The sequence below is a fragment of the Mixophyes fleayi genome, chromosome 6 (genome assembly GCF_038048845.1).
Source record: "Mixophyes fleayi isolate aMixFle1 chromosome 6, aMixFle1.hap1, whole genome shotgun sequence".
Taxonomy (NCBI): Eukaryota; Metazoa; Chordata; class Amphibia; order Anura; family Limnodynastidae; genus Mixophyes; species Mixophyes fleayi.
Genome location: NC_134407.1, coordinates 199,308,033 through 199,374,150, shown reverse-complemented (window position 1 = coordinate 199,374,150; position 66,118 = coordinate 199,308,033). Strand labels below are relative to the sequence as shown.

At 40.1% G+C, this 66,118-nt stretch overlaps 1 protein-coding gene across 1 annotated transcript; it reads right to left on the bottom strand.

Moving 5' to 3' along the window:
• Positions 1–18,905: 18,905 nt before the first annotated feature.
• LOC142095424 (myosin-1-like) lies at positions 18,906–51,019 on the bottom strand. Its single transcript, XM_075178369.1, has 39 exons — positions 50,816–51,019; positions 48,376–48,519; positions 45,552–45,708; positions 45,263–45,290; positions 43,802–43,922; positions 43,142–43,234; positions 42,182–42,245; positions 41,811–41,909; positions 40,934–41,037; positions 40,069–40,207; positions 39,604–39,722; positions 39,364–39,513; positions 39,101–39,271; positions 38,221–38,530; positions 36,002–36,069; positions 35,825–35,912; positions 34,247–34,364; positions 33,851–33,974; positions 33,398–33,534; positions 32,767–33,022; positions 31,016–31,258; positions 30,364–30,540; positions 30,006–30,151; positions 29,554–29,644; positions 28,296–28,685; positions 27,798–27,924; positions 26,893–27,011; positions 26,051–26,247; positions 25,554–25,737; positions 24,911–25,076; positions 24,701–24,825; positions 23,914–24,222; positions 23,451–23,654; positions 23,174–23,299; positions 22,059–22,229; positions 21,469–21,573; positions 20,081–20,176; positions 19,842–19,976; positions 18,906–18,990 (listed from the first exon to the last, which is right to left on the bottom strand). Exons 1-39 carry the CDS (start codon positions 51,017–51,019, stop codon positions 18,970–18,972), a joined length of 5,826 nt encoding a protein of 1,941 aa, XP_075034470.1. The 3' UTR covers positions 18,906–18,969.
• Between the last annotated feature and the right edge of the window lie 15,099 nt (positions 51,020–66,118).

Below are 66,118 nucleotides of genomic sequence, written 5' to 3'. Positions count from 1 at the left end.
TACATATAAAAGTGTCAATCATACCATTCTCTGCAATTCCTAACAGAGGTGGGGCTACATAAACAGCTGGACTGTGATTGGCTACTAGAGTTACTCCATTCTTTTTAGGGCATTAAGATATTTTTACCCACAAAAACAACCTAAAGGGGATACAGAGTCTTGATAGGTCCGATCCAACATCCAAATAAGCCATTAATTCACTCTCTAGAAATATACAATTTTTACATACTCTTCTTTAGTGTACTAATTACTGCCCTTCCAACTCTAGATTGGTCTGTGGTAGGTTGCTGATATTCACCACAAGAAGCTGCCATCAACTGGTGTCCTTGTGTTCTGTTACTTATCAGTATATTTATTGTGTTAATTAATTGGTAGTGCAAGCAATTGGTTGTATGAGTGATTATTCTGTATAACAGAAAGTGTGTTTAAATGAAGCTTTTTCCACGAGAATTGCTAATTATTGGTTCTAACTTCAGCTACATGAACCACACTGTGGGCTCAGTAATACTTATCTGCAACAATTGGCTACGGCTTTGTAAAATGGTAGGAAATAGGCCATGCATTCTTAAGACTGGAAAAAGTCAAATAGAGAAGAAGTACGCAACACGATTTAACAAATAGCAAACTATTCGGCACATCCAGTGAGCAAATTACATATTTCTATCTATCCTACGCACATTGTAAATATCATTCAGTTATAGATGACTGCAGTTTTCCTGCCACTCAAAAGCAAGGAGGGTACAAATGTAAATATTACATTATAATAAGGGCCATTTGAGAAAGTAAAAAAAAAATGTGGGCACAGAGAACGTCTCTTCTTCTTCTGCACAAAATGTGCATAACTGTCAATTTAATGTTTCAGAGGTTCACAGTGTTTGGGGCTGAGCCTGAAAAATTAAACACGAAACTTGTTTTGAGGTATTGTGGGTCTGACTGGAATGCAGCACAGTGGCTTAGTGGTTAGCACTTCTGTCTCACAGCAGTGAGGTGATGTGTTTGATTCCTGACCATGGCCTTATTTGTGTGGAGTTTGTATGTTCTCCCTGTGTTTGCGTGGGTTTCCTCCGGGTGCTCCGGTTTCCTCCCACACTCCAAAAACATACTGGTAGGTTAATTGGCTGCTATCAATTTGACCCTAGTCTGTGGGTGTATGTTAGGGAATTTAGACTGTATGCTCCATTGGGGCAGGGGCTGAGGTAATAGCAGTGCTATATAAATAGATGATGATGATGAAGGTAGGAAAAGTGAAAATGTCCAACCTATTAACGATATGAATCAAATAAATGAAGGGGACAAAACTGCTCGATTATCTTTAATTATGTCTGGAGAATGTTAAATGTGTCGCTTTTCTATGCTTAATTTGTTTTATTACGTTGGTAGACATTCCCCCCTTAGAAACGCACTTCCAAATAAAATGCTAAAGGCGACCCACTGGAGGAATAGAATGACTCTTGATATCCAGAACTTCCTGAGTACCTCCAAAATTAAAAATCCAAACAAAATAACGATGGCCATCTACTAAAGACGCAAAGTTAAATGGGCCTCCACCCCCTAGATCTCATTTAAATAATATCCCAAAATCAATTTTAATTTTGTATGGCACAATCTGGCACCCACTGCCATCAGTTTTGTGCAAAAATAGGTGAATGGCATCATAAAATGGCATATGTGTCCTAGTTTTTCTCTTTTTCAAAATGACCTTTAGTATGTACTAAATATTATTGCAAAGAAAACCTCCTTCATCTGGTGTGTGGCTGGTATAACTAGGATGTAATTGTGAAGCACTTTTACTGTAGTAGAGAGAACAATCACATGACACAAGAATGCTGCTGAATATACTGTACTGTTGTCCATATAATTTATATGTTTTATCTCTCTTCTTGGTTCCCATCCATCCAATGAACTTTTATATACATTGGTCACACTTACATAAGACACATGGGGCTTGATTCATTAAGGAACACAATCTGCACACAAATTGCGTACGTACACCCGATATACAAGTGGATCTGAACAAACGTCTCCTGTTGAAAACGGGCACTTGCCGTATGCAGACAGACACAACACATTGCTGGAAACGCACAATGCATATGTGCAATATCAAGTACCAGCAAAATGCACAGGAAAATAAATTATTGTCAACTGTTAACAATATATTAATTTTTAAAAATATATTGGGGAAAAAAAGTCATAAACATTGCGATGTTCTAAATGCGTACTGTACATAAAATTCATTTTTGCAGTTGCTCTTAATTGCAAACACATGTTCTGGCATGCATAGGCGACCGTCATCACTATCAATTGGCAGTTACTTCTGCTCTGTAGCTGCTACAAGTGAAACAGCTAAAAGACATGTAACTGAGAGATGCCCAGAGCTTTAATTGGCCACCATGTGCATGTGTACTCCCTTGGCATGCCCTCACTGCATTATCTCTTGCCCTAGATACAGGGCTAGTCTAAGTCCTGAGTACTAGTGGTGACATTCTCGTATGCATGCTATAACATGTGTTTGCAAACAGGAGCACCTGTACAAATGTATTTTATGTTCAGTAGACATTAAGAACATCCTAATAAATATATTTCAATGGAAAAAAAATGCCTATATTATTAACAGGTGTTAATGTATCCTGCAGTGTCTTGTGTAGAAGAGCACAGCACATCTACACCCAAATTCATCTAGCAACATACCTTGAGATCCGTTCCTTGTTGAATTCAGGAGGGTGCAGAACTGAATAATGTGCGTTTTAAAACACGTTGCGCTTAGTATGCTTGTCTTGGTGAATCAGGCCCAACATGTTTGTCACAAAGTGGCAAGATCCTTTTGATAGTTACTATTGTTGTTGTTAAACAGTCTAATAAATGTTATATATCTACATTCTGTATATTGTTAGTAATTATTTTCACCTTAAACACAAGTCCACATATAGCCCAAAGCCATTGTACTTCCTGGCCAGCTGTGGATTGCCATTGAGGAGCCGATTCTATGGCAATTGCTCAGTGAGCCCAGCTGCTCAGTAACTTGAGAAGTAACCTATAGTGGGTTTATTGTGCATGCTCGTTGTGAAGGAATACCTTGAGATGGCTGTGTCGATTTTATCCAGCATATGTAAAGTAAAGATAGATTAGTTAGTTTGTTAGTATAACAGAGACTAGTGTTATTGTAACGTTGGTTAAGTAAGTTGGTAGTTAGCATAGGTGTTTAGCATTAGTGTTTATTTAGCTTAGCAGAGTTAAGTTAGATTATAGTTTTTATAAAGGTTAGGGGCACAAGATAGACTGACAATTAGCTGGCTAATGTTCCACTAGGCCAGTGTTCTGATCCATTGGGGAGATTTAGTAAGTTTTTTTTTGTTATTTCATTTAATTAAGATCTGGGGTCTCATGCTGTATAACTCTGATCTGTTGACCTCGTAATGAGAGCATGTTGTACAATTGTATTACCCTGTACATCACAGGTATATTACTGTATGTACTCATTCGGAAAACTACAGTTCCGCAGAGTGCCTCTGGGAAGTTAAATGCAAATTCCATTGCCCATTTTGAAAAGGGCAAATTGCAGTCTATGAACTGGAAGTTTCCAGAAGATTCTTGGAAAAAAGGTGAGCAGCCAAAAATGGACTGACTAGTGTGAGAAGTGATGTGTGACTGCTGGCTGAGATAATGAAGGATCTTACCACAAAGAACCACTGATTGCTTTGGCTGAATTGATGTTCTGAGGGATATTTGCAGCCAGCCCAGAAATAAGCACCTTTGAAGTACAGGAAAAGACCTAACTGGCCACTGCCCATGAGATGTCAGTAGGGCTCACATAAAGACAGATAAGTTAATTTTGCTTTGCTATGTTCAAGTTATTTAAGTGAGACATCAAACAGTGTTATTAAAACTTCTGACTGGGACTGTAATATTGCTATTGCGAGGTGTTATAGCACTGTCTAAAGGAAGATTTTGTTCCAGCCAAATCTGTTGTATTTAAAGTTATCTGCAAGCAGACTGGGACATATAGAGCAATCATTTACCACACAAGTTTGTCTATATTGCATCAGAAATGTGATTCTGTTGTGAAACTGCCCAACATGGTTGCTGATGAGAGAATTGCAAGTTGTTTAACCCTACAGTTGCTTGGACAGAGCTGCTTATTCCATTAGACGGATTGCTAAGTGGACACTAAGTCCTTTATACTGGGAATCGTTTATTGTGCAGAATTGCCATTGTTTACTGAGCTCAGGAGTCACGAATGCATCAAGGTGACTACTGATTTCAACTAGTACAAGTAAATAAGCTTCATGTCTCAGCTGAAACTTCGCCTAAACCCGTGGGTTACAATTTAGCCCCTAGGGTTTTGTACATCGTAAAATGATATATATGAAGAATCTAACCTGAACCAGCTGGATTAATCCTTGTTGCATCTCTACTGATTTTTGTGTGATAAGTATAATCTGTATAATTTCACTAAGAGATTGTGATTGATTGGTCTATATTATCTACTAGCACAGCATTTAGTTTAATGTTCTAATTAATTTGCAGCAACCAGTTGTCTCCTAAACTATCGATCAGTGATATCCATTTTTCACGGGCACTAGGAGTTTCTACCCAGGATTCACCAGGTGTGATTATGCTTACCAGAGGGGCGGAGTTTATCACAGCGATCCTCTGGGCAGTATGGTGAATGGTTGGAACAGTACAACAACTTAGGATAAGGAATGTCAATGGAGAGTCAGCGACTTGCAGCTATGCAGCAGGAGAGTCAGCGACTTGCAACTATGCAGTAGGAGAGTCAGCGACTTGCAGCTATAATGCGGAGGTAGGTATAACAACTGATGTGCAGTGAAGACTCGTGCAAGTGCAGGAGGGTAGCGGGGAGAGTCAGTGGTCTGCGGATAGCAAGTTGTACCACTACTGTGACGGGAAGAATTGTCCAGGTGCAGGTAGGAGCGGGAGCGTCAGTGGTCTGCGGATAGCAAGTTGTACCACTACTGTGACGGGAAGAATTGTCCAGGTGCAGGTAGGAGCGGGAGCGTCAGTGGTCTGCGGATAGCAAGTTGTACCACTGCTGTGATGGGAAGAGTTGTCCAGGTGCAGGTAGGTAGCGGGAGCCTCAGTGGTCTGCGGATAGCAAGTTGTACCACTGCGGTGATGGGAAGACTTGTCCAGGTGCAGGTAGGTAGCAGGAGCGTCAGTGGTCTGCGGATAGCAAGTTGTACCACTGCGGTGATGGGAAGACTTGTCCAGGTGCAGGTAGGTAGCGGGAGCGTCAGTGGTCTGCGGATAGCAAATTGTACCACTGTGGTAATGGGAAGACTTGTCCAGGTGCAGGTAGGTGGCGGAATAGCGGGTAGTCTGTAGCGGCAAGTTTACCACTGATGAGCAAGGGAGACTTGTCCAAATGCAGGCAAGCAGCTGAATAGCGAATAGTCTGTGGCGGGTACGTTACCAGTGATGAGCAGAGCAGGCTTGTCCAGGTGCAGGTATGCAGCTGAATAGCGAATAGTCTGTGGCGGGTACGTTACCACTGATGAGCAGAGCAGGCTTGTCCAGGTGCAGGTATGCAGCGGAATGGCAAGCAGTCTATAGCGGGTACGTTTACCACAGAAGAGCAGATAAGGCTTGTCCAGGTGTAGGCATGCAGCGGAGTAGAGGTAGTCTGTAGCGGGCAAGTTTACCACGGATGAGCAGAGAGGACTTGTCCACAGCAAAACCGATCACACGAGCAGAACACAGGAAACTCCTAGGAGTCTCAAGGGAATGAGAACCAAGAACAGGCAACGATACTAAGGACACAGGTGCCTTAAATAGTGAGTGTTGATTGATTCACCAATAGGATTAAAAGCAAGGTTTTAAGTTCAAGAGTCCTGCACATGCGCAATCCAGTCAAGATGGCAGACGGACGCGGTTTAGGACAGGTGCCGGCAGGAATGAGAGAGAGCCACGTACCAGACCAGAGGCACTAACCGTCCGGTGAGTGACACCATTCCACTGAAGCACAGTGCCTAAATTTAAAGTGGGATATATTTATTCAGTGACCTATGTGTGGTGTTGATTTATGTTTGCATATTGGTGAACCAAGACTCCTAAAATGTTATTTATTTTGTGACCGTTGTATAACATTGACTGTTGATGGTATTGTGGTATTGCTTCCCTACACACTACCTCTACTTATCTGCTGCTGTGGTAAAACCTTATGCCACAAGCAAAGAGAATAAACCCACAAGTTTATGCAGTTTTAGCCCTGTGTTCCTTGATTTATTCCAACACTACTGGGGGGACCTTCGCCTCTCTACCATACCACTAGGCCTGTAGAATCCTTACTTTCACTACTTCTGGGGTGCCAACCATCCACCCTGTTACACAATAATACTCATGTCAGTCATGATAAGAGGATTTTTGTACTTACATTAAATCCTTCTCACTGATTCCATCTGGAGGACACTGCTACGTGGGGGGGTTGTATGATGGCGAATGGAGTTGGCACTTAAATAGTTAAACTGTTAATGTAACTGTTGTCAGAAACTTCTCCCCTCTGCAACTCCCGTAGCTCCTCAGTGTAATTGAAAAGCCCCAAGACAGGGAAACAGAATAGCATGCAACCAACAAAAGCAGCAGAAGAGCGAAGGGCGGGAACGCAGTGTCTCCCAGATGGAATCAGAGAAAAGGATTTAACGTAAGTACAAAATTCCTCTTTTCGCATTCATCCAATCTGGGGGACACTGCTACCATGGAGACATTCTAAAGTAGTCCCTTAAGGGAGGAAAAGCTCTGTCAATCCGGCCTGCAAAACTTTGCAACCAAAACTTGCATCAGGAGACACAAAACCATGAAAACAGTAAAACCAGGTAAAGTGTGGACAGAGAACCTGGTTGGCGCCAGGCAGAGCTGATCTGCACCATTGCGCGCAGCCCTAGAGGTCCTCCATAGAACGGATGGAATGCACGGTGACACGATCAAGTACAGGCCGATCAGAACTAAGATAAGCCTACCTGACGAGGAACATTATCAAACTAGTAGCAGTTTGCTTTGTAGCCAGCCAGCCCCTCTTGTGAGCATCATACAAGAAGAAAAGGGAATGCGACCTCCATATAGCGGACGTCCTGTCCACATACATTCTTAGAGCATGGACCACAACCAATGAAGTTAAGCCTCTTGTCTGAATAGGCAGTCACCTCCTGAAAGACTGGGAACACAATCTCTTGATTAAGAAGAAAACCAGACCACTTTTGATTGGAAGGAAGGAATCTTGCACAATAAAGCCCTGTCAGCATGGAATACCAGATAAGCTGAACGACAAGACAGAGCCCAAAGTTCTGTAACTCTCATCACAGAAGCTGTGGCTAGGAGAAAAATCCCCTTCCAAATTAGGAACTTGAGTTCCGTCATCTCCAACGGTACAAAGGGGAATGATTTAAGATCCCCAAGTACCCAGCTATCTGTAAAGGATCAGATGTGCACAATTGTCTACTAGCTATATGGTATACTTACCCTCTATTTGTTTGTTTTAGAATTGTATTGCTTTCTTTGTAGTAAGTGTGATTAGTGGGGGTTTATTTAAGAAAATGATCACATGACCCTATTTAACTAGCAGTCATAGGCTGTGTAAGCCTATTTGGCTGTGTTAGCTAGTGAGGATTTCTTGAAAGTTAGGATTTTTTAGAAGTGTAATAAAAATTTAGATAGCATATTAAGAGTTACAAAAGAGGAGAACAAAAGGAAAATATTCTATCTGGAAACACTGCTACATGATGACAATATGTAACAATCATCTGTGAGCTCTGAAATCCTCCACCACCTGCATTCTGCACACACCCTGCTGATCTGTTTCTCAACCTTAATTCTTGCATCTGCTGTTTTATTATGACTTGTTGGTTTCACTTATGCTGTTGCTTGTATTCCCATCTTCAAAACACACTTGTTGCTCCACTTACCCAGATTCTTTAAGTGGTGTCCCTGCTCCCCCTTGCACACTGTCCATACACAGCTACCTCAGTGCACCTTCCACTGTGGCTAATGTTTTATCTCTCTCCACTCCTGCCCTATGTCACTGTCTTGTCTAACTGTTTTACTCACTTATCCCTTATCTCTACTGTCCTAACTGCTTCCCATTCCCTTACTGATCCTTTTACATATTTTCTTCCTCTTCACTCTCTTACTACTTCTACAGTCTCTCACTTTACTCGCCTGTCCTGTTCTCTTTCCTCACCTCATTTATAACCTGTCACAGTCCTTACCTTCTGCCATACTCTCATTTCTCTTTTCCACGCAGTATTTCTCTCCTATTTCATGACTCTGCAAGGTCTCAATTACTACATCTCCTGTACCTTATTATTCAGCACTTCCACCCATTCCTCCTCATGACTCCCCACATCACTACTACATACTACAGACCCAAGCCTATTCCCTCTATCCCCTGTCACTCCCCCCTCCACCACATATCACCCTGTCCCCGCCCCGAACATCCAATCCCACCAACCTTATTCCCATCACTCTTCTTACTCACCTTTCCCTGTCCTGTGCACTCGGGAATGCAAGATCTGTGTGCAGCAAACTCCCATTCATGACCTCTTCCTCTCCCATTCCTTTGTTCTCCTGGCCCTTACAGAAACGTGCTCTCCCCCTCTGATGCAGCTTCCCCCACTGCACTCTCTTACGGGTGGCTCTCATTCTCCCACAGTACCCATCCTGCAGACCACCAAGAAGGTGGTGTAGGTGTCCTACTGTCTCCTGGCTACACCTTCAGCATTATTCCTCCTGAACCCTCCCTCTCCTTCTCCTCCTTTGAAATTCACTCCACCTGCCTCTTCTCCCCTCTCCACCTTCGTGTTGCGGTCATCTATCATCCCCCTGTCCAATCCTCTCACTTTCTTGATAACTTTTCCGCCTGGCTTTCCCATTTCCTCTCTTCTGATCTTCCCACTATTATTATTGAGGATTTTAACATCCCTACTGACTCTCCTATTACTACTGCTACCTCTAAATTCTTCACTCTCACTTCCTCCCATGGCTTCTCCCAATGGACAACTTCTGCCACCCACCGTGATGGTCACTCCCTGGACCTAGTGTTCTCCTATGTGACATCTCCAACTTCTCCAATTCTGTCGTCCCACTCTCTGACCACAATCTTCTTTTCTTTAACCTCTCTTTACCCCTTGCCTCAGCCAAAGTTGCTCGCACGCTGCGTCCCATCAACAGCATTGACCCCATCATCTTTGCGTCCTCTCTTGAACCCTTGCTTGCTCCCAATTCTTCCCCACCATATCTCAACGCTGCTGTCTCTCTTTATAACACCACACTCTCTGTTGCCCTTGATACTGCAGCCGCTGCCCCCACCCTTTGTCCCCGCCAATCTAAACCCCAACCCTGGCACTCCCCTCTTACTCGTCTCCTCCAAAAGTGCTCCCACTCCTCTGAACGCCAATGGAAATCCCACTCCATTGTTGCCTTCACCCACTATAAATTCATCCTTTCCTCCTACTATTGTGTCCTTCCTCTTGCCAAACAAACTTATTTCACATCCCTCATCTCCTCCCTGTCCAATTAACCCAGATGCCTCTTTGCTACCATTAAATCTCTACTGTATCCTTCCCCACCTCCTCCCAGCTCGTCCATCACCGCTCTTGACTTTGCCACCTACTTCAGAGACAAAATTGACTCTATACACAATGATATCTGTTTTTGTCATACTTGCCTCCCCCCACTTGTCCTCTCTATCACTCACTCTGCCACCCTTGGCTCCTACCCAGCTGTTACTGTGCCTGAGATCCTCTTTCATCTCTCCTCCTTTTCTTCTACAACCTGTCCTCTCGATCCTGTCCCCTCCAAGTTCCTCCGCTTCCTCTCTTCCAATGCCTGTGGTCACCTTGCTCACCTCTTTAACCTCTGTCTCTCCACTGGAATCCTCCCCTTGGCCTTTAAGCATGCTCTCATCTCTCCTATTCTCAAGAAACCTTCCCTTGACCCATCCTCTCTCTCCAACTATCGCCCCATATCTCTGCTTCCCTTTGCTTCTTATATTCTCAAACGACTTGTCTTCAATCGTCTGACCCACTTTCTCTCTTCCCCCTAAGTTAATGGTCACTTCTCCCTTCTTATACTCCTCGACTTCTCTGCTGCTTTTGACATCGTAAATCATTCTCTTCTTCTCACCACCCTTCACTCCCTAGGTTTCGCCAAACAGCGCTCTCATGGTTTGCCTCCTACCTCTCTGGCCGCTCTTATAGTGTGTCTACTTCTGGCTGTTCCTCCTCCCCTCTTCCCCTTTCTATTGAAGTCCCAAAATGCTCTATCCTTGGCCCGCTGCTCTTCTCTCTCTACACAACCTTTCTTGGTAAACTCATTCAATCATTTGGCCTCCAATACCATCTATATGCTGATGACACGCAAATCTATCTTTCTTCCCCTGACCTTTGTCCCGCTGTCCTAACCCAGGTGTCTAGCTGTCTCTCTGCTGTAACTACCTTGATGTCACAGCACTTCCTGAAACACAACATCTCCAAATCTGAGCTCATCATCTTTCCTCCTGCCAATATTGCCATCCTTCCCAATATCTCCCTTTTGGTTGATAACATCACTCTTTCTCCTGTCACCCAAGCCCACCGCCTTGGAGTCACCCTTATCTCAGCCCTCGGGTTTACCCCTGATATCTAGTCCCTCACCAAATCCTGCCACTTCTGCCTCCGCAACATTTCAAAAATCCTGGAGGGATCCCTAAGCTAGTGACACAAATTTACATTCAGGGTGTTCCATTTAAAACCTTCCCCTGAACCTCCATCTTATATAGCTTGCAGCACCGTCCCTTCCTCTCTCATTAAGCAACCAAAACACTGGTCCATTCACTCATCATTTCTCGTCTCGACTATTGAAACCTACTCCTCACTGGTCTTCCTTCTGACGTTCAATCAACACAGAATGCTGCAGCTAGGCTCATCTTCCTCTCCCACCACACCTCTTCCACTTCTCCTCTGCTTAAATCCCTGCATTATCTCCCTATCCATTTCAGAATTCAGTTCAAGCTCCTTACCCTCACTTACAAAGCCCTTACCAACACTTCTCCCTCTTACATTTCTGACCTTGTCTCGAGGTACATACCTACCTGGCCACTCCACTCCGCCTCTGACCTCCACCTCAATTCACCTTTCATTACTTCTGTCAGGAACGCCCAGCCTGTCCCAGATACAGCAATCTGAACAGCTGGCCGTGACTGGTGTTACCTTAATTAACAATGAATACACCTTTTCTGCCACCACAAAGGATTTATTATGGTGTCCTTACGTTCACAAGAACCACTTATTAATGTTTCACACTTAAATCACATACACCTGTAGTATGAGCCTCCCTGGGCTTCGTAGGTGCACAAAGAATCCCGGAGAGTATGCTAGATAAAATTTATTTTAATCTGAAAAATGTTTCCAAGGCTTACTTACAAAAAGGTAATAAACAGACATACAATACATTGTACAAATGATTTTCAGAAAATAAAATAGGAAATAAAACCAGAGTCCTTACTTACAAGTTCAGGAATAGGCAAATGAGGAATACACCTTGAGATGACTGACACATTTCAGTCTTGACAGACTCCCTCAACGAAATGAACAATTTGATGTCTAAAAGCAGAAGATTTTAAACCCTTTTTTTCCACATAATCCTCACCCCCCCCCCCCCCCCCTTTGGAATTTAGCTGTCAATAAAGACAGATTGATTTCCCAAATGTCACAGGGCTTCAAAGTGAGATAGGGATTTCTGGAGATTGGAATGTTCATAAGACCTTGAGTTCTCACCTCTGCTCCTTTTTGCTGGGCTAGATGGTTTACTACTTTGAATTCAAACTCCCCCAAGACCCTTATCTATCCAGGGCATGGCTAGTTTAAAAAGATTAATGGTACTTGCATAAGTTCAAACTCATGTCATCTAGCAAAGCACACGTTGAGATTACATTACAAGGTTGCATACAATATATATTGTCATACATGAATTCAACAGAAAATAGCAGTCATTAGATATCATCAGGCATCAGTCATAGTCGCCACAACCTCCTCCCATGCTCGCCTCCTAAACTTCTGCCATGCTGCCATTAATCTTTGGATCTCCCTAATCCGTCTGACTCGACTCTCCCCCACCCTTCAGTCCTTTAAACGCTCACTCAAAACTCACCTTTCAAGCTCGCCTATCCTACCACCTCCTAACCATTCTATCCATCACCTCCTCTTCCTAGTTTGCCATCTAAATTTTTTCTCCCAGTTGGTCCTACTGTCTCTCACCATCCCTCCCTTTACAATGTAAGCCTTCGCGGGCAGGGTCCTCTCTACCTATTGTCTCACGTCTGTCTCCTATGCCTCATACGTCCTGTCACGTGTTTTGCTGCACTCTATGTGAGTCCCCATAGCATTGCACACACTCATCTGTGCTACTAACATGTATTACCTCATCTATTTTTTACTTGCTTCTGAATCTGTAGCACCTTATAAATAATAATAATAATAATAATAATAATAATAATAAGTACCAACTTCAAGTCCAAGGTGCCTTAGGTGGTACATAAGGAGGCTGGATGTGTAGAGCCCCTTTAAACAAAGTCTGCACCTCCGGTAAAAATGCTAGCCTTTTATCAAAATATATTGAAAGGGCTGATACCTGCAACTTCAGGGAACTAAGGCGAAAGTCCACCTCCAAACCATCCTGCATAAACCTGAAGAACCTGGAGAGTCGAAAGGCTGCTGTATGACAAGTCCTGCGTTTGCACCAACTTACATAGGTTCGCCACACTATGATAATTTAGAGCAGAGACTGGTTTATTTGCCTTCAACATGGCATCAACAACCTTGGGGGTCAGGGTGCTGAAATGGCCCTTGAAGCAGTAGATTATCTTGCTGTAGAAGTCGCCACCCTTTTCCGACTGTCATGCACAGTATGTCCGTATAACAGGCTCGACATGGCCAATCGGGTGCAATCAGGATCACTGGAATTCCGCACAGTGTTTGATGTTATGTTCATGACATCCACCATGCACACCAAGGAGTCTCTGGTCCTGGAGCACAACATGGGCACCTAGCCCATGTCATTTCAGCGAGACACCATGAGAGTCACATCTAAAGGTTCCCACTTCTTGACCAACCAGCGAAACACCTCTGTGCGTAGAGACCACTCCCCTAGCAACACAGTGTGTCTGCTTAGGTAGTCGGCCTCACAATTTTCTACACCCATGATAAATATCGCAGAATTTTCTGGAACATACATTTCCACCTAGAACAATATCTGGGGAGTCTCATTCATCCAGCTCCAACACTCCTGTGACTATTATCTAGGACCACGGGATAAAGGACCTGGCCACCTTTAAGTGACCGGCCACCAAGCAAAGGAAAGGCGCATCCTGGGAGACACTGGAGCATCTGAGAGGCCAGCTGAAGGTGGGATCCAGACTAGTTAAACAAGAGGTCCCAATGAACTATGCCAGAGTGGAACCGTTCAGAAACATTTCGAATGTGGAAACCATCTCACCTATTAGATTCATACATAGTAGAATGTAGACCTGAAGAAAATGCACCTTGTTGATTGGTAGAAACACTGTCTACAGTTTGGTGTCCAGTATAAGGCCAATGAAAAACATCCTCTGACAGGGAACCAATTAGGATTTTTATAAATTTTGGTTCCAGCACTTGTATGAACAGCAAAGATGGAGCCGGAGGGTCTGAAAATGAGTACGTCTTTACTAGCAAATCATGTGTGGGATGATGCAGACTCCCAGGGTACACAACCATGCTGACACGCCCGCCATGATATTTGTAAAGACTTTGTAAAGACTTAGGGCTAGATTTACTAAGCTGCGGGTTTGAAAAAGTGGGGATGTTGCCTATAGCAACCAATCAGATTCTAGCTTTCATTTATTTAGTACCTTATACAAATTGATAGCTAGAATCTGATTGGTTGCTAAAGGCAACATCCCCACTTTTTTAAACCCGCAGCTTAGTAAATCTAGCCCTTATGGTCTGTACAAGGCACTTATGAAGCCTTGGAAAGGCCTAATGGAATTGAAAGAGGGAGCCCCCCACTGCAATCTGTGATGGGATGAAAGGAGCCATCTGGCTTCTGAACCAGGAAGAGGTTTGAATAGAAACTTCTACCCCTTTGCCCCTCCTGGGACCTGCAGATAACGCCCGCATTAAGAAGCAAAGTCATCAACTATCTCATAGCCAATCCCTTTACTTTGTCTCGCAGAGTGGTGTAAAAGAAACAGTGAGGTGACCGACTTTGGAGGTCTATCGCGTAATCAAATGATTTCCGTAATCCTCCGATCCTGAGTGGAAGCCACCCATTGGTTCAGGAACAACAACCAAGAACCAAGCCCGAGCATCTCTAGTAACTACTGATGCTGAGATTGAAGTAGACACTGAGGCTGCATTCAAAGCTGCCTCATATACATATCTTGAGGCTTCTTTAATATGTAATACCAGAGAAAGCAAATCAGAATCCTGTAGACCATCAGCAAGCTGATCTGCCCAGGTCTTTATCTCTCTAGACGCTGAAGTGAAAGAAAGCATGGGCTTCAAAGAACTTTCTATTTTACGGCCAGTGATATTTTTACAAGTAGACGAGCCAGGTACACGAAGAGTGGTAAGGCATGCCTAGCACATTACAGGTGTATCCACATTATGGTACCTGATCCCATTGGGCCATGTCACCCAGCTGAAGTCAAAAGAGGCTAGGAAACCTACGCGGTACAATAAATTTTCTCCTCTGCTTGTTTCCATGCTGACTCAATGATATTCATCAGCTCTTCAGAAAGAGAGAAGCAGACTACACACCTCTTCTGCCTCTTACCCACTGGGTCTCTGAATCAAAGACCAGTAAGAGAGGATAAGCAGACCTATGCCTTTGATGGGAAGTCCGAGTTCTTGTGGACTCAAGAAATGTATTCAATTTTTCAAGGTTCTGTGCCATTGAATTAGAACAAGAAACTTCCGCCTGGATTTGACACTGGGAATCATGAAGAGCTGGGAGGATAGAAGAACCTTCCCCTGCAACCTTTAAAGATATTGTAAAGGCAGCTGTCTTAGAAAGCTGCACTGATACATTTTGAACCAGAGTGATAATCGCATCCACTGCGGGCATCTCATTAACTGAAATTGCGCTGCCACCAACTATCCCAATGCAGTTGCCTACGCTGGATCCCCCATCTGAGGGGTGCCCTCATGTGTACCCGCCCTAACCATCTGCATCACAGTCCACACAAACTGACCCCGGACCCTACCTTCCACTGAGTAGCTTGGTTTTATATTTTACAGAAGTAAAATATTCCACTTTGTTTGTTTTAACTTTGCCAGACATGTTTCACAATATTTATGATGCAACAGAAATAGGTAACCTGCAACTATATACCAATAGTCGCAGTTACACTACCATTTGTTACATTTATTTATTTAACTTATATGTAGTATATGTAAAAAAATATATATGTAAATGCGTATACATCGCTATATACTTGCCAACTCTCCTGGAATGTCTGGGAGACTTTCGGATTCTGGGTGGGTCTCTCAGACTCCTGGAAGAGTATGGCAGCCTCCCGCATCTGCCCACTTCTTAGTGAAGTGGGCAGAATTAGATCTAAAATGATGCGATTTTCTGAGCCCCGCCCCACCTTCCCACAGCAGCTCCTGGACGCCAACGCCAAAAATCCTCACAATAGAAAGAATCTCAACAGTAAGACTATCTATATGAAGGAATTAGTAAAAGTATGTAAATATTGTAGATATCTATTTGTACAGATATGTGTAAGACAAAACTGATGTAAGGTCTCATCCCTCCAGAACCATGTCTAGGACAGAGTTTGTTTCTGTTATTTTTTTTTTAGCAGTGTCTAAGGTAAAACTGCTCAGGAGGTTCTTCAACTGTCTCCAATTGTCACTTCTCCTGAATTAGCCCCAATGGAACATACCAATTTGTGAAGGGGGAGCAGTCCTATATGAAAATGACATGCTCCTCCTCAGTTTTAACCACTATATATGTGTGTAATAGTACTTGTATCTGTCAAGTAATAATTATCTGTTATTATTTGTGCTCTCAGTTTTCTGGCCAGTCAGATCCAAGTTCCCCCCTCCGCCTCAGCGGGGGTCTTGGTATCTCCCTGTAATGGCCGCTCACTGATCAGGGCTCTCTGCCTGAAGCACCGTGGACCTGTCAGGAGAAATCAGTGACAGCCTCATCAACGCGCGGCTGTCACTGCCTCTAAATGAAGAAATCTTCCAGCGTAACTGAAATGAACGGAGCGGTTCTCCATTTAGTCCTATGGGTGTAAGTGTTGCTTACAGCACTTACCTCGTCCTAAGTAAAAATAAACAATAATAAGAATAAAGAAAAGAAAAGAAAATCTATCTAACAGCAAGTACTGCAGAGCAGTACTGAAAACAGCCCAACTCCTTGGGCACTTAAATAACACTGAGCAGCTACAGGGTTTGCAGAGGGGAGGAGTCAGCAGCAAACTTAGTTGTTAACTATTTAGATGCCAACTCCATGTGCCCTCATACAACTTCCCCAGATTGAATGAAAGAGAAATCAAAGTACCCATATACTCACACTCATATTTTATATATGTTAAGTACCATACTTATTTAATGCTCGACATTAAGATCTCAGCATGATCTTGCGACCTGTAGTCTGTTCTGTGTATATCCGAGTCTCCCTGATCTGTGTATCTTAGACTGATCTGTGTGTATGTGTCAGCGAGCAAGCTTGCTCTACGCTCTCAGCAGACGTCTCCGGAGACCAGAAGTGCGCCAAGGGATATGGAGAGGCAGAAAAATCTGAAGATGCCCAGTGTGCAAAAATGTAGCATCAAAAGTCCAACAACTTTCATTAAATTGCATTTTGCAAGTTCTACTCCTAAAATACTGCTCAATGCATCCTGATGTATGGCTTAAATTAATCATGAGAATGAGGAGACATCAGGGCTGTCTTATATCACACGTGTCACTATTGTGTGTGGGAAGCTTTGTCTTATACTATGCAAACTGCACCTAGAAATATATTTCTCTCCTGAAGTGCAATTGGAATGTACAAAATCCCATTAAAAGTGTAGGATAAGACTTGGGGCTAGATTTACTAAGCTGCGGGTTTGAAAAAAAATATGGGGATGTTGCCTATAGCAACCAATCAGAATCTAGCTGTCATTTATTTAGTGCCTTCTACAAAATGACAGCTAGAATCTGATTGGTTGCTATAGGCAACATCCCCACTTTTTCAAACCCGCAGCTTAGTAAATCTAGCCCTTGATCTCTGCAGGTCAGAGTTGGTTCGAAAATAGAGTGTAAATAATTTTTTGCAGAGTGGAAGTGGCCATGTGTCCCATCTACAGCAAGTAATTCCCCTAAAAATGTGCCCTCCCAATTGATCTAATTTCAGTAATCGGGCTCCACAAATGAAATCTTGTTTTTGCACTGCTCTGCAAAACTAGCACATTATGTACTTTGTAAGGAACTCTCTCATGTGACCCAAATTCTCCTATCTGCTGCTGCAGACTTATGTTCCTCAGCAAGCTCCTCCATCTCGATTGGTCCTCAAATTGACGCACACAGTGTTATGTAAGAGAGTTTTGTTGACTGTATCTATAAAATCCTTTCTCGTAGAGTAGATCACATTACCGATGTTCCTTTCTGCTTGTTACGCGCTCAGCTTCCCTCTCTCCCCTAGGATCTAATATCCTGAGTCCAACAGGAACTATGTCCTCACTTGACTTGGCTCCGATATCCAATTTGTTTCAAGGTCAGATTACAGCTCCCCTCTAGCCAGCTCTGGAATGTTCAATAAAACTGCTCTCAGCAATGTGTGACTTTCTTATCTCATGAGTCTCCTGTATTCTCCTAAGTGCTGCCTTTGAGTGTGTATGTATGATAAACTGACACAAAAGCTGTAATCTCTGTGCGTGTACTGAGATAAATGCGCTGTTCTATAAAACTGTAACCATTCATCATTATGTTCTGATCTTTTCATTAGGTTGTACTAAAAACTAAATCTAAACCTGATATATTTCAGATATTATTAAGCATGGACAGAAAAAAGATGATTGCTGAAGCACTAAGATGTACCTCAAAGCAGGAAAATAAACCAGTTACATTTATTTTTTCAGGAAGGTGAAAAATAGTCACCATATGAAAACAAATATTAGTTACGGACAACTTCACCGATTGAATCTATTGGGGCCTGATTCATTAAGGATCTTAACTTGAGAAACTTCTTATTTCAGTCTCCTGGACAAAACCATGTTTCAATGCAAGGGGTGCAAATTAGTATTCTGCTTTGCACATAAGTTAAATACTGACTGTTTTTTCATGTAGCACACAAATACTTGATAGCTTATTTGTACACTGAAATTTAAAGTTGATATTTGTGTGCTACATGAAAAAACAGTCAGTATTTAACTTTTGTGCAAAACAGAAAACTAATTTGCACCCCTTGCATTGTAACATGGTTTTGTCCAGGAGACTGAAATAAGAAGTTTCTTAATGAATCAGGCCCTTGGTTTGTAAATTACTTCATGACGTTTAATAAACACAGGGCTTTAACTTTCCTGCGTTTTTCTGTGCTTTTTAGAATTACATTTATATCATAAGGCAGAGTTACCCCATGGATATGACAAAAAAATCTGCTTTCTGATACAACTGTATCCAACCAGAGCTGTGCGTATCCAAGGGAAAAGTAAAATTTCAGTTCTACTTGATGATGTAAATGAAATGCAATAATGCAACTTATTTAGTAACAGTTAAAGGATGAAAAAACTCTCATCCTAAAAACTCTTATTTTGAATTTACTCAAGAGGAGGAGTGAGAAAAGTTATCTACTACAAACACCATTAACTTGTCACATGATGGGACAGAATGAAAGAGGGAAAAAATTATTATGTTTTATCAAAACTATTTTATTGTCTACAATACAAAAAAGCATCTATACAAGACACAAGTTTCTACAAACAGCAGTTTTACTGTCCACACCGGTTCACACTTCTCCTTCCTTCACCTGCAGAAAAAAATGAGATATTGATTATTTACAACAGGGTGTATATAGACAATTGCTTTTGAGTACAATTTACTAAAAACATAAATAAATAGTCAATTGTTTCATCAATCAATGGTTGTGGCAGGAGGTTAGAGGGAAACAGGATTGCAAAAAAGTGGGGATGGAAGGAAAGCAAAAGGTTTATTGAACGTCTGTTCCAAACTCACAATAGACACAAGACAAGCAGTAGTAACCCTTTGGGGGGGGGGGGGCTTTTGTATTTGACTATATACAGTTTTTAAATCTGATCAGACATTTGTATATAGAGTTTAATCCAAATTTGAGTCTGGGCAGCACGGTGGCTCAGTGGTTAGCACTTCTGCCTCCCAGCGCTGGGGTCATGAGTTCAATTCCCGACCATGGCCTTATCTGTGTGGAGTTTGTATGTTCTCCCTGTGTTTACGTGGGTTACCTCCGGGTGCTCCGGTTTCCTCCCACACTCCAAAAACATACCGGTAGGTTAATTGGCTGCTATCAAAATTGACCCTAATCTCTGTCTGTGCCTGTGTGTGTGTGTTAGAGAATTTAGACTGTAAGCTCCAATGGGACAGGGACTGATGTGAGTTCTCTGTACAGCGCTGCGGAATCAGTGGCGCTATATAAATAAATGGTGATGATGATGATGATGGTTTGTATTCCTTAACCACTGGAAATTGTAGCGCAACTGTGGTCCAACCATCGATGGCGATCAATGTGCATCATCCATCCCTAATGTATCCATAAACGATTTATACTTTTGATAGTAAAGTAGAACTAAGGTTCACATAATTAAATAAAATAAAGATGCTAAAGCACAAATAATATATTACTACCTTCCCACCGAAGTCCCGACTCTTGGCTCGGAGCTTGTTCAGCTGAGATTCAGCTATATCAGCCCTTTCCTCAGCTTCATCCAACTCATGTTGAAGTTTCCTCAATTTCATGAGATGAACGTTAGTTTGTTCATCCTATTTAAACCCAAAGAGACCCATCGAGATTAATCAGATACCAGGCTGGACATCAATGAATCTTACATTTCTCCAGTGATATACTTGTGTGATAGAATACATACCGATTCCTCGGCTTGTCTCTTGTAAGACTTGACCTTAGCTTGTAGCTTATCAACCAGATCTTGCAGTCTAAGAACGTTTTTTCTGTCTTCCTCTGACTGTCAGAAAACAAAACAGATCCAGTGTTTTTTCAGATGTGTGGAATGACAGTGAGTGGAGTATTGAGAAAAACGCAAAAATGAGGGATTTATATAAAACTCTGTTAATATACATAACGTTAAAGAGACATGAAACGGAGGGCGAGGGGTTGTTTCAGTTGCTAAAATACCAAGAAGTATGCAAATAGGGCCTGATTAAGGGCTCATGCCGCCCTAGACTAATACACTCATAGCGCCTAATACGCGTTAGGTATAAAGGAAGCCCTACTTAACTTCAAATCCGGCTTCCTTCACCCTCCCTCCACCAATGTTTATGTTACAGTGTTTTTTAAAACCCAGGTCCCCTTTGCTGTACAAAAAGGTCACAGCAATCATTGTCACTCATGATATTCTCATTAAAATCAGAACTGTACAGCAGAACAGAAGCACGAACGAGGGCTACTGAGGATGAAGATGCTGTCACGCCTCTGCCTGTCGCTTCCCTTGCCTCTCCTGCTCGCTTATCCTCAAGTGCCGGCCCATGGATGACTCATTGTCTTCAGCATTTACCATGGGAAAACTTTGAGATTAAAACCTTAATACATTTTTCTTTCATGCTTTCTACATTGGAGAACAACTAATCTCATATAAGAAATCTCCCAGTTAGAAGTGCCCTCTCAAAATTTATTTCAGTTTATACCTCTCCCTGTCACAATTTTGCACCCCAAAATTTTTTTGCCCACCCCTCCGAAAGCCTAGCACAGCAGCCTAGTCAGCCTATTGGATAATCAGGTCCTGTATACAAATATAGATATAGAGGTCGAGGAAAAACATGAAAGGGGGAAATATTGAGACATAGGTTTAGCCATAGTTCTGGATAATATCCACTCCAAAAATGGAGTTGGCTTAATAGTTACGTACAGTGCCGTAATCTGTGGGGCGTATAGGCAAATTTTATAAGGGTCTTCATGAATTTCCTCCGGCTTACTCAAGCTCCCTCTACTGATCAGTCAGTGGCTGCTATTATAGTAACCAATTTAAAGCAGTCCTCACTGTTACCCAATCACAGGATTCCTTTTGGCTAATATGGCCTGATCGCTAGAGGAAGCTTCAGTAAATCAGAGAAGGTGAGAAACTGTCTGCAGCATCGCTGCCTCTCCATAGGGTTTTGAGACAGACCCTGTAGCAGCCGCACCACCCGACTAACACGGCAGCTCTGTGTTTGGGGTGTGTGGAAAATAATATAGATGAAAGAATTATAAGGTTCATGAATAACATTATATACTTATCACGCACAAACCACGTTTACATACCTGATACGTCAATTCTTTAAGTTTCCGCTCAACTTTCCTGTACGCTTTTGTGTTTTCACCACTTTGTTTCTGTTCGGTCTCCAGTTCATTTTCTAATTCACGTACCTGGAATTAGTTGGCGTAATTAGTTACACTTTTATTTCATAAAGCATTCCTGGATTTCACCACCAGTTTTATTGAAAAGAGGAGGTATAATTTAATCTGTACTACCACAAAAGAACATTTTCTACACTTTCATCAGATCAAGGGGTATATTTACTAAACTGCGGGTCTGAAAAAGTGGAGATGTTGCCTATAGCAACCAATCAGATTCTAGTTATCATTTATTGATAACATTCTACAAAATGAATCTGATTGGTTGCTCTAGGAAAAGTTGCTCCACTTTTCAAACCTGCAGTTTAGTAAATATACCCCCAAATCATACCAAAATATCTGCTATCTATTTAAGAAATCTGATCTTAAAGTAGTAATCTAATTATTACTTATTCAGGGGAAGATACTAATAATATGTTGTTATTGACTTTGCTGTATACAATATGAAGGGTTTCATTCATGACATTTTCCATTGGCCTGGAGCAAGTTGGACTCACTCGAGCTTCCAGTTTCTGAAGCTGTTTCTTGCCTCCTTTCAATGCTATCTGCTCGGCTTCGTCTAGTCGATGCTGAAGATCCTTCATTGTCTGCTCCATGTTCTTCTTCATTCTCTCAAGGTGACCACTTGTATCCTGTTCTTTTTTCAGTTCTTCAGCCATCATGGCAGCCTTAATAAAGTAGAACACAAAAATGAAACCATCTGTATACAGGTGTGTTATAAATAAACAGGTTGTTACTGTGGACACTAAAGCTCCACTCTGGAAAAGATATTGGTGAGGCCAATGTTGTACACTTATGGCCTTTGCCGTATCTAATCACATATAGCAATAAACCAGTTTACTTTCTTTCAGGTCTTCGTTGGCAAATGCTAGTTATTACTTAAAAACATAGATTTAAAGTGCAGAACTGAATATACCATGACTGCTCTTCCCTCTAAACTGTGTGATCTTGAAATGGTTGGACCTTGATCTGAAATATGTGTTCCACACAAAACAATATATTTTCATAGCAGAGTTAGGCTGGGTACACAATACAGGTTTTTCGCTGTCAGGCCGATTACACGATAAACCACCGTTAGGTCCGATATCGCTCCCACAATCATGTTTTATCGTTCCAAAGCACATCGTATTGTTTTATTTGATTTGTTAACCGAACTAAAAATCTCAATAAATGATGGAACGATTTTGGGCAAATTCTGCAGTGTGTGTACACTCAGGGCCAGCAGTGTAGGCAGATCTCCATAGAGTTTACAGAGTCACAATCTTTTCATCAGATGGTTATGACAGATGAAGATCACAGATCTGAAGGTAAATCGTGTAAGTGAGTACGCATGAATCGGCATGCTGATCAGGACTTTCAGTCATTGGTAAAATCGTTAAAGATACATTTTCTGTAGTGTATACCCAGTTTCATGCTTTTAACTTCACTTCCAGGTCAGTCATCTGTGAATATTGATCATGGTGGGATTGGTGGAGAAATCTGTAGGCCAATGACGTCCTAAATAAAAGTCAGATTACCCTCTAACTTATAGCTTTCCCTCACCTCCCTATGTAATTCCAGGACTTATTGAAATGTAGCATTCAATGTTAATAAACTTGGCAGAACATCTTACATCTGTGATTGCTTTCTTGGCTTTATCTTCTGCATTTCGTAACTCCTGGATGGCTTCCTCCACCTCGGACTGGAGCTGAGCGGCATCACTTTCGAACTTCTTCTTGGCATTGATCAGACCCGTGTTCTAAGCATTTCAACAAACACATTTATAGAGAAATTAGTATTAGGAACCACTCTACAGATAGATATGTAATCAAAGCTGCTTTTTACTACTTTTCTAAAGCACCAATAATAAGTTTAAACATTGGTGCTTAGACAAAATGATGAAATATTACCTGGCTGTGTAAAAGCTGCACCCTCTCTGTAACATCTAAGAGTTCTTGCTCAGCCAGTTTTCGGACTTTTTCTGTCTGTTCGAGGGCCGACTGTAGTTCTTCAATTTCTGTCTGCTGCAAGAGATTCCTGCGATCCACCAGACCTAAATGCTCTCTCAGGTCTTCATTGGCACGACTTAGTTCATCAAGCTGTATTTGTCCTTCCTGTGCATCAAAAACAGTTTTGTACCTTTGGTTTATTAAAAAACCCAAGATATTAAATGCAGAAAAACAAGAAAAGCGTATGTGTTGCTCATAGCATCCAATCATATTCTAGCTATAATTTTCTAGAACGTAGTAGAATATGACAGCTAGAATCTGATTGGTTGGATATGGGCAACACCTCCAGGTTTCCATTTTAGAAGCTTTGGTAAATGTCCTCAGTGTATACAGGAAACAAAAATATCTGCACAATGTCACAGACCTTCAGTTGGGCCTGGAGGTTCTTGAGCTGCTTCTGGCTCTCTGCTAGCTGCCGGTTGGCATGACTTAGCTGCAACTCCATCTCATTAATGTCCCCTTCCATCTTCTTCTTAGCTCGGAGGGCATCGTTCCTGCTCCTTATTTCTGACTCCAGAGTGCTATTCAAAGTGTCAATTGTCCTCTGACTGTTATGCCTCAGTTGAGCAATCTCGTCATCCTTCTCAGCTACTTTCCTATCCACCTCTGACTTCACCTGGTTTAGCTCCAGCTGGATACGAAGTATTTTTGCTCCCTCATGTTCAAGACTTCCCTAGATATGGAATCTTGGAGTTAGGGCTACGTAACCACAAAAACATGATTTACTGCAATATACATAGTCTAAAAAGTTCTTCATGTCTCACAAATACAGAAAGATTTCAATAGACTTTATGCCTAGAACAGGTAAGCTCCTTGCTCCTCATATGCTCAAAGTTTAACTTAGTTAACCATTTTCAAAGTTTTGTTTCACCATGAACAATAAGTCATACAAGCTTGAAATACCCATCTTATTAAGGTTATTGTACAAAAAAAAGGTTCACAAGATTAAGATCTAAAATATCAATTAAGGCCTCCATAATGGTAGCTATACTTCTGTCTAAGATATTTTAAATTCCTGAGCATGCCTTAGACATTAAGTATACTCCATTATAACATTCCCACCCCCCCCCCCCAAAAAAAAAATAGCTACATAAATCCAAGCAATCCCGCAAATCTTTGGTGCTTAGGTTAGCTCTTCCTAATGTAGATACCTCGGCTTCCTCCAAAGCAGATAGTAGTTCGGCTTTCTCCTGCTCCACCTGCTTCTTGATCTTTTCCAGTTCACTTACGCTCTTTGCCGTCATGCCAATTTGATCCGTGAGGTCTGATATTTCCTCTTTGGTAAAGAAAAAAAAAGATCCAGAATGTTACATGGCCATGTCTTAATTTGATAAGCTCTGAGCAGCAAAGCAAAAACTTACGGTTGAGGTTCTTGTTCTCTCGTTTAACCGTCTCCAGCTGATCCAGCGCCATCTCATACGCATTGCGTAGCTTGAAAAGTTCTGTGCTCAAACTTCTGGATTCTTTCAGCGATAGCTCCAGATCAGTCTGGCACTCTCCACACTTTTGTTTCCATTCACCTATAACCTGCAGTGGAAAAAACAATTTCTCACAAATTAGTGATACAATTGGTCATAGGGTCAATTACACATGAGGAATGCAAAAAAAAATATTTAATTGTTCTCCTTCAATAGGAAATGTTGAGTTTAGGATAAGGTGGAGATTAGGTGCTTTGTTTTAAGTAATAATTATTGGGAATAAAGTTGGGAGTTAGTCTGCTGGAGCAGACATTAGGGTTATAAGTGAACAGAAATTACAGTTAGGAGATGCCCTTCTGTTTAGGCTTCTTGGAAAGGGGATATCTTAGGGATAAGAGACGACTAGAGTACTTTTTAATTTCGCCAGTGGGGTTTCACTAATATTTGAGCATTGTTCACCAAGCAATTGCTCAAATAATTTGAACTGAGCAATTGCCCTTGAACCATTTTTCATGTCCTCAACCATTACTTTCCCCCAAAAATGTGGAGAATATTAATTTCACCAAAGGCAACAACCAAAAATCACCTTATCAAAGTTCCTTTGCTTTTTGTCTAGAGCGGCGGCTGCTGCATTCGATCTTTCCACGTCCATCATTAGATCATCCACTTCCATCTGCAATCTCTGCTTAGTCTTCTCCAAGGAAGAACATTTGGCATTCAGAGCTTCAACATGTTCCTCAGCTTCCTGAAGGCGCTGAGCTAGTTTCTTCCTATGGTTTAGTACAACACAGAGATTGTCACAACTTGAAAGCAATGCGACGACTCACACCACTTATTGATCAATTCAATATATAAGTCAAACATAGTGCAAGGCTGAAGGATATCATAAACCCTTGATTATTTAATGACCATTGCAAATTTTTTAAGTCGTAAATAATTATAAAATAATTTTCTGATTAAGTCAAAAGTCAGATTTTCCAAGAAGACTCAACATAAAGTCTAATATCTGAATACCGTAAAACTGTCTAGTAGGGGTTGACTTTAGGATGGGTTCAACTTTTGACGGCCAATCTCATTACTTACTTAGCTTCTTCCAGTTCCTCCGTCCGTTGAATGGCGTCTGTTTCATATTTAGATCTCCACACGGCCACTTCATTGTTGGCTTTGGATAACGTTCGCTGCAACTCTGCCTTGGCTTCTTGCTCTTCGTCATATTGTTCACGTAGAAGATCACAATCATGACGAGCCGATTGCAGAGCATGAGCGAGGGCATTTTTAGCCTGCAAGAAATCAGAACATTCTAGTTACATAGTTTGACTTACCTTGTTAAGTGGTGCTGTTAGTTTGTAGGATTTTACTTTAGAAACAATACAATCACTGCAGCTCTATTCACATAACAATGTGCTACTATTCATGTGGTTCGAAAAGAAAGCTAAAACTTAAATAAAATAGGAAGCCTCTTTTAAGACTCAATGCCTATGTATACCATTCTAATCTATATGAATTAGCTATCATTCAGCACATTAGTTAAGATAATTCTTAATTAACAGACAGTCACTGTCTATAGGTAATTACAAAGTGTTTACTAAGCACTGCCTGGGCTTTAGCCGGATGTTATAGGTAGACTGTGGATCTGATCCAATTATACTAGAGTGAATTGAGCTCCGTCTGTTGCTCTCCCAGTATCCTGCTTCTTCGTGGTATTCGTAAGTATCATTGATTTTTACTGATTTTGTATTATTTTAGCTTATGCACATATGTCAACAATTTGGTTGACTAATTTCCTTGTTTGCCCATTTTTTAATAAAAAAAGCTACTAATTTTGCATTGAAAGCCCTGCAGTAATTATATTGTTTCCAATGGAGTTCTTCTCTGGGTGTAAGAAGGACAACGCGAAGTGCAGAAAGAGTTTTGAGCTATTTTACCTTAGTTTCGTCTTCCAAAAGTCTTCTAAAGTCCTCAGTTTGTTGAGTAAAGGCCATTTTGCCTCTACTCAGTTGAGAAATTAAGGCTTCTTTCTCTTCCACCGAGTGAGATAATTCACCTAAGATGAAATCATGGAATCAGAAACCGGGAAAAGAGAATGGCAGAGACAGAATGAGAGGCCGCCATGTACAAATTAAGCTGAGCCACAGAGCTAACAATTCAAATTTTCTGGAACTTATTCACTCAGATCATAATATAGAAATAATAATACAGTAGCATATGTGTCACATATACAAAACTGTATTATACAGTAATGCTAAACAACTGCATTTACCATGGCAGTTGCTGTTGGTACAACTCACTATTTAAAGACCATGGGCCTGATTCATTAAGGATCTTAACTTGAGAAACTTCTTATTTCAGTCTCCTGGACAAAACCATGTTACAATGCAAGGGGTGCAAATTAGTATTCTGTTTTGCACATAAGTTAAATACTGACTGTGTTTTCATGTAGCACACAAATATCAACTTTAAATTTCAGTGTACAAATAAGCTATCAAGTATTTGTGTGCTACATGAAAAAACAGTCAGTATTTAACTTATGTGCAAAACAGAATACTAATTTGCACCCCTTGCATTGTAACATGGTTTTGTCCAGGAGACTGAAATAAGAAGTTTCTCAAGTTAAGATCCTTAATGAATCAGGCCCCATGTTCCATAATTATATTATTGGGACACTTTTCCACCCTATACCCCAAAGAAAATGGTAAAATTATTAGCAAATTATTGAAACTTTCTTGGGAGATATTTTAAATTTTTAATCAAATTGGTAACTGAAACAAGTGTTTACAGTTTCTTGTGACACACTAGCGAGTTCATTGAATAAGGTATACTGTATACTAACCATGCTCATTCTGCAGACGGGCTTTTTGTGCAGTAAGATCGTTTATTAGCCGACTATGGTTATCATGCTGTGACTTCATCTCGGAGAGCTGGTCCTCTAAGTGCCGGCACATTTTTTCTAGATTAGCCTAGATAAGGATATATATACATAATGTTTTATCTGGGGTATAGTGTGCGTGTTTAAGCATTAGCAGACATGAACTAGCATTTGACCATTCTGATAAACATACAATAATATTACCAGGTAACTTAAAGTCTATCTTTGAATATTCCGTCCACACAATAACTAACAAAGACTTTGTTTCGATCAGCAAAGTAAGTATAGTTTGCATCACGGTCAATGGAAATAACTAGACTGGGTTTGGTGAACTGGGCTGTTGAGGCGAAAAACTTTTATAACTGAGTCTAATATGAGTTATATTATGCAGTAGTAAATGTGTACAGTAATAAGCACCATACATATAATTCAGAAACATTACTGTCAAGTTAATGTTCTCACCTTGGATTTGGCAACAGACTCCATGTTTCCAGCCAGATCATCGACCTCCATCTTTAATTCAGTTTTCTCTTTCTCAAGTTTTTGCTTGACACGCTGGAGGTTTTCGAACTGCTCCCCCAGCTCAGCCATACTATCAGCTTGTTTTTTCCGCAGGGTAGCGACAACTGACTCGTGCTGCAGTGTGGCTTCTTCCAGATCCCGACGCATTTTGTGGAATTCCGCCTCCCTTTTCTTGTTCATTTCCACTTGAACGGCACTCGCTCCCCCAGCTTCTTCTAATTTCTCGCTGATGTCTTCCAACTCTCTCGACAATTCTGCCCGCTGCTTCTCTACTTTAGCACGAGAAGCCCGTTCTGACTCTATTTCTTCATGCAATTCTTCACTGCTAGCCTTCGAGATTATAAAATGTACAGGTTAAATTAAATGTAACTGCCCCTTTTCAAGCTACAATAGGCAAGCATGGATCCGGAATTCCCATAGAGTGCAGGAATATCTGGAAATACTGATGATAATGTAATTGCATAGGATTAATTAAGTGTCTGAGATAGAATAAATGGTTGGTTTTACCAGTTTATTGCTGTGTCTATCCATAAATGCAGATACCAGCTTAGATATCCTGTCCCTTTATAGGCTACAGGCCTAGTTTGGATGCCAGACCCTTCAGACATTTACAGGTTAGTAGAATTTAATGGTTCAGAACTGTTTATTAGACTTGGTTCCCAAAGGACAGCAATTAGTAATTTTTATGGACTAAGAAACCACATATGGCTCACCAATTAACCTGCTAATCTTAAAAAAACCAAACAAAAAAAAAAAACCAATGGACTCCCTCTATTAGAATCTTCATAGTCAAATAACTGGATATTACCTGGAAATATTATTAATTTTAGTGTGAAAAATATAAAGTAACTAACACACTGGGACACAAACATATTAGAACACTGCTATGTTCAATACCAAAACGACAATTTTTTCAAGCTATTAAACATTCCTGAAGTGACTTATAATGGAATGGGAAATTCAGCCTCCCTGCCAAATGGGAAGTTAGGACTTCAGAATGCTTCAGTGTTGAAAGTTTTTCCCCGTAAAACTTGAGTGACTATGGAAGCATTTAAAATTTTGGGCAAAAACTATATATATATTTTTTTCCATTCTAAATATACAGTGTGCAATGGCGCTTACAGTGTAGAAAGATTAATTATCCAAATAATTAGTAAGAACCCCCAAAATAATGCATGACAGTAGTCTATGGTTATACCTGAAGCTCCTTAATTTTTTTTTGAAGTTGAACATTGATCATCTGCTCGTCTTCAATTCTCCTTTGCAGTTCAGACACTTCAAAGTCCTTCCTGGTGATCCCCAGAAATAAAACCATCAAATTAATATAATATCCTTTGTTAACACTCAATAAATTGTACAATGAAGTATGACATTTAGAACATAATTCTACTATTCTCAAAATGTGGTATGTGTTTATGTTGAAAGTTTTAGTAGTCTATGTACTAAGGTAAATATAGAGGAAAGAGCATCACATTTACACTCTTTCCTTCATATTTGCCTCCTATCAGCCACTGTGCATAGCCATTCCCCAAGGGGGATGCGGGGGGGGGGGGGGGCCCGGAGGAGGAAAATGTACTTTTCTAAACTGAGGTACCATTTTATGATGTGCAATACCAACACTATAGAACATAAGTTAAGGCAGGTCCATACTTTTTACACTTATCCTCCGAATTCACTTTGTCGTTCTCAATATCCATTATGGTGTCTTGGCTCAGCTTTAAATCGCCCTCTAGTTTCCTTTTGGTTCTTTCCAGGTCAAGACGCAATTTCTTCTCCTGCTCAAGAGCCGCTTCAAGCTGAGAAAACACACAGATTAAAAGGGCCCCTTTTATTAGATGTTCACATGACTTTTTATTTTAAAAACATTGCAATGATTTATTTTTTTTATATATTTTTACACTTTGCCAATGGTTTGCGCTCATCTGTTTATATCGTACGATAACTGTAGCGTAAAATGTGTAATATGTTCCATAAATTATGTTTCGCTCATGAACTGGAGGTAACATACATCATCTACTTGCTGCTCCAGTTTCATCTTCATTTTTGTGAGACTGTTAACTTTGTCTTCTTCTGCCTGGAGGTCATCGAGGGTTTGCTGGTGAGTTTCTTGGATGGCTTTCCTCTCCTTGCTGAGCTTGATGATGGTTTCATCCAGTACAGCCATCTCTTCAGTCAAGTTCTTCACCTAATGAGAGGACGTGTGAATTATTTTCAATTAACACAGAATATGGAAACCAAAACCAGTGCAAACTATGCACTTCCACTCCACCTGCTTTTTCATCTTATCACGTTGGTAATTTATTTTGCGTATAGAAACATCTGAGTTTGCATTTTCACTAGACTAGGCAACAAGCTCCTCAACTCATGTATGTTGATGTACTTAGCAAGCCTCGAACTTAAAGTGTTTACAATGACCATCAACAACTTGTCTTTAAGTTAAATGGAATATACAGAAAAATCCTCGTCACAAGCTGACTATCTCTGAGGTTATACTTGCACTACTGAGTCTGAGTAAGGTAGGCCTGTTACTCATACTATTAAATATCTTGATTGCATCACATGAAGATCCATAAAATGTTTAAGGTGTTATAAAGTAAATATTAAAGATTTCATAACAATAATGCTGTTGATTTTATGATGAGTATAAGAATAACACAAACCTTGTTTTCTGTAGCATGCTTCTCCTTCTCTACTTTGGCCAAAGTCAACTCAAGGTCATCAATGTCTTTCTTCAGCTCACTTGTTTCATCTTCCAGTTTCCTCTTCTTGGCTGTGAGATCTGCTCCCATCTCTTCTTCGTCTTCCAGTCTGTCCATTAGCTCCTTTACTTTCGACTCCATCTGGATCTTACTCTTAATGAGCTCATCACATCTTTCCTCCGCATCAGCCAAATTTTGATTTTCCTATTTCACAGAAGAATAAAACATATTGTTTTTACAGTTGTGCAAGTGGTAAAATAATTCAACATTTTATTAAAGTGCATTTGGCGCATTTTCGTCTTGAGAATTCAACTCTTGGTCGTTTGAGATTATCACAGTCTTGTAGTGGACAGAACTTTAATAACCTGTAACCGATCAGATCATGAGATACTCACACTAGCTATTTGAAGAGACAAGTGTACTGATTTTGTGGAAGGCAGTGTTTTGAGATTTTGTGAAGTGATGGCAGGCAGGGGTTGATTGGTAAATGAGGCCCAGGAGGGGTGGGGGTGGGGGGGGGGGAGACTTGGCTCAGCAGCCCATTGGGAGCAATTTGAAGGAAAAAACTGTAGGAAGCCAGATCCCAGCTGGCCCCTGACAGCAGGGCTGCAGATGACGGGGGCAGTGGCATGATGAAAGGAGATAAAAGGTGAACAATAAGCCACAGACTGAGTTCCGTGTTGAAAGTAGCAGGATCCCCAACAGCACAGAGTAGTAATGCAAGACTCCTGTCAAATTGATGCAGGTAGACAGTGCTGTCAATCTCTACTCCTTAAGAAATTCATTTTATAACTCAAACTTGTTTTGTAAGAATTTGGATGAAATCATGACAGCGTGTTTTATATAGACAACAATAAAGAACATGAACATTTGCAATGCAAAGGGGAGACCTAAAAAAATACTGTTGGGATAGCAGACATTCTGGCCTTGTCTGAGGAAATATATATGAAACAAGTTAACCCGTGCATGATACTCATGCATTCTAGTCAAATCAAGCTACTTAAGGTGTTAAAAAGGTTCTTGTCATGCATTTGGGCCATAGCCCAGGCCTCCTCAGGGGAAGAGCGTTACTTCCCGACGCAAGCGCCCTTTTTTAACGTGGTTTTGTCTACATGTCACCACCTCATCATTCTTCTCCATCACCTCATCCTTCATTTTCATCGCCACATCTATCCAGATGTCTATCCAGACACAGGGATCTCTCTCAGCGGTCCTGAGTATCACACTCCTCTCGCTCTGTCACCCCCGGCAACCACCAACCACTCCCCACTGTCACCCCCGGCAACCACCAACCACTCCCCACTGTCACTTCTCCTTCAAGAAATATATATATTTTTTTAAAATCTTTATAAACACTTTTAACAATTAACAAATTAAATTAACAAATTAAAAACATCTTAGTATACCAAATTTCAGCCCTTTGAGGTTTTTTTTCCACACACACTAAGAATTTAGTAGGTCAGTGTATAACTCCGCCCAGCAGGTGGCGCTGCAGCTTGGTTTTATTTTTTCCACACACACACAGACAGACTAACACACGCCACTAGCCATTTATATTATAGATAACTGAAGTCTTTGTACTTAGCTAAATTATTTATCAAGAGGTGAAACTGATTAAAGACCTGAATGTGCGGAATTCAGTACAACTTTCAGGTTGAAGACGATGTTTTACCTAACCAAAACTTAGTAATGGGGCATATGTAGAGACCTACCGAATGAACTTGGAGCAGGAGGTCATTTTTTTCCTGCGTAAGGGACACCAGTTTTTCTTCAACTTCTTTCCTTCGCGTTTCTGATTTCACCAGTTCCTCCTTGGTCTTTTCAAGTTCTTCTTTCAGGTTCTGCAGTTCTTTCTCTGTTTCTGCGCTCTTCAGCAGCGGCTTGATCTTGAAATATAATTTCATCCATGGCCAGTGCTTCACATTCATGAACGATTTAACGTTGTACTGAATAGTTGTTATGGCGTCTCTGTCAAAAATTGCAATTGCCAAAGAGGTGAGAAACATGAACTATTTCAGGGGCCTCACAAATAGCTCTTACATGCTATAGAAAGCTATAGATTAATAATGAAGCTGCTCTCAATTTATGACTAGTTGGCCATGGCCTACATCATGAGATACGAACATGTGTGCAACATCTTCACACAGGTGCCGTATATCATACCGATGCCTGAATCGGCTGACTTTACCATCAAATCAGGGATTGCATTTAATATACCATTCTTGCGTTATCAGAATTATCAGAATGAAATTATACTTAATTGACTTATTAGGGCTGCAGTAGAGACTCTTTTGAACACCACGAAATCCCGGATCACTTGGGCACCAATCCCAAAAGTTTTACCTCCTTTCCATCATCTTCTTGAACTCTTCTCTCATGAGATATCCTCTACACATAGCCTGGGTGCGCGTGATCAGCTGGGCCAGGCGTTCATCTCTCATTTCTTCCAGAAGACCAAGAAGTCCTGCTTTGAAGAAGACCTAGAACACAATTATTTTCTAGATGTTTATATAGAGGACACTACTGACATAAATCTAGGTGGGATAGTTCATTTCTTCTCCCTTCTAAGAGAAACATATTGTTTATCTGTCTCAAGTTTCAAACTTGGCATTCAAATGTATATATTTATGGCATGGAATAGTAAGATAAAGATGGGGAGATGAGAATTATGTCGTTTAGATACATAGATCATTGAACACATGGTCATAATAGATTTAGACTGGGGGTGTGATGAAGGTAAAGGATGCCTAAAGATTGTGTTCCGCACAGAAATATGCACAGTATAATAATACAAACCTTTGTGTGGCCAAACTTGTACTGGGTGTGATCAATATCTAAAGAGCCCAGAAGCTTCTCGCAGGCCTTCTTGCTGTCAATGAAATGCCCATCAGGTATGGCACTGGCATTCAGGACTTTATACCTTGTATGGGAATGAGAATTTTCATGAACATCTTAATTTAAAAAAGTGTTTATAGTGTCAATAGCTCTAATGCCTAATTTATTGATAAATGTATTGATTTATTGATGGCATACAATGCCCAATGGAACTTGCAATCCTTGCTAGACAATGACCAAAACTCTTGTTTCCTATCAGGAATAATTTACATTTTATCCATAACAGGTGAATTTCCATATACAAAATGAACGGGCTTTTACATGAAAGGTGGATAAGGTAGTTTATTTTTGATTTACCGTTGCTTAAAGTCTCCATAGTGGACCCTGCTTGGAAATCCCTTTCGGCAAATTCGGATCCCTTCCAGCACGCCGTTACACCGCAACTGGTGTATGACAAGTTGATTATCCATCGCCCCTAAGAATATAAATATTATAGTGATCATTAAGTAGAAATTGGGTTTCGGCTTTTATTTTTACAATTTATAGAAATAATTGTGCAACTTTTGCGAACAGTAAACAGGATAGTCATAATGATGCAACGAGATCAGGAATTAACTAAAAGAAGTAAAAAAGAATCTAAATATTATTGTGGTATAAACTAACTATACTATACTATAGTTTATACATGTATTTTGCAAAAATGTATGCTTAGCCAATGCTTAGACATGACGATACATCCACTTTTGTCCAGCACATTAATTTATGTCCTATTTGAGCCTATTGTTTCTCATTGTCCCCTTCCTCTAGGACAGGGGTAGGCAACCTGCGACTCTCCAGGTGTTGTGAAACTACAAGTCCCAGCATGCTTTGCAAGTAGATAACCAGCAGATAGGTGGCAAGTTTCACAACACCTGGAGAGTCGCAGGTTGCCTACCACAGCTCTAGGATGTAAGCTCTCCTGGGCAGGTCCTCTCTATCCTATGTCTGTTCACCTCGTTCGACGCCGATGTCAAGTCTTATGCTGAATCTTCTGCTGCTTGTTCACTCACACGCCTGATATTCGGGACATTATCCATACTAGCTGTAATTGTTAGCTCATGACTATCCATGAATATGTTATTATGCGGAATTGTATTCATGGATCTGTTATTTTGTTTATTATATTCATGTATGTCATATCTGTAAGATGATTGTTCGGTGCTACGGAATCTGATGATTATGATTGAAATTTCCTGTCCCTAACGCCTGACTTGAATTGTTTCACCTTAATTTGTACTCTTGTCTTGTGTGCAACATGTGCAAAATTTTACAGTGACAGTCCTTGAAGCGATGCAATTGTGTCTTCTTGCTCTACAGCTAAACTATGACACACTTTGCCATCAAAGCCCCAATCAAAACTGGAGACCAACGAGTGCTAATGATTGACCTACAGTAATTGTGTCATTGTCCGGAGTCCATAAAGCAGTTCAACCTGTCTTTATTTTTTTTTTTTATATAGTAAATTGCATTATTTGTGTAATACTCATTGAAATCTTTATAACCTACATCCACTGCTGGGAAATGCTGAACGTGCAGTATTGCAAATCTTTACTTTACAACCTACATCCATTATTGGGATCACTGAACCTGCTGTATACAGCAGTTAATTAGTTTGGGCAGGGCTAAGTGCAATTGGGGAAGAGTTTGAACTAGGACAGGAAGCCTTGCTTGTATCACCGTAACACCTACCAATTTTACCCTTTAAATGGATAATCCAAAACTGAAAGACAGCATTAAGGGACTTGAGAATCTGCTGTTCTGTTTCCGTCTTGCAAAATTTACTTTTACTAATGTTTTCATGTTGTAACGTTATTATTTACAGATTGATTAGAGGGGATAATGATTTCCACCAATCTTCAGGTCCTAACTTAAGCAGTTTTTACATATTAATTTTACCTGGAGTCTTTGTCTCATTTGGAATGAGACAACGTACGAAGTGTGGATGAGTAGTCTTCAAATTTGTCATCAGTTTGGTCAAGTTTTCCTGCAACGGGACAATTGACAAGTCAAGGGAATTGTTATATGAGTGGAAATGATTTTTTTTTAAAATGAAGAATGACAAACATACTGTACCCTGAACAATGCGGACACCGTCTGGAAAGAAGACCCTTTCTTCTTGCCTCCAGATTTACCCGCAGCAGCTGAATATCAGAAAAACACCAGTGTTGTAGTAATCTACTTCTCAGAATGCTGCAATGTCTTTCTTTTTCTCATGACAGTATATGTTAAGAGTAAAGATGTATGAGAAATTCTATTTCAGCTGAATTAACCAAATTATGTAAATCCCATGAAATTCAGCGTGTTGCTGTTTATCCTTACAAAATGGCGATTCTCTCTGGTTCCAGGTCCAAATCAGTGAATTATGGCTCATCAATGCCTAGTTTTAATTCCAAAAATATTTGTCAAACTCTAACCCTAAAAACAATGAGGTAATTTGCAATGCACACAGGATGCCCCCTTCAAACCACTTTGGATTTCCCGGGTGTACCTACTGTAAATCTACAACTTTAGAACCACCTCTTTCATTAAGTAAAACATTTTTTTTTTTTTCCCTGAGCGAACACTTGTGGGAATGACTGCGTTTTCTGGTGACAGTTTACTGAACTTCATCATTATGTTTATTATCACTGATAAGAGGTTGTTATGACAACACTGATGCATTTTTATGACATATTCATTTTTCATTTTTTGCTGTATTAATAACGTTGTGTAAGCGTTTCTTGGTAATGTGCAAGCTTTGACTTCCTTTCAGATGTGGCAAAACATTTGCCCATTTTCGGTTAGCAGCATTTTAAGAAATAAATCAGTGGCAATCGCAATGATATGTCTGTGAGAGGTACCCCTAGATAGGCAACGGAAATCAGAGTAAAAAAAAGGGATTTGTACTAGTCAGTGTATTTTAACAAAGACAATTGTTGGGATTGTAATGAATTCTCTGTTTATTTCACCACTTTAAATTATAATGGGTCTGTTGATAAGTACAGAAAACAATTGTGTCCTGTGTGACTGTGTTGTAATGAGGGTTTAAAATGTATTGGTAAAAAAAGGAAAAGATTATTAAGGCAGGCAAAACTGTAGTACTGCTCCATTTATAAAGCTATGGACTTGCGACAACCACTTTTGGCTGCTCTTTGTATTTTTTACATTCCATGCACTATGCTTGACCTGATTCTCCAGTATCAATTAGTTATTTGCCTAATTTGGGGTGAATCGGAAACAATTTACTAATTGGTTTGTAGATGGCTGAATTTTTCTGATTGAGCAGAATGGATTATACCATTTCTAAATAGGAGTCAGCGTTTTTCACATGAACAGCTTTGTCGTATTCAAAGAAGACCATTTTAAAAAAACAATGTTATTTTTGAGTTCTAACAGAAAAAAAATGTACCAGTTCAACTAATGTTATAACGGGACTAGTTACTGGTCATTATCCCACTGCTGCCACCAATAAAATAATTGTCTATACCATCATCTCCAGTACCAAAGTTTCTACTATGAACTTGAATTAATATGTTCGGGATTACGCATATGTATTCTCCATTGAAGATTCACATGAACAGCTTTGTCTTATTTAAATCGTATTCAAAGAAGAGCATTTTAAAAAAACAATGTTATTTTTTAGTTCTAACAGAATTTTTTTTACCAGTTCAACTAATGTTATAACAGGACTAGTTACTGGTCATTATCCCACTGCTACCACCAATAAAATTATTGTCTATACCAGTGGTTCCCAAACTGTGTGCCTAGGCTCCCTGGGGTGCCTCGGCGATCTCACAGGGGTGCCTCGGCCAGGGCCAGTGGTAAGCAAGGCGGGGAACTACTTGGTAATTATTTTGGCTTAGGGGTGCCTTGAAAAAGTTATGGAGGCCCTAAGGGTGCTTTGAACTGAAAAGGTTTGGAATCCACTGGTCTATACCATCATCTTCAGTGCTAAAGTTTCTACTATGAACTTGAATTAATATGTTTGGGATTGCGCATATGTATTCTCCATTGAAGATGCCTTTCTGTGAATATATAGCCCTTTCTATGTTAAATCTTCACTGTTACACAAATCATTAGGGTAAAAGAATAAAGCAATCCTCTGGGTTTAGATATGGGAGAATCTAGCTAGTATTCTTTTTGATGCACATATCTGCGCACAACACTCATTGCTTTTGCACAAAATTATATTTTAGTAAACCTAAAAATGCTTCCATGAGACATCAATTTTTTATACCATGTATTAGAGAACATAATGTTCCAAGGATCTTAGGAGGGGAATTAACTATAGGAAGCATTAAAGTAAAATGTACCTGCTTCTGTAGTAGAGAAAGTAGAATAGAGCGTGGCGAGAAGTTTGACAGATGATTTTTGGTACAGTCCAACCACGGTCTCATTAAGTGGGTCCTTATTTTTCTCCAGCCATCCAGTGACATTATAATCCACAGTACCAGCATAATGGACCAGTGAAAAGTGAGCTTCGCTCTTTCCTTTGCCTGGTTTAGGCTTCTGGAAATTCGGCGATTTTCCAAGGTGTTGATCATAGAGCTTGTTCTTAAAGGTGGTATCGGAGGCTTTTGGAAACATGCACTCCTCTTCAAGGATTGAAAAAATTCCCATTGGCTGCCAGAATACAGATACATGTGATAAAAGTAATTCAACAAAATTGACTTATGTTAAAAGAAACGATATGACTCTGAGTATTCAACCTGACAATTGAGGCATCATATAGTGTTTTGCTGTAGTTTGTTGGGAGAGGGTTTTGAGTATCTCAAATACACATTTCAATCCATCCAATTAAATTAACGACTTTTTTAATTTCTAGATAGCAGGGTTCAAATGTAATCTTTCTATCTTCAATCATATTTGTTGGCAATGTACTCCTGTCAGTGTTCACCTGAAGTAAAGTTAATGTATTCCCTTCAAAATAAATTAAGATTACCTTATTTGGATACCAGTTGTATTTGTGCTTTGAACTACCTGATTAAGAGCTACAATATTTGGAAATTGCTCATATATAAACAATATTAGTTCATGTTAACCAGGCCAAATTACCTGTAACATGTTCTACAATGGCATTCTAATAACCCCATTTTCTGAACGGAATGTTGAGAACAATCTTTCCGCCCTTTCCTTTTTCTCATCTTCATATCACATTGGTAGTCGCTATGATAATATTGTGACAATAAATACCTTCTCAATAAGCTGGATGCAGGCAGCCAAGTCCATGCCGAAGTCGATGAACTCCCACTCGATTCCTTCCTTCTTATACTCCTCTTGTTCCAGCACAAACATGTGATGGTTGAAGAACTGTTGTAGTTTCTCGTTGGTGAAGTTGATACAAAGTTGTTCAAAAGTGTTGAACTGAACATTTAAAGGTAAGCAAAACCAAAAGTTAATCACAATGGCAAAATAATAAATATAAATGTACACCCAGGCCATAAAGTACAACTTACATCAAAGATCTCAAATCCAGCAATATCCAAGACACCAATGAAGTATTGGCGAGACTGCTTGGTATCAAGCTGCTGGTTGATACGAGTCACCATCCATAAAAACAACTTTTCATAAACAGATCTGGACATGGCACCCGTTGAGTTATACACCTGGAATATAAATTTTACCATATTAGCAAAAGACTTCAGTAGCTTTAGAAAAACTCTATAGAAAGATAAACAATAAACTACCAATCTCACCTGCTGTACATTCTGGCTTTTTGTAACAAACTCATTTCCAACTTTTACCCTTGGATTACAAAGAGCTTTCACTAGATCAGATGAATTGAGGCCCATCAAATAAGACACTTTATCTGCATCTGGAAAGATAAAAATAAGAACTCACACAAAGGCAGCAGCTAACTGATAACACTCTTGATTGGCCACGTCAACAAGGGAAGAGGAAGTGAGATCACTTACTGCCCATTAGGCCAGTAAAAGTGATTTATTTTGATCAACACAAAGCCAAACAGTAGCTCTGGACTCGGACATAGATTTTCTGATGTGCATCGTGCTTTTGATCTAATCATGACTAATTCAAATATCTGAGGGGAATTCTAGAATAAAATGAAGAGCTTCTTGTTAACTGTCACTTCTCCAAAGACCCTTAACCTCAGCAACTGCACCTACCATGAATGGAATTATTCCACCAAATATCTTTCTCACCTTCTGTGCCATCGGGCTCAGCCTGATCCTCACGTGGCTTCTGCTTGAACTTCATATTACCATAGTGCATTACTGCACCTGTCAGCTTGTAGATCCCCATCTTCTCCTCCTGATTAAAGCCTAGGATGTCTATAGCTTCCTGAGATGACAAGAAAAATTGGATTTAGCCACAGCTCTAAACCCGGAGTGCACCACCGGGAAGTGGGACCTTCTCCCAGAAGTGACATTCAGTTCTCAACAGGAAACCTCGAATGTTATATTACTTCAACTATTATTTGTGTTTAAATTTAAATTAAAATGACAAATTGGCAACTAGGTAATACCAGTGATCACCAGTTGTTCATGTTTGTTGCTGTCTAATAGTGTGCATAGAATAGTAATAAATTACACTTACACTGCCCTGCTCCCCACACCTACTCATCCACTCCGAGTTACTTTCTTTTGTATCAGACTCTCGCCTTTAGATTGTAAGCTCTCACTGCCTCTATCTTCCTGTTTTCCTGCCAACCCTTACCCTGTCTACCTGTACATCCCCGTCAGTCTCCTTCTGTCAGATCTATATGTTTCTTCTTACTGCATCTTTGTACGCTGTGCCTCTGTTCCTGCGCACAGGCTTCTGCCTCCAGCTTGCGCCATTCCCTGCTCTGTATTACGTAATTCCTTGTTGTTTTGTTCTACGGCTCAGCTGACTTTTGTGGTGCCTTATACATAAATGATAATAATAATAAGAAGAATAGAGTTGTTCTATCTAGTATTGACTGGAGTATCCTGAAAATAATTTACCTATTCTTTTTAAAATATTAAAAGAATCCACAGGAAAACTGTAGAATATAGCAGCACACAGAGCGTGTTCCTGTACACTTACATCAGTGGCCATAAGCTCTGCTTCATCATCTATACTTTGTACAGAGATCTCCCCCAGGCTGGTGTAATGATAATCATATGGATTGGTTGTAATCAGCAGCATTTCTGGAAAAACAGATCAGCATTACTTACAGTACAGTGAACCTCTTTCATGAAAGTATATATAAAGTATATATATATATATATATATATATATTTATATATATATATATATATATATATATATATATATATATATATATATATATAGTCACACAAGTCCAGGGTTTCCCATACAAGTGGCCTCAGACAATTTTATTAAACAGAGAAAAATAATGAAAATGTCAAAGTAAGCACCTTGCCTGAACTTCCAGCACACATAAAAAATATAGAGGCAATTGCTCACTATTTGTAGAGTCTCTCAGGAGGTATCCAACCTCCTCCCCAGGTCAGAGAGACTGCATGTTCAGCCTGACGGCTTTTTAAACACCCACACATAGGTGTGAGTTGCAAATCAGCCTGCACTAATGATGGAGGCCCAGAAGACCTGGAATGGGACTGATGAATGGAACCCGCTCCTTCTCTCCATTCATAACCCCAGGGACCCTTTCAACTTTTTCCTACAGCTAAGAAGCAAACTTTGTGAAGCTTTTCCTGAAGTTTTTAATGTACCAAAAACAGAAAGCCTGGGACACATACTTCTGCCATTCAGTACTTTCCCAGTGACTTTGTCACTATATATATAATGAAACTACATACATACTTAATACATATATATATATATATATATATATATATATATATATATATATATATTAAGTATGTTTGCAGTTTCATGAACGTCTTAGAAAATAAGCAATAACACCAGGGTGAATTAAAACATTAATGCCCCAACTTACCAACAATATCCGGCTTTTTATTGGACTGAATTTGATAAAATATATGGTAGCTTCGCTCGTTCTGAAGTTGAAAGGTTACTCTAGACTTTTCCAGCAAATCTGCAACAAAATGCATGTAGCAATTAGTTTATTATAAAGTACAAACCCATCAACATTAATTACTTAATAAAATTACATTTTGTATACATGAAATACAGCATATCCATATTGTGTGAGAGATAATATGAATTGTATTTTGTTTCTAATCCTAAAATGTAACTTGTGCTAATATATATTTAAAAGTATTTTTGGGGGAAAAATATATATAAATATACATGTCTACCAGTTCATAAAAAAAACCCTATCTTCATATAATAATTTATGTCACTTACATGTTTCAATATCCGCTGATGACAGTTTTCCTGTGGTTCCAAAATGGATTCGGATGAATTTACCCTGAGGGGTTTAAGCTATAGATTAGTACAATTCTGCACAATATACAGTCATTGAAAATTAATAGCATGTTCCGTACATATTCCATATTCCATACAATTGTTAGGTAGACAATGATTCTCTTTACTATCATAGCACTTTATTGATTTTGTTTTATGTTATTTTTTGTTTGTTTGTTTGCTTCTCTTTTATACACAAGGCATGGGGGGTTGTCAGGATTATCATCATCATCTGCAGCTATTTATACAAAGCCACTAATTCCACAGCGCTGTACAGAGAACTCACGTCAGTCACCGCCCCATTGGAGCTTACATGAATAACACTAAATTTGGTAAGGTTCGTTTGGGTGGAGTTCTCAGTTAATACATAAACTCTGATCTGCAAATTATATAAAATAACTCTTGGCGCCAAATGACTATCAGTGCACATAGGTAATGATAACAGATGTTTATTAAAGGGTGTAAAAATGTGGCATATGCACAAAGTGGTAGTTAACAGATTTACAAATGTCACATTTTCTCCCATTGTTATTATCATCATCACCATTTGTTTATATAGCGCCACTAATTCCGCAGCGCTGTACAGAGAACTCACTCACATCAGTCCCTGCCCCATTGGGGCTTACAGTCTAAATTCCCTAACACATACACAGACAGACACACACACACACAAACACACACAGACTAGGGTCAATTTGTTAGCAGCCAATTAACCTACCAGTATGTTTTCTGGGAGGTGGGAGGAAACCAGAGCACCAGGAGGAAACCCGCACAAACACGGGGAGAACATACAAACTCCTCACAGATAATTGAAGGTCTTTTTTAGAATATTGGATTACTGTTTGAATTGTTGACTAGACGGAACTGATGAGTTTTAAATTGTCCAAAGTATCAACTTACAAAACGGGACGAGTTGTCATTCCTCACAGTTTTGGCGTTACCGAAAGCCTCCAGCAGAGGGTTAGCCTGGATAATTTGATCCTCCAGAGTTCCCTAAAATAAAACAATGGATTAGTTGCTATACCTTAGTCAATTGATCTTCAAAAAGAAAGGAAATACATTTTTAACATAATGTTCCTTCTCAACAGCTCCTTGACTTTTCCCACCTAAGCTAGTACAACCTATCCTGGTACTGTAATGTGTTTGTCCCCTACACAGAGCCGGATTAACAATAGGGCTAAAGGGGCTACAGCCCAGGGGCCACGGGCATCTGGGGGGCCTGCCGGCACTCATTGGGTCAGGGGCGTCCCCGTCCTTGGCTCCGATTGTCACCTGTTCAAGGAGAATGGCAGGCAGCTATCAGCAAATGTTATGCTGTTCGCTGCCTGCAGTCACTGTAGTACTTACGTGGCGTGCAGTAATCTCCTTACCGAGGAGATCTCGTGAGAGTGAGACTGAGTCATATGGGGGGCCTCAAAGTACCCTTAGCCCGGGGGGCTCCCTTCACTTAATCCGGCCCTGCCCCTACTGCTAATTTTGCTCTCACATAAATCTGTATTATGCTGCAGTCCTGAAACGTAGAAAACAAGAACGGTGCTTGGCTGTGCACAGAGATCTCACCTGCATCTTGTTCACTAAGACGGTTTCTTTTTTCTTTCCAGAATCCCCAGCAGCTGCAATTGTTGCAAAATACTGGATTACACGTTTCGTGTTCACGGTTTTTCCAGCACCAGATTCTCCGCTAAAATATAAAATAAGCTTAATCAGTTTAACAGTTTTACCAAACAGTCTTAGGGGTATATTTACTAAACTGCTGGTCTGAAAATGTGGAGATGTTGCCTATAGCAACCAATCAGATTCTAGCTATCATTTATTTAGTACATTCTACAAAATGACAGCTAGAATCTGACTGGTTACTATAGGCAATATCTCCACTTTTTCAAACCCGCAGTTTAGTAAATTTACCCATTAGTAGCCTAAAAACCACAACAAAACTTTTAGATCCAATAATCTAAAACGAGCATAAAAAGATAATTGTGTGGGCCTAAACAACCTGTGGTTCTCCATGTGTTGTGAAACTACAGGTCCCAGCTAATCCTGTCAACTATCAGGTAGCTATCAACTGGGAAAGCATGCTGGGGTTTGTAGTGTCACAGGTTGACCACATTTGCAATTGTGCATTGAAAAGCAAGCTCAGAAATGTCTCAATAGTGTATATCTTAGGACCTCATTTAAGCGCACTGTGATCCTGCTCAGCTCGGAGCTGGTGCAAAACTGAAGTCCTTTTGTAGAGTGGACATGGTAGTGCTCTCCTCTTCAAACCTTTAATATATCAATAATCAAACTCCACAAGATTAAATCTCATTTTTGCACTGCTCCTCAAAACGAGCTGAACAGGACCATGTACTCCCCACTTGGCAAACAAAGATTCACTTTACCCAACTACTTTCATGGACTGTGCAAAGTTCTTCTTTGCAAGCACCCGCATTCTGCTCAGCAAGCTCATGTGCTGTAGGCAAATCTAGGGGCACCTGATAAAATTGAGGCACAAGGCACTGCCAAAGAGGTATTTGCTCTGCTCCTCGTCCTTTCTGAGCTTCAGAAAGGTCTGGTGGAAGTTCTCAGAGCTATTACTATAATATGATACAGTCTCTTTGCTTGTCATTGTTGGAATTATGGGTTAGTGGACGAAGCATATCCTTTACTGCAACATATAGCTCCACCTGGCCTCTAAATGAAGGTCTCCAGTCACCTGGCCTGTAATCGTTCCATGAGATTTCTGATGACCTTTGATAGAGGTTTCACCTCCAGATTTTACAGAATCTGTGACTTCGAAATCACCAGCTCATATGCCGTCCCTTATGTTTATTGGTATCATGATATCACTTAATTAACACAATTTCCACTTGGATGCCATATCATTTGTATGTTGAGTTAGGCTGTTCGTGCTTTATATTAAAATTAAGGTTCGCAAATATTCACTTGATTATTCTGGTCTACCAGGTAGGGATTTTGTTCATAGGCCTAATACATGCATAAAACCATCAGCAACGTATGTAAAGACGATAATAATGAACTTACGTAATGAGTATAGATTGGTTCTCTCGATCTGAAAGCAAATCAAAAAAATTATTTATGGTTATCATAGCCTGTCCTATGCATTCGTCATTCATGTGCTGCCTCATACTTGTAGCTCTCAATAAAGACCAGTTATGTTCTCTTTAGTGAGCTGGGAAAGAAATTATAACTGGTTGAACTTTCTTACATCAGTATAGTTTTCTTGTTGAAGTTTAATTATAGCTTGTTTCTTAGGAAGCCGTAAACCAACCAGAGTGTTTTAATTTGCTTATTGACAGCATTTTAATCTTACCAGTTAACATGGACTGATAGGCGTTATCAGAGATGGAGAAGATGTGTGGAGGGGCCTCCATGCGTTTCTTGCCTCTGTAGCCATTGACCACCTCAGGGTTGTACACGGGCAGCCACTTGTACGGGTTCACAGTAACACAAAATAAACCTGAGTATGTCTAGAAGAAAACATAAGAGAGGTATTAAGTCAGTATATAAGCTCTCTCTCCATATTATCCATGGTCTGAGAATTCTGGAGCAATGAAGACAATAAGGAGAAGAAAGCCACCCAGTTGTCCTTATAGAGCAGGTTATGACGCTTCCCTAACTAAAATTCCTTTTCCTTATTTCAAAAATATTTCAGTATCATGGGGCAGATAAAGAGAATGTAATTATGTATCTCAGGTGATTGTCTTACAATAGGCAGAGAAGGTACATGACTGGCCCACCGGGATACCGGAAAAATCACCGGTGGACCCCGCTGCCTCACGGCCATACCCCCTTTTAAAAGTGGGAGGAGCTTCCCCTGGGGAACCGTTGTCCCCACTAAGGAGCCCGCTGTCCTCTCCCGCGTCCCGTTGCTTCAAATGTGATCGCAGCTGCGATCATGTGGCCCGCCCCCTCCCCTCCCCCTGTCAGCTGATTGCCTGATGGGTGCCTGAGAGGCTGCCGGGAGCATCAAGGAGCAGAGAGGCTGCTACAATCAACATATGGGTAAGCAGCTTTCAGCCACTCGCATATATTTTTTGTGCTATCATTGTATATATATATATATATATATATATATATATATGTGTGTGTCATATATATATATATATATATATATATATATATATATAAAAAAAAAATATATATATATATATATATATATATATAAATTGGGTGGCACTATTGCAGGTATAATATGAATTGGGGACACTATAGTGTGGCATTTGTGAATTTTTGGTACTACTGTGTGACATAACATGGCACTACTGTGTAGGATAACATTGGGGGCACTCCTGTGTGGCATAATATTGTTTGGGGGCACTCCTGTGTGGCATAATATTGTTTGGGGGCACTACTGTGTGGCATAATATTGTTTGGGGGCACTACTGTGTGACATAGGGGGACTGACTATACTAAACTATAGGTGGGCTGCCGTTCTACACTAAGCTATAGGGAGGGGGGCTGCCTATGCTAAACTATAGGGAGGGGGGCTGCCTATGCTAAACTATAGGGAGGGGGGCTGCCTATGCTAAACTATAGTGAGGGGGGGCTGCCTGTGCTAAACTATAGTGATGGGGGCTGCACAGAAAATACTATAGGGAGGGGGTGATGGGACCTTTAATTTAATGCTGAGGTGTTTTGGGTCTATAATTGAATGTGGGGCTGAGTGTGGGGAGGAGGGCTATCTATTAAATGTGAATATTAATTAATGCTGGGAATGGTTGTGGGAAATGGATGTATTAAATGTAAATGCTATTAATTTATTGCTGGGGCTGTTTGGAGGGAAGGTATCAGGTTTATTTATTAAATGAGAATACTATTAATTTAATGTTGGGTCCGGAGGAAGGCCTAAGTATTAATTGTGGGTCCTATTTATTTAATGGCGAGGCTGGTTGGAATTTTCTAAATGTACCCATTATTTTTTCCAAATAGGGCCCTCAACATTCCAGGATCCAGACAAGCCGCAACTAAAGAAACCAGCAGCCACAGATGGTAAAAGTGACAAGAACAGGCAGGACAGTGTGTCAAATGTTCTGATTCTAGTGCAGGCTTGGCTAACCTGTGGCACTCCAGGTGTTGTGAAACTACAAGTCCCAGCATACCCTTCCGGCAATAAGCTGCTATATATTGGCAAAGCATGCTGGGGCTTGTGAAAGTACAACACCTGGAGTGCCACAGGTTAGCCAAGTCTGGACTAGTGGGACAATCCCGATTTTTGGTGACTGTTCTGCCAATCTAAGGGGCAGGTAAACTCTGTGTACTCTTTATATACAAACTACATTATTTATATACTACACTATGGTGCTAGCTGTCCTTCGTGGGCTGGCCACTCCCCCACTAGTGTCTGGCCATGCCTCTATGATGGCTGGCCACACCCCCTCTGGTGGGTCCCTAGCGTTGCAGTCCCCCGGTGGGCCCTTCATGCCCCAGTCCGACACTGTACATGACAACAATACAGTAAGTCACATGTGACATTAGAGAGGAGAGTGAGTAGATGAATGAGGAAAACCGTTTAATTTGGTGGAAATGAGTAATACGATGGAATGAAGGTGGTCGAAAGTGAAAAAGAGAACAGTTTGAAATTAGTCAAATGTTTAATTTGAATTGCTGTCGCTCCCACTGTATGTTTCACTAGCTCTAGCTAAAATGTGCCCCTTGACACCATGTCTAAGATGCATTGTCAGTGCCATCCCCTCCAATGGCGCACGCAGGGGGGGTTTCTGGGTCTCCAGAAACCCCCCCCCCCTCCGCTAAAAAGTGCCCTACATGTCGGCACTGTAGTATACAGCAGCCGCGGCGCTGTCTAAGAAGCGTCCGCGGCGGTGCTGTATTGTATACAGCACCACCGCGGACGCTTCTTTGACAGCGCCGCGGCTGCTGTATACTACAGTGCAGCTGAAACGGAGCTGCCGCGCGTCTCTAGGATTTTTTTTTCCCCGGGGGCGGAGGAAACCCCCCCTCACAAATCCTACGTGCGCCCCTGCCCTCCTATACTGTACTATAGTTGGCTGTTACACAGAAGGGGGTGGAGCTAAGAACTGCGCAGAAGGATGCAACATCGTTGTATCCGATCATTTTTTTTCTGTAAATAATCCTAATAAGTAACAAAACCAGTTTGCATCAGACAAGTGCCTTACATAGATCATCCAAGCTGCATAACGCTCCTTGAGGTTGAACAGGACGGATGGCTCATTAAGGTGGGTAAGTAAAACCATGTCTTCAATCTTATCGAACTTAGGCGGGTTTCTCGGATAAATGTCATCTTCCTTCACAGTGACAACCTGGAAATAAATATTATGAGATGTGTATTTAGGTTAGAAAAATGAAACATATGTACTGTAAAATAATTTAATTTAAGCTTACGGATGCAGCAGGTAATATTCCAGGCATTGCCCTCTGTTGTATTACTCTCATTCAGTCTCTCTCTCGGTACTGTCCCCTCTCCCTCTGATATTTTGCTAGAATATGCCCTTTTCTTACCCAGAATGCAACAAAAGCTCTTATCCATTTTCTCATCATCTCCCTCCTCAAGTATTGCAAACTCCTCCCATTTGGCATTCCCCTCAGCCATATATTCCAGCTTCAATCCATCCTAGACACTGCGGCCCTACACTGTGGCACCTTACAAACTAACGATAATTATAATAATAACTGTGACAATTCTTAATTATGTATTGATCTATAACAACTAATGTGTTTGAAAAGGGGGCAATCCACCTCCAAGTGACTTTTGGTTGTATTGGCTTGTAGATTTAATTAAATACATTGCCTTTTATTTCTAGTTTCCGTCTGTTTTTTTTAGCAATGTTTTTATATTATATTTATATAATCAGCCAGAGTTGGTTATTGTAAGAGAATACAATACAGATCTGTTATCAGGAGTTGTGCCATATTCCATAGAAATTAAATTAAACAACTTTGACTAATGGCTAAAATTCACAGAAGGAAGTAATAGCAAAAAAACTATTTATGTAGTGAAATTTGCACATACTGCACAAATAACATTTTTAAGGACAATATAAATACAATACAATGGGATGAAATAGTACACAAGTAGACACAAATGGTGTCGGGCTTATTCTCCCATAGATCCCAGTTTTCGCAGGACAATCTGCATTTTCCACCTAAATGTAATTCACAATGTTTATTTTCCCATAATTAAGACTTTAGATGCAACTAGATTAACAGTATAGCAGAAAATAGATTCCTAGAAATGTTATGCCTTATTTGGGATCTATAAGCCCATTGCCTTAGTATCACACTTGATGATGTCCTTTGGTTTATTCCTCATATCCAGGCTCTCTCCCAGTCCTGTTGACTCCACTTTGGAAACATAGCCAGAATATGCCCTTTTCTTACCTAACATACTACCCAAACCCTTACCCATTCTCTCATAATTTCCCAACTTGACTATTGCAACCTCCTGTTATTTGGCATTCCTGCCAACCAATAATCCACACTTCAGTCCATCCAGGGCCGGATTAACCCGAGGTCTAACTGGGCTACAGCCCAGGGGCCTCGGGCATCCAGGGGGCCCTTGACAGAGCTCAGCAGCATTATTGATCAGGCCGGGGGCGGGGGCACCCCCAGCCCGATCAATGCTGCTGAGCTCTGTCACTACAGTCCTCCTTCTCCAGCGCTCAGTAATCTCCTTACTGAGGAGATCTCGTGAGAGTGTCAGTAAGGAGCTTACAGCGCACCGCGGAAGGAGGACTGCAGTGACAGGAGAAGGTAAGCGCTTGGGGGGGGGGCAGGCGGCTAACAGGGGGGGGGCAGAGGTCGGCTAACGGGGGGGCCTCACGGAGGAATGGGGGCCCACTTAGCCCAGGGGCCTCCATTCCATTAATCCGGCCCTGAGTCCATCCTAAATGCTGCTGCAACACTGATCTTCCTCTCTCACCGCTCCACATCTGCTGCACCACTCTCCATATCCCTACAATGGCTCCCTGTGTCCTCCAGAATCAATTTCAAATTACTCACCCTTACTTACAAAGCCCTCAACAACACCACCCCTTTATACCTCTCAAATCTTATGGAATTACCCACTGTGCCTAATCAGACTATCCCACTGCCTTCAAATCTTTAGATGCTCTCTAAAAAACCCATCTCTGTTTTAGAGCTTAACTTATCCCTGATGACATTACCCACATTATTACACTCTCACAACTGTCCCATTCCCCACTCTGAGCCACACTCACTCCTCTGGTTTCAGCTGTGCCCTCGCCCACTTAGAATGTAAGCTGGCTCATGTCTGCATTTATTTTGTCTACTTCGTATCTCCCTGTTCTATGTATGTTCTGTTTCCCTACTGTACGGCGCTGCGGAGCACTGTGGCACCTTACAAATCTAAGATAATAATAATACAAGGAAATATGAGAGGGAGATTTTATTGGCTAAGTAACCCTTGGGTCACATTAGTGTTCTGATTTTTTCAATTTCAAAATGATGGGAGCCCTAATGATGGCATAGGTGGAATACATTTCATGGTCTGTTTGACTAGTTAAAATACAGAATTATCTACAACAAGATGGCCGCCTGTACTAGTTCTCCGAAGAATAGAGGACAAATCAAACTTACACTTTTGCTGTCAGTTTGCACAGTGGCGTTTTTCCCGTCTCTGCTCTGAATAACTCCCTTCACGTACAGCTCTTTAGTGTCAGTGACGTACACAAAGGTTTTGGCATCAAAAGGCTGATTTTGGTCCTCGATACGCTCTTTCTCAGACTTGCGCAGGTACTGTGCAGCCTCCCCAAAGGCTAACATGTCACGATCTCCACTCATGGCTGTAAGTTTTCTAGAAAAATTAGATAAGTTTGTTCAGTACAGTATATCAATGCTGAAAATAAGCGAATAAACTCATATTTGTGAAATACACCCTGATAATCCATTATGAAGCTGTGTCACATTCAGGGGCGGGCTGGGCCGGGGGGGAGGGGGGCATCGGGCCCCCGGGCCGCTCACTATCACGGCTGTTAGGGCCGGCCACCCCCCGGAAGTAATATAAATGTGATGCAGCCGCGTCACGTGTCATGTGATCCGGCCGCCTGTGTGGCGTGTGCCCCCCGGGCTGACGGACGTCAGCTCGCGCCTGGCCACATTGCAGAGAATTATATTTACTCACATACAGATCATTGCTCTACGTTATACTAGCACTTTAATGTCTATAGAACATAAATTACATTTTTGCTGTTGCTCCTGATTACAGACACATGTTATAGCATACATACGGGACTGTCATCTCTAGTAATCAGCTCTTAGACTAGCCCTGTAGCTGGAGCAAGAGACACAGCAGAACAACAAGTAACTTTGAGATGCCCGGAGTTTGATTTAGATGTGGCTGTGTGCGCTTGAGCTTGGCACGCCATTATTGTACAGTGACCACGGCAAAACTACCCTTCCCCACCCTGTTTCGTCCCTGTAATCATAGGTTGTGTCCTTTGCGCTCCAAGATGAACTGAATGCTAAGTGTTCTGTGGTGTATTGTCCCGCATTATACGCACAAAATCGCCATTTACATTCCTTAATGAATCAGGCGCTTTGAGCCTAGCAATCTCAGCATACAAATAAGCACTAATTACTGGCACTAGCAATTAGCCGTGAAGTAAGTTGAGACGTGGCCTAGGATAGTCTCTATGGAGATTATTACTAACGTCAGTGGAGCTTGAGAATGGATTACTATTAATAGTAGAGTGTTTTTCCCTTTATAATACATAACCCAGACAGCCTTGTTATATATTCTGTAATCAGAACTATGTTCACCAATTGAGTATATATTCAGACCAGCTGAATTGATTCTGAACCAATATATTCATTTGTTATGAGAACACTTTTGAAAGGTACCACATCAAAACAACACACAATGTTTCTCGGACACTGTCTATATTGAATCCCACACGAAAATATGTAATTACATTTCTTCTAATACCAAGCTGGCATGATCTGCCTCCCCAGTGGCCAATATGATGCACAGAATGGTGCTAATCTCTTTGATAATACGGCTGGCATAGACAGAGCCAGCCCACGGCCTAAGATACTTAGGCTAAAAATTTTAATAATCATCTCTTGTTACAGGATTGGGGCCAGGGAAGTAGCAGAAGTATAAAAGAGGCCTAGATCATAGTGTGAAGTTTAAAAATGGGGTATGAAATGGAATAAGTATTCTCCTTGTGGCCCGTGAAATTAATCAATTAATCCTTATAGAACAAGTGCTATGATGTCTCAACCGTCCTTTGTACAATTAGTTATGAGAGACTGAATGGCTATAACCATTTCAAAGACTAAGGGCTAGATTTACTAAGCTGCGGGTTTGAAAAAGTGGGGATGTTGCTTATAGCAACCAATCAGATTCTAGCTATCATTTTGTAGAAGGTACTAAATAAATGACAGCTAGAATCTGATTGGTTGCTATAGGCAACATCCCCACTTTTTCAAACCCGCAGCTTAGTAAATATAGCCCTAAACCTAAAAACAGTCAGAATTAAAGATATCTCAAATAAACTTGTGATCGTGGAGGAAAATTGTGGAGCAAAATTACACACATCAGACAGACTGTCTAATCTCATTAAAGGACACAACACTTGGGGGTATAGTTACTAGACTGTGGGTTTGAAAAAGTGGAGGTGTTGTCTATAGCAACCAATCAGATTCTAGCTGTCATTTTTTTAGCATGTACTGAATAAATGATAATTAGAATCTGATTGGTTGCTATAGGCAACATCTCCACTTTTTCAAACCCGCAGTTTAGTAAATATACCCCTGGCCCTCAACTTGCCTTCCTTTGCAGAAAATGGCTGATAGAGAAAAGCTGCACAAGAAATATTTATGTAATGTCAAGCATTTCAAGTTCTGTCAGTTTATGGAAACATTTACATATATTTTTGTGATTATTACTATAAGCTGATATAAGCTGATGGAGCCGGGTGATCATTTCTTTTGCAGATTTGCAGGTTGTCCTACATGTAACATAAGTACTTCATTTGACACTACATTATCATACTGTTCTGGTCTCGGGATAAAATAATGACTACTCCCATGATTCACAGACACCGCTCCCGCGCTAGGCTCACTCCCCACGATCGAATAAACAAATCACAGCTGTAGATACAACAGGTAATGCTAAACCCCGCCAACAATAAAACGTGAACAAAATGAACAGCGCTGAAATGTCGTTCGTGGAGAGTAAAAATAACTGCATTCAAGAAACTTAAGATAAAAATATAATCTCACTATGGCGGAATACAAATGACACCCGCCAACCAGGAACAGGTCAAAACAACAAATTGATTTATAAATAAACTAGACTAAAATACAATAAATTCTAAATATCAATTATAGTAAATGAATAAACAACACTAGTAATTAATAGTAAACCAGTCTTATGAGAGTATCATCATCATCATTTATTTATATAGCGCCACTAATTCCGCGGCGCTGTACAGAGAACTCACTCACATCAGTCCCTGCCCCATTGGAGCTTACAGTCTAAATTCCCTAACATGCACACACACACAGACTCAGACAGACAGACACTAAGGTCAATTTTGATAGCAGCCAATTAACCTACCAGTATGTTTTTGGAGTGTGGGAGGAAACCGGAGCACCCGGAGGAAACCCACGCAGACACGGGGAGAACATGCAAACTCCACCCACATAAGACCATGGTTGGTAATTGAACTCATGACCCCAGTGCTGTGAGGCACTGGTGGTGACGATGATGATGATTGGTCAAAAACAGCCTGTGACCAAATGTAGTATATCTAATGACTGATTTTTAGTTTCTTAATTTATGTATCACACTGTGAATATTTTATAAAACATTTCAAAGAGTATTTGGTTAACTGACCTAAGTCTGACCTAGGCAAGTGACAATGGTCTTTTGAAAGTAGCCAGGCCCAGAGACAGATAAGATCTCTGAGTAGTTTGTGTATGTAGAGGAGTTAGACTTAGTCTGGCCGAAATGAGAGATTCTCTGAGGTGCACAAACATATATCATAGTGATAGATAATTTACTTTGTGGAAACTCTGTGTCATTTTGGGAATAAATCTGACTTAATTGGAAGTGATATTCCTAAAGTGAGGGGGTGAAAAGCCAACTTTTTTTCGAACACAAGCTAAGTGGGTATTTCTTTCATTATTCACTTAAATAGAGCAAAAGCAGCTCCGCCTCTCTTAATTACCTAATTAGATAACAATCAACATACGGGACAGTGATATCGTAGCCACTTCTAATTTATAATGCCCACATTAATAAAACTATATTGGTTTTACACTTATAAATAAAAACAACCTGCAATATCATAGTCATGTTAACAAACCACAATTTAATATATCTAACAAATAATTACATCACAAAAAAGTGATAAGCAAATTACTGTTCCTGGTATTGGCAAAAAATTCAAACACTTAAATACTGAATGTTGAATGAAAACAATGAACTTTAACCTAATATAGGAAAACCATATCATAAATATTACCACAAATTGCCCAGTAATCTAATAATTCTGTCCCTCATACAATAATCGTTACAAATAAGTAACTAAACTTTTCTCACAAAATAAGTAAAAATGCAACTTATAATAAACAATAATAAACGTAACACTAATATACATCAAAAACTTAGTTTCTACATAAAACTAGGAAAACTAAACCCAGTTCTAAATATATTAATAAACCACTATCTAAAAACCATTAATAATAATAATAAATAAATACAAGTAATGTAGATATGGAAATAAAACCTACTCCCATGACTGATAGTTATCAATGATAATGTGGCTAGTAGGGGGCACCAGGGGTGCTGAGAAGGGGGTAGGGGCGGGTACTGATTACTGGAGGAGTCCCAGGCTCTACTGGCAGTCATGTATTTATATATTTATTTTAACTTTTTTTTTTTTCACATTTGTTATTTTTTTGTCCAGCGGGAGACGCGCACACGGAAACACCACTTTGCCTTCTCCTTTTTGGAAGGGGTGGGGACACAAAGAGTTGTTGTACCGGGGCCCCAAATTCCTGGGAGGCTCTGGGGGGCACTGTTTAATTAGGGTCTATGGATGATCTCAAATGAATTTAGCCAAAGTTGCAAAACAGCAGGATGACTTCTACTTATATGTTCTGTAGGACTTTTATGGAAAAATGTATCTGTCAAATAAAAAACAAAAATGATTTCTTGGTATAGCTTTTTTTGTAAAAGACACCACAATTTACCATATCTCCCAATATAATCCACAGAGGGACAATTAAAGAACGACAGTGTTATACCCCTTATCCCCCCAACTAACATAAATGTGGGATCCTATATCCCTCTAAAGAAAGAAGTACTTTGTAGCTGGCAGAGATAGCTGATATTTGACATATAGCCTGTAATATGCTACTTTTTGCATGTCCGGGGTTAAGTCACAATACACTGCACTAGGTGATCTCTTCGGGATAGTGATAACCTTGAACCCCTACAATCTATTTTGCACACAGCGGCTAGATTGATTTTCCTTGCAAACCGATCTTCCTCTGCTGAGCCACTCTGTCAGTCTCTGCATTGACTGCCTGTATTTCAACAAATCCAATATAAAATTCTTATACTAACATACAAGGCTGTCAACAAAATTGCCTAAGACATACATCTCCTCACTTGTCTCAAAATATCTCCCAACTTGACATCTCCGTTCTGCACAAGATCTGCGTCTCTCTTCCACTCTCATCACATCCTCCCATTCTCGGTTACAGGACTTTTTTCGGGCTGCACCCACTTTGTGGAATTCCCTCCCTCGCACCACAAGTCCTTCCTCTAGTCTTCAAACCTTCAAGCGTTCTCTGAAAACCCACCTCTTCAGACAAGCTTATAATATTCCTCTACCACCTTCTTAATCTCCCTAGATTACCCTATTACCACCCTCTACACAGCTAGCACAAGACAACAACCCTCTGACCAACATAGCTATGTGACTGATCACACAGCCCACGCAATACTTTTACCTTTGCATTCTATCTGGTCCAGTGTGCAATATGATGTAGCACTTACCCTTGTGTTTCAAACTCCCATTGTCCCATAGATTGTAAACTTGCGAGCAGGGTTCTCTTACCTCTCTGTCTGTATGTATCACCCAGTATTGTCTTATGAATGTTTGTTCTCAATTGTAAAGCGCTACGGAATTTGCTGGCGCTATATAAATAAATGATGATGATGATGATGATGATGAACCTTGTAAATAGTTACATATAGAGCATTTATCGCAGCGATGATGAACAGTTTTATTAAGCGCTAGACTCACAGAACTAGAATTGTGTCATTCATCATTAAGTCCATCATCCTGCCAATGATGAACAAAATGAATAAAACATATCTGAGTCATGAATCTTAAGGCCCCTGGTATCAGCCCTGAGGCTGGTATCAAAGCTTACAAATGTCCCCGGACTTTAGAAATGCTATTGTATTTTAAATGCCTATTTTTGATAAACATACACAGTATTGCATTCAGCAACTAAAAGAAGAGAAATGGTACTTTGTAGACGATTAAATGTTAAAGTAGAAATCATTTTTATTTATTAAGGATTAAATCTAACTGTACAAAAATGTGTTTGTTTTAATGTCTCTACCTCCAATTTTTGGATGTATGGTTTAATTTTTTATTTCAGGACGACGTTAATTTAAGTTCATGGTGAAATTCACTTACGTTGTAGGATAAAACTAGCAGCTGTATAGGAAGTATTTCATCTAGAAATGGGATTAAATATATCTGAAGGGGACATTTCGCCTCAGTGGCAGGAGCAGGTGGCTGGATTGTTCCCCCACCCCCTCTTAAAAACCCAACTATTGTGCTTGCCAAAGTGGAATTAAAACTTCAGCCCAGCTTTACGGGATCTGATCCCAGTAAATGGCGATTCGGCATGTAGCAACTTGCAAGGCATTTAGTGGAGGGCGGTATGATATTTATTAAAACCTTTTCAAATATGAGGATCTGTGTCTGATAACTTTGATTTGCTGGATGTGCATAATCATTTATATTAATCATATACAGTACGATACTACAGAAGTGGCTTATATGGTCATGGGTTGCAAATTGGGAAAATCAAAGGCACAGCCCATTTGTCCTGATTTTTCTTTTTTAATCCAGATTTTTATGAGCTACAGTATCACTACAGTACCCATCATCACCATTTATTTATATAGCGCCACTAATTCCGCAGCGCTGTACAGAGAACTCACTCACATCAGTCCCTGCCCCATTGGAGCTTACAATCTAGATTCCCTAACATACACACAGACACAGACTAGGATCAATTTGTTAACAGCCAATTAACCTACCAGTATGTTTTTGGAGTGTGGGAGGAAACCGGAGCACCTGGAGGAAACCCACACAAACATGCTATGGTTGGGAATTGAACTCATGACCCCAGTGCTGTAAGGCAGAAGTGATAACCACTTAGCCACCGCTGCCCAATGCACATTTAACATTCATCATCACCATTTATTTATATAGCGCCACTAATTCTGCAGCGCTGTACAGAGAACTCATTCACATCAGTCCCTGCCCCATTGGAGCTTACAGTCTAAAATCCCTAACACACACACAGACAGAGAGAGAGACACACACAGACACAATTTGTTGGCAGCCAATTAACCTACTAGTATGTTTTTGGAGTGTGGGAGGAAACCGGAGCACCCGGAGGAAACCCACGCAAACACGGGGAGAACATACAAACTCCTCACAGATAAGGCCATGGTCAGGAATTGAACTCATGACCCCAGTGCTGCAAGTCAGAAGTGCTAACCACTATGCCACCGTGCTGCCCACGGTACATTCACGATAACATTCAATTGCATTTGTAATGTTAGTAATATAGTATATACATATTAAATTCAATTTGTCTCATATGCTAATAATAACCATAAATGGTCATACATTTTGTAGTGAAAAAAACGTTTATTCAATAGGCTATTTAACATTTAATAATACTATGTATGCAGTATATATTTAGAGAAAAGGCTAACATTCCTGCCTTTTAGTTTAACAAAGTTAAACAATCATACACAATCATTTAAATTAGCTGTACTGATTTAATATTGAATAGTTATTATTTGTGCTTTGATTATGCAAAAAACTTGTCAATATAAATATGACATCATTGTATGAATAGTTCAATTTTATCAGGTGGCCAAAGTAATGAATTACTTATGTGTGTGGGCCATCTAGTGGATTTTTACAGTAATGCAGATAAATAAATAATTTAAAGTGGCTACAAAACATAAACTATATCTGCATACTAAGGAGTGGGACTGCTGATAATGTCGGGACTCCACAAAGGAAGGTTAAATGTATCAAGCTGTGAGTTTCCCACCAGGTTTGAAAAGTGGAGATGTTGCCTATAGCAACCAATCAGATTCTAGTTATCATTTTGTAGAATGTACTAAATAAATGATAACTACAATCTGATTGGTTGCTATAGGCAACATCTCCACTTTCAAACCCGACTGAAATTCGCAGAGTTCAATGCCCCTACTGCCTCAATCTATGACTGCAGGTAGCAGGTTTGAAAATCATTTGATAGTGGGGGAAGGAACATTATCTCCTGCTGAATAATCTGAAAAATAATGATCTTCAGCCTACAGGACAGCCCGCACCAAGGGCTAATTTAAATACCATTGAAAAATACATCAGGGGCACAGTTTTATAATTAGTTTCCTAAGGATACTTAACTGTGTTATTACCCATCACTTTTTAGCTCTATGGTTATCCACTGTAAGTGCAACTATTTTTATTATAATTAAAACCAAACTTAATATGCTACTGCTGTGATTTTTTTTTAATCCATATATACATTACATTTGTATAGCACAATGTGTTCTTTTGGAAATGTTACAAACATTTCCACAATTTCCCCCCAATATTGCAGAATACACTTAATTTGATCATAATTCATTATACACGATACCTAAAGAAAATCTAAATAACATTAATAAAAGCATAAATGCAATATAAAAATACATTTAGAATGTATATTTGTTCAGTTCAATTTGTCAGCTGTTATGTTTAGCTTTTTTTTTTTATAGAATTTAATGTTAAAAAATTAGATTTTAACTCATTTTTAAGTGTTTACAACGCTTTTTAGAACTTGCTTTACATTTGCAAGTTGATTTGAGAACCCCTAAAAGTAATAAAAGTTTATTTATAGCAGCCAATCAAATATTAGCTTTCATTAGCCTATTTTTACCAAACTGATGAAAGCTAAAATCTGATTGGACGGCTGCTCTGGCTGAGAGCACATATGAGCAGGAACAAATGCACACAGAGGGCTTTCTGGTCACATCCTTACATCATATAGATCACATGGGGGATGGGAGCGATGATTTTCCTGCACGACTTTATGGGAAGAGAAGAAAAATCAGTGAAGATACATCGATGCAGAGTGGGTTCAGGACCGTTCCAAAGGCACTCCGTGGCACATCGCTGGGAATTAAATTCACATCTAAATGTTTCTGACCTACTGTTCTTTTTCCTTTTCCTAAATGGATAGGTGATCTTTGACTACTAGGTAGTTTAATGGCATGGAACTGGCTGGGGGGCATTTAACAGATGTCTATTTTGTTTTTATTTAAATAAACAAATATATCAAGTATTTTTCATGGCAGATGGGAGTACATGTGTATCTTTATAATTATGTCCCCTACAATACATTCTATTGGGAGCTGTCTATTTTGGGCAAGAACAACTGAGCCGTAACTTAAAATTTTTAGTGCTTGGAAGGAAAAATGTCAATTTTAACCAAATGAACCTAAAATATTCATAAACTACACCCCCCTTCAGTGTTGCGCTCTGGGAGGTTGCCCCTATTGTACAGAACTAGCTACAGCCCTGCACGCTGGCTCTTGGGATCCCAGAAACGTAAGTGAGCTTAAGGAGCAGGGTTCACATGCCTTTAGTCTCATGTTTGTGTACATGTTATAATAATGTGATTGTTAGACATACTTGCCAACCTTTGAGAAGGCAATTCCGGGAGATCCCGGTCAGCGGGCGTGGTTGGAGGGCGGGAGGGGGCGGAGTGTGGTGAATCGCGTCATTTTGATGAGTGAGTTCCGTATGCGCGATACTTGCCCACTCTCCCGGGAGTTCGGGAGACCTACCCGAATTTCGGGAGTCTCCCGGACATTCTGGGAGAGTTGGCAAGTATGTTGTTACAATGCCCTGTATGTATTAGTTTTCTGTGATCAACGCTGCAGAAAAAGTCAGTGCCCTTTGCTGTCTGTCCTGACCTCACGCAAGTTTCTACCCTGAAACTAATGCCACTGGGGATGGGCGATCTGTGTATTTCATATAAGTCTGAATTTACAAGCCTGGTCTACCATCCAGATCCCCTCCCCCCCCCCCCCCCCCTGTATATCTGTTTCAGAAAATCACTGTACCTGCCAAACCAAAGGTAGATAGTGAAAACAACCTAGTCTCCAGATTACTCTGATCCCTGAGCTGTGGTTATGAGATGCTGGAGCTGTGTAGAGAGAACAGTAAATTCAATTGTTGCAATTTTTAATTTTTTTATACATAATAGTTACTTTCATTAGTTGTTTTGTAGATCACAAACATGCACCATGTGTAGTACACTGTACTGTTTTCTCAGGACCAAACAACTGTTTTTTATTTTCACATATATTTCCCTGCATACAACATAGATAAAAGAGAGATGGGTTTTTTTTCTTAAGTTTTTATTTAACGTTTTTCGTATACAAACTGGAAAAGAGAAAATAAAATATATAGAATACATTCGTACAACAGTCAAAAAGAGTTACACAAATATATGAAAACAGTTGTAGCAAAGTATAACTATAACAAGTTCTTTAAGATTAGACAAAAGGTTACAACCATAAAGATTGTATATTTATTGTGCTTTATATTTGTGCTATAAGGATTATTATTATTAGTATTATTAATTAGTGATTATATTGTGGAGGACATCAGGGAGAGGGGCCTAGTGTATGATGAGGAGGTTGGTGGTTAAAAAAAAAAGGTTGTCTTTGCCGAAAAACCCACATGCCCAAAAACTGGTAGGTGATTTTCTCGGGCTATAGGATGTGAGAGACTAGTTAGAGAGTTTATGTGGGTCCTAGCGAGGATAGCAGAGGAGGAAATTCTAGGGTTCTTTTGAGTAACGTAGGACAGGACATCATAGACTTTTTCCAAAAAATATATAGGTGGTGGGGTTGTACCTTATTGCTAGTTTCTGCAGTAAACTTTTAAGCATTTTATTTATTTACGGTTGAGATTGAGCTGGCAGCTATTTGCTCTCTAGAGGCCTGATTCATTAAGGATCTTAACTTGATAAACTTCTTATTTCAGTCTCCTGGACAAAACCATGTTACAATGCAAGGGGTGCAAATGAGTGTTCTGTTTTGCACATAAGTTAAATACTGCCTGTTTTTTCATGTAGCACACAAACATCAACTTTAAATGTCAGTGTACAAATAAGCTATCAAGTATTTGTGTGCTACATGAAAAAACAGTCAGTATTTAACTTATGTGCAAAACAGAATACTAATTTGCACACCTTGCATTGTAACATGGTTTTGTCCAGGAGACTGAAATAAGAAGTTTCTCAAGTTAAGATCCTTAATGAATCAGGCCCTAGTTCTCTAGAGTCAAGCAAGATTGAATAAAGAGATGAGATCACGCCTTTCCGCAAAGGTGAAGAAGCGTATAACTTTTCAAAATACGTCATATCTGTGAGGATCTTGGGAGCATTATTAGAAAATGTCTTATCTGAAAGTACTCATAAAGTTTGAGGCTAAGTTCAAATAGAATGTTTTTTAGAGCTTCAGAAGCCCCGGTCAGAGAGATCAGATACTAAACGTGTTTCAGACCTGACCCAAGTTTGGAGCAGGTATTCAATTGGCCCTGAGGATAATGGGATTATCCCATAGCAGTAGGATGGGTAGAAATGAATATCATGGCGTAAGGTGGCTTTAAAAAATGTCCCATATCTTGGTTGAGAAGTGGTGGTGAAGTGCAGGTAGGGGGAATTGTATGAGGTTCAATCTATATGGTTTGGGAATACATAAAATGGAACCAAGCTTAAGGTACTAGGACAGTGGATTGTGGGGAGAAAGAGGGTGTAATCTGGAGAGCAGCCCAATAATACATTTTAACCCCTGAGAAGCCTCTGACTCCACACTTTGCTAAGTATAGTTTGTGCACTTTTAGAGGTTTGTCTATGTTTTGAGTCATTATATATATATATGTGTGTGTGTTGGGTGGTGTGTCCCATCCATTGCACACCTGTCAATGGTATGTAGAGGTGTTTTTATTGGAGAGAAGGGGTATTGGGGTCAGTTCTTAGGCTTCAGAATCTCAGGACATGTCACGCCCCAGAATGACAGACATCAAATGTTATGGGTGGTATCCCTGCACTGTGTACCTAAAAGAATACAGAGATAAGTTTTCCTGTTGTGTTTTTTATTGCAGCCTGTGTTTCACCATAAGGATAAATGATATATATATCTGCAGCAATCAGTTTGACCTTTCTTTCTACCTGCGTTTGGTCATGGACAATTCATCCGTTATCAGTATTGACCAACTGCACAAAACATACTTATTCCTCTATACATCTTACCATCTATCCTTACTTTCAAGACTTTCTAAATTAATATTTAGATAGAATAGCATTTAGTAAACATGAAATTATGGTGGTTGTATTGCTTCAAGGTCTGCCAAGGCAGGACTGCACTACACGCTGTGCTTAGAAGCAGCAAATCGTCCTTGGAAAATATTTTAAAATGTTGAGAACCATGAGATATGTGGAAACGGTTCTTCTGTAGAAAAGCCCATAGGAGTTGCACTTAGAGTAATTGCAGAATGTTTTCTTTTCTAACAGGTTCTGTTTTCCAGATTGTTCTGATTAGCAAAATCAAAGTGACTAACAAATAGTTAATTTCGTTCCATCTTACCATCAAATTACTGACATTGGTTACTCAACTAAGTTAGTTGCATTGAAAAGTGGAGACCACTAGAGGGAACTACGCCACCGAATTATTCCAGACCTATCAAGTGTTACATCAAAGTAAGAGTGTGTGCAGACAGCCAGCTTTGATCTGACCGTGATACAATATTTTTAACAAAACTGGTCATTACCATGGACTGAGGACGGTAGAGTTTAAGCTCTACTACTTTATGTCCATGTTCGTGATCCATTCAGTTAAAAACCCGAGCACTAAATGTTTCTTCGTGAGGATCAGGGATCCTTGCAACGTTCTTTCTCTCCTTCATATACTGATATATTCTGCAACTGATCATTTTTAAATCTGCAGAACAATACTCTGCTCCATCTGTCCCCTGACACGTATTGATATTTTCCGCAGATTATTAGTTTACCGACTTCTCTAGGTCTCGGCAGAACATTGCTCTACGTAAACCCCTGGAGATAGTCTGCAGATTTTTAGATTACTGACCTCTTATAGCTATCTACAGAGCAATGCCCCTTTCTAAATACCTTAATACATTTGCTCACTTTTGGATAACCCATGCTTTATGTCCTGCCTTCCTCACCTATTAAATGTGTGGGTATGGAAAGGGGGCTTCCCTCTTACACCTCTGAAACCAAAAGCCATTATCCTGCTTATTGGAAGTCAGCTACAATCAATTCTACAGCATGGGGTTGAAGAATATAATCTGAATGGTAGTGACAGCCATAATATATGTTGCATGGTCTGACTTCTGTCTTCAGGTGACTGCATGGGCACAGTCTCTAAGGAGCATGGAGGTGAGGAGGGCCTGTGAATTACAGTCCGCCATTTTAAGGCCCCTCCCCTCAGCTCTACTGAGCATGCTCAGCAGGCGGCGAATGCAGAATTCTCGGAAGAGCTTTGAGGGTTAAACAGTACTGCTAGGCCTTGCTATGGGGCTCGATTATGTCGTGTTCCACCCCTGACTGAAGGGCAACATCCAGCCCTGACATACAATGACATCATCTATATATCACTTATATTTCTTACCACTCATATGACTTATTCTCATCCGATATATAAATCATCATAACATTTGTATTAAAGAATTCTACGCCTATGAAAGACAAATAGATTTACTGTAATTACTATTGGATGTTCAGCACGGTGGCTCAGTGGTTAGCACTTCTGCCTCACAGCACTGGGGTCACGAGTTCAATTCCCGACCATGGCCTTATCTGTGTGGAGTTTGTATGTCCTCCCCATGTTTGCGTGGGTTTCCTCCCACACTCCAAAACAATCTGGTAGGTTAATTGGCTACTATTAAATTGCCCTTAGTCTCTCTCGGTCTGTGTGTGTGTATGTTAGGGGATTTAGACTGTAAGCTCCAATGGGGCAGGGGCTGATGTGAATGAGTTCTCTGTACAGCGCTGCAGAATTAGTGGCGCTATATAAATAGCTGATGATGATGAGTTAGAAACAATATTAAAACTGCTCCTTTCCAAATTTACAGCAATATTTTTTAGCATTTTTGAAAGTATATTCCATACATTTTATCTGACAAGTGACCAAATATAACCAAATCTACCTACCTAAAGAACTGCTAACACTATATGCTAAATATACTAATTATAATGCTGACTATTTCATTAAAAAATAATATTTGTGAGATCCTCTTTGTGCACTGCCCTCCACTTTCCTCCCCACATGCCCATCCATGCCAGAACTCCCTGCAGATATTGTACTCTGGGCCTGATTCATTAAGGATCTTAACTTGAGAAACTTCTTATTTCAGTCTCCTGGACAAAACTATGTTACAATGCAAGGGGTGCAAATTAGTATTCTGTTTTGCACATAAGTTAAATACTGACTGTTTTTTCATGTAGCACACAAATACTTGATAGTTTATTTGTACACTGACATTTAAAGTTGATATTTGTGTGCTACATGAAAAAACAGTCAGTATTTATCTTATGTGCAAAACAGAATACTAATTTGCACCCCTTGCATTGTAACATGGTTTTGTCCAGGAGACTGAAATAAGAAGTTTCTCAAGTTAAGATCCTTAATGAATCAGGCCCTCTGTCTTTACCCTCACATGGACAACTATGATCTCTTCAATCCCCTTATCATTTACCCCTTTTCCCCAATACCCCTTTTGGACATCTTTCTCTAGTAATTAATCACCTTAATGCTATAAATATGCATTACATGATGTGAAATTTTATGGAGAATGTACCATTTACATTAACTCTATTAATGTATCCAATAATATAAACATTATATATTTATTACATTACTTCCAAACATACTAGATATTTTTCATGTCCAATGTTTCTACTGTTGTTCCATTCTTTTGTTTTTATAAACAATAAAAAATAAATAAATAATAATAATAATAATAGCAAGTGTTAAAAGAAAACCAAGAAATTTAAATAAAAGTGAGACCCACCAAAGGACAATTTCATCTAGATATACACTAAAAACAAATGGAAATACCCAATTACACTGAATTAAAAAATATCATGCTATTTCATTCATACACAGTAATAAAACCAGAAAATAGCACAGAGACCATAGTTGTCAGTTGTCCCTAATTTCCAAGGACAGTCCAAGGATTTAAAGATTTGTCCCTGGAATTATTCTTAACATTCCTTTCTCTACATGTTGAATGAGTTCTTACCATCTATTCCGATTTTATGTGCTTTATGTTAATATTTATTGAATAGGAGTATTTAGAATGTAAACATATCTTATAATCAAATTCAGTAAACATGGCATGATGGCAGTTGTAGTGCTTCAAGGTCCTTAAGACAGCATCACGCATGAGCAGCTTAGTATTTTAAAATGCTGTCAACTACTATTCATAATATCATGTATTCTGCAATCAATCTGGTGCCGTGTCTGCAACAAATACACACTGTTTATTTAAATGTGTGTGTCTAGTGTAGCTTGTTGCT

Coding starts and splice junctions, on each gene's coding strand:
- LOC142095424 (XM_075178369.1), bottom strand. CDS start 51,019: ATGAGTGGAGATCGTGACATGTTAGCCTTTGGGGAGGCTGCACAGTAC. Junction 33,535..33,850: donor ACAAGTTTGGCCACACAAAG/GTTTGTATTATT, acceptor ATTGTGTTCTAG/GTCTTCTTCAAAGCAGGACT. Junction 25,077..25,553: donor AGCAAAGGAACTTTGATAAG/GTGATTTTTGGT, acceptor TTTCCACTGCAG/GTTATAGGTGAATGGAAACA.